The 60,878-nt window shown below is 38.9% G+C and overlaps 4 protein-coding genes across 4 annotated transcripts; 1 reads left to right on the top strand and 3 right to left on the bottom strand.

Annotated features, from left to right (window-relative positions):
* Nucleotides 1–5,033: 5,033 nt before the first annotated feature.
* Nucleotides 5,034–16,221, top strand: LOC137100398 (homeobox protein Dlx4a-like). The gene is made up of 3 exons (XM_067478214.1): nucleotides 5,034–5,890; nucleotides 8,691–8,887; nucleotides 14,479–16,221. Exons 1-3 carry the CDS (start codon nucleotides 5,554–5,556, stop codon nucleotides 14,719–14,721), a joined length of 777 nt encoding a protein of 258 aa, XP_067334315.1. The 5' UTR covers nucleotides 5,034–5,553; the 3' UTR covers nucleotides 14,722–16,221.
* Nucleotides 16,222–31,373: 15,152 nt separating this feature from the next.
* Nucleotides 31,374–41,720, bottom strand: LOC137099718 (homeobox protein Dlx3b-like). The gene is made up of 3 exons (XM_067476897.1): nucleotides 38,826–41,720; nucleotides 36,186–36,370; nucleotides 31,374–33,151 (listed from the first exon to the last, which is right to left on the bottom strand). The coding sequence occupies exons 1-3, from the start codon at nucleotides 39,172–39,174 to the stop codon at nucleotides 32,723–32,725; spliced, it is 963 nt and encodes a 320-aa protein (XP_067332998.1). The 5' UTR covers nucleotides 39,175–41,720; the 3' UTR covers nucleotides 31,374–32,722.
* A 146-nt stretch (nucleotides 41,721–41,866) lies between these two features.
* LOC137099717 (26S proteasome non-ATPase regulatory subunit 11A) lies at nucleotides 41,867–52,512 on the bottom strand. Its single transcript, XM_067476895.1, has 13 exons — nucleotides 52,358–52,512; nucleotides 51,533–51,634; nucleotides 50,355–50,551; nucleotides 48,760–48,817; nucleotides 48,299–48,493; nucleotides 47,963–48,107; nucleotides 47,679–47,739; nucleotides 47,275–47,337; nucleotides 46,995–47,120; nucleotides 46,772–46,807; nucleotides 46,613–46,664; nucleotides 46,228–46,371; nucleotides 41,867–42,361 (listed from the first exon to the last, which is right to left on the bottom strand). The coding sequence occupies exons 1-12, from the start codon at nucleotides 52,446–52,448 to the stop codon at nucleotides 46,229–46,231; spliced, it is 1,269 nt and encodes a 422-aa protein (XP_067332996.1). The 5' UTR covers nucleotides 52,449–52,512; the 3' UTR covers nucleotides 41,867–42,361; nucleotide 46,228.
* Nucleotides 52,513–52,865: 353 nt separating this feature from the next.
* On the bottom strand, nucleotides 52,866–56,523 carry rpain (RPA interacting protein). Its single transcript, XM_067476898.1, has 7 exons — nucleotides 56,356–56,523; nucleotides 56,059–56,250; nucleotides 55,701–55,773; nucleotides 55,462–55,573; nucleotides 53,650–53,713; nucleotides 53,087–53,227; nucleotides 52,866–52,996 (listed from the first exon to the last, which is right to left on the bottom strand). The coding sequence occupies exons 1-7, from the start codon at nucleotides 56,425–56,427 to the stop codon at nucleotides 52,967–52,969; spliced, it is 684 nt and encodes a 227-aa protein (XP_067332999.1). The 5' UTR covers nucleotides 56,428–56,523; the 3' UTR covers nucleotides 52,866–52,966.
* Between the last annotated feature and the right edge of the window lie 4,355 nt (nucleotides 56,524–60,878).

Below are 60,878 nucleotides of genomic sequence, written 5' to 3' on the forward strand. Positions count from 1 at the left end.
AGTGGACTTGCAGTTGTTATGCTGGTAAGAGTTCACATCATTTTTGCCAAGTTACTTCTTCAAATTCTTCACAGCATTCAGTAAATTCCCTTGTACAAAATCCTCTCTGCCTCTCTCTGTCTCCACCATGAGGGTGTAGTCAACCTGGAAACCAGCTGATCACGGGTCAATATATTGTACAGTATGTGGTCAGGCAACAAAACAAAGGAACTGTGCACTTCTCTCAGATGATTAAACCCAGCTTTTCTCATCAATTTCTCAAGTGGGTTTAAAAAAACTGATTGAAGCCTGTTTTACATATGAACTCTGGATAATGTCAGGAGAATTCAGCCGCGGACATATTCCGGAGTGGTGTTTCACACATGTAACACACAGTAGGAGTTCGCCTGAGTGAGAAGCACCCAAAGAAGCCAAGAAGAATCCAAAATGCTGCAGCAAGAGTGCTGACTGGAACTAGCAAGAGAGATCTTATTTCACCTTTACTAGTTTCTCTCCATTGGCTTCCCATTAAATCTAGAATAGAATTTAAAACCCAGCTTCTTACATATAAAGCTCTGAATGGTCAGGCTCCATAATATAGAGAAGACCTCATAGCACCATATCATCCCAGTAGACCACTTCACTCTCTGAATGCAGGCCTACTTGTGGTTCCCAGAATTTCCAAAGGTAGAATGGGAGGTAGAGCCTTTAGCTATCAAGCTCCTCTCCTGAGGAACCAGCTCCCAGTTCAGATTTGGGAAGCAGACACCCCCCCCCCCCCCTGATGCACTGAGCTCCTTTCCTCCTCTTGACCCTCTCTCCTCTCCTCTCACCCCACAATTGTCACCACTGTATGACATTAACTCTGTGTGTTTTCTCCTGTAGTTGTCTTTCTCCTTCTCTGTCTCCCTCTCTCTGTCCCTTTCTGCAGGTGTCCCCGGCTTTGGAGCTGTGTGTCTTCCAGTGTGCAGCTACTGGTCCTGCCAACCTGCCCGATGTTTTGTTGTTGCTTTTTGTTGCTCTTTTCTTTTCTCTCTTCACTTTCCACTCACCCCAACCGGTCAAGGCAGATGGTCGTCCACCCTGAGCCTGGTTCCGCTGGAGGTTTCTTCTGTTAAAGGGAGTTTTACCTCTCCACTGTTGCCTATGGCTTGCTCCAGGGGGAATTTTTGGTTTCTCTCTACACATCTTTATAGTCTTGACTTTATTCTCTAAAGTGCCTTGTGATGACTTTGTTGTGAATTGGCGCTATATAAATAAAGTTGAATTGAAGTGAATAGAAGCCTGTTAACGTCCTCTTGTTTTCAGTGCACAGTCAGTGCATAATGAAGGCACAACATGATAGAAAACTTTGGGTGTGGAAAACAGTGTTTTGTTTACTGCACATTGGAGCCATGTACCTAAAAAAAAAATCACTCAACTACAATAGCACTAAAGGGATATAAACATCATCAACATGTCCATTCATTTACTTTTAATCCTCCTGACAATTTGGGACAGAGCTCACGGACAAAACAAGATCATTGCACTAGGGGGCAGAAGGATCAAGTCTGGATAATGTGAGGAGCCTCTCACTCAGACATTTGTATTTACACATGCACCACCTTCAGACAAAGTCAGGAGAATTTCAGATTTCCACACCAAAATTAAACTGAAAGGAAAGTAATACTAAACGTACATTTGCCACGTGTCTACAGGATATAGAATTTGGCAACAACTTTATAAGATGATAATATGTTAGGATAAAAAAACCGGGACAATGGAGGATGACATGGCAGGAAGGACGTCCAGCGTAAAAAGTTTTAGGATGTGAATAATCTAAGTGGTGCTTGGTCAGTCCGAACACAACTAAGAAAGAAGTGTTTCTGGACAACAGTACATCTCTCTGGCACAAAGGACTCTGAAAAGATATGTATGGCTTAGAACTTGATAATAGAATGAATAAATTGTTACTTTTGGTCCTTTAATGAGATTTTTCCGTCTGTGTGCATGAAGCTGTAAACTAACCAGCGTGAGTTCACACAAGCTACTGAATATGAGCTCCATCTCTTGCTGTGCGACAATAACTCCTCTGTCCAGACACTGAATGACAAATTGTCTCGATGCAGGCCAACAAATCAGTGTGCTTGTTTTAGCACAGTCCTCAGCTGATGATACTCACTCAATGAGAAGTGTCCATTGTCACTTTACCTATATTTGTCCTTCACAGAAATTTGGCACTTTTGTGCTAAATCTGACATTTCTTTAATAAAATTCTGCAGATGGTTTCATCTAGTAATGATTAGATAGGATTGTTTATGGTCAGCACTTTCCCCGCTGCTGCCCAAAGAGCTGAGAAACTGTTAGATCTGTGGCCCTAAACTCCACATAGGAACGCTGAAGTTTTTTTTAGAGAGTGATAACTTACTTCCATATTGCCCCTTGCTCCAGTTCCACCAATTGACCAATTCACCTTTAAGTTTGTGTAGAAAAAAAGAAAGAAAGCAACTTTGACAACTTAGCAACATTGTGCCACTAAATAATAGCATTGACAGTGAGGAGGGTGTGCCCATTGCTCACACAGAGGTGGTGTCAGGGAGGGGAGGAATGTTGGCTGCAGATGAAAGCGGGAGTGCAGGCTAGGATGTGTAATAACTCTCCACACATCAGCCTGTTGGTATAATAAGCCGGATCCTGGAGGCAGGAGAAGAGAAACGAGGAGGAAGCATGCCAAAACATCTCTCACATATATGTGTGTGTATGTGTGTGTGTGCGTGTATGTGTGTGTGCGTGTGTGTGTGTTCTGTCCCCATCTTTTTCTCTGTCTCTTTTTTTACCTCCTTGTCTACAGTATCTTTAAATTATTATTTCTTCTAGTTGCCAGGACAAACATTATGGTGCCAAAGCTGATTCATTTATAAGTGCTACACATTTAATTCTGTGAACTTTATGATAGAAATGTGTCAAAATAGAAAAATCTGCATTTTAGAAAATTTTTGTCTCATCTGTGTGTGTGTGTGTGTGTGTGTGTGTGTGTTGTTTAACCAGAGGGACAGCAGAGTCTTCAATGACTCTTGTCAAAACCAAGATTAGTGACTAAAGAGGGACCTGCAGGCCTCAGGCCCAATACAAAAATTTCCGTGCAGCCTGAGGCTTGGACCTCCATCCGGATGAGACCCTCACAAACACACGTATGCAAATTTGCTAGTAATTGTGTGCTAGTAATATAAATTTTCACAGTACATCTAGATAATTTTCCTCAAAAATGCCCTTTGTGTAACTAACTGCATATGATATTATCGGCTTGTTAACACTGAGGCAACAATGTACAGCAGCACATTACAGTTGTAGCTGCTCAAAGTGGAGCTACAGTACTTAGGTGAGTGTAGGTGAAACTTCAAGTGCCCCTGTTTAAAAGTTTTTTTCATTCTTACGCTCTAGTGTTGTGTGTTAAGTGTTCATTAGAAAAACAATTGTCCCATGAAAACATTTTTATTACTTTAACTGTATTTAACTAAATAACTATTCAATATATCTCTATGCAGCCTCCAGTTGTTATAATCATTTAGAAATAAATACAAAACACTTACGTTATACTGCCTATAAATGCACCATATTATTTCAAGCATCCACATTTAGGTGCTTTACAGCTTTTTTACTAGATCCTAACAAGGGTTGATCCTCATCTGAGGGTCAAAAGTAAAACCTGGGAGTGTTTGCGGAGCTGCTAACACACATCTGATGCTCACACAGTGTATGAGCTTTAGTGTTTTCAGGTAAAGACTCAAAAAATATAAAGTCCAGCTGTTAGACAGATGTAGAGCGGTAAAATGGACATTTCCCTCAGGAATGTAAAGTAACACGGAAATAAGGAAAATCCACCCCCTCAAAATTAGATTTGTGTAATTACTTTTAATAGTGGAGTGCAGTGGGTCCACACCGTCAGTCCGATTCTTGTTCGATTTTAGATGTTGTGTCATAATAAATGTAGGCAGTGATGCTCCCAAATATTCCCATCAGTACTGAAACTAAAAACAATCTGATACAGTAACTGGTTACATGCAGCAGAAAGACTTGATAATAAAGGCTCTTTTGCTTTGTTTGGTGTGTGAACACAGGAACCAGAAGTGATAAAACCCAATATCCTGCTTTGATTGTTTTTTTTTTTTTTTTCATTGTTCAACTGGCGATATAAATGTTTTTATAAAGGTCTAATCACCTGAAAGGCCTTTGTTCTTGGTATTTTATGTCCTTCTGCTGAAGTGTTCTCGTGTTATTTCAAAGAGTCTCCTCGGTCCGGGATTTCCACAGCAGATGAGCATAATGACCAGGAGTTGGGAGAAATTACAGTGCCCGAGCTTCTTGCTCTGCCGAAATCACAAGTTTTGTGTTTCTCTAGAAGGGAGATGTTTGTTGTTAACTGTGCCTCGTGTGGGACCACAGGCGGTGTGTGTGTGTGTGTGTGTGTGTGTGTTTTTCTTTTCGTCTGCTGGTTATTATTTTTGCCCAAATCTAGTTGATCTTAAATCAGTTTCCCGAAGTCCAGAGTTAAACTGACAATAATTAACAAAAGTGTGTTTTAATAAAAAACAATTAGGAGGAAAATTGTCTCAGCAGAACTTCATTTGTTCTGTAATTTTTCATTTGCAGGCAGATTTTTATTTTGGAGAGGCGCTGCAGTATGTGAGTCATCACGTTCACTGCAAACATTAACTATTGTTTAATTTATTTTTACACCAAAAGTGATTATGTTCAGAAATCCTAATCTTATTTTAGCAGTTGCCTGCTTTCATTTTATCGACCTGTTGGCTTAGTTATTACTTTATGTGTTTATTTAATTCAGGCCTTGGTGCCTGTGGAATTTTTTTTTTTTTTTGTCCTAAATTCCACACTTGCATTATTCGCTGTATTTTAATGGCCAAAACGGCTTTTCCCTTAAAAACCCGTTCTCAAAGTTGCCATGAGGCCCGTTCACCGCCGGTCCACCTCAGCTTGTGTGATTAGTGTGACACGACGAAGCGCCGCAGCCAATGAGCGCGCTTAGTGCGCCGAGTGGAGGCAGAGACCGGTCTCTGCAGGCGCACACGGCGCGCTCCGAAAGGGGAGGAACACACTCTGTGCTTCATGCTGACAAGAGTCTCTCTACAGCACGAGACAAAGCAAGAACTGGACCGGTTGTTCCTGACCCCAAAGAGGAAGGAAAAGGCTTTTGCTCGAAGGATATTAAATATCTTTTCGGTCCCTTTGCCAGGAGTTCCCGCTCTGTCTCCCTCGCGTTGGCTTGTTATGCGTCTTATCTGCTTGTGTTGGATGGTTTGAAACACTGAGCCTTCTGGACCCTTCAGCTGGGATGTAGTAGAGGATAAACCCACCTAACCCTGCTCCAAACCGTCTTGTCACTAAACGGGAATACTGGGGACACTGATCGACAGTAACTTCGGTCGTTAAACGCTGGTGCTGCTTTATAGTAGGTGAAACACTTCTATGAAAGTCTGCTTTTTTTAGACACTGATGGTGGCTTTTCTTACGATGACCCCCGTCCGGAGGTCATAGCTGACCCTTCTCGATTCCCAACACACTACTGCCCCCACCCCAATGATGACTATGAGCTCTATATCTGACACTTTGGTCCCGCCTGATCCCTCCAAATCGGCCTTCTTGGAGTTCGGAGGCCACGGCTATCCCGGTCACCCCGGACATCAGCAGCCCTCACCCGGCCTGTCTCACAATCATTACTCGGTCCACGGTTTGCACGCTGTGGGGCCTTCACAGCACGACGGGCCCTTCTCCACCAGTGCATCCTCGTACGGTCGTCCGTTAGGATACCCGCCCTACCACAGCCCCGTGAGCGCGCACCATCCCGGGACCTACCTGCCCTACCAGCACGGGGGTCACGGCAGCGCGCTTGGACACACCAGACTGGAGGATGGGGGTATGTTTAACGAGATATTTTAAAAGAGAAACAGACTTTTCGTTTTCATTTTTCCTCTTAAATTTAACCTTTTCACCAGTAAGAACAGATTTTATATCATGAAAGATTAGAGCTCATCTCACTTGAAAAAGCGCACGGATTAAAACAGGAAAAGAAACCTCAGATCATTTTATTGCGGCACGTCTCTTTAATTTTAACTGGGCCAACAAGTGCTAAAATGGATTTTTTTCAACATTAATTCTGTGTTTTTTAGTAACGATATTGTGGCACTAAAGGTTTAAATGATGTTGATGAAACTATCGCAAAGACTGTTGAATGCAGCAACATGAATACAGTGAAATTCTCACATTAGAGAAAAATGTATAACATGTGATTTGTTCATGCTCCTTAAAATATTTTGCATATTTTGCAAATATTTAGTGCATTAATATAATAAACAAAGCGGAAAACCAACCACAAGGGAGCACAGTAATTGGATCCACACACAGGTCTGCCGCAGCGTTATGTACTGGGGTAGTTTGGGTTTGGATAAAAGATGAGTTCAAGGCCTCCAAAGACTGTGGGACTCTCCACAAGAAGCAGCCGACACCGGGCCTGTGGTGTCCCGCAGCGACCGAGAGCTGCACCCTCTCCAAACCCAAACCCTCATCCCTCCGTCTGTCAAATACAAGTGACCTCATTTCTACAGGCTGCAGTCCCTCTATATTATTATTATTATTATTATTATTATTATTATTATTATTATTAAAGAATCACACAACAAAAATTGAGACTTATAGGTTTTAAACTTTCAAGATAAATCAAACCTAACCTGCAGCTTCTGTCTGAAGGTTTTACTGTACACTGTCGTTATTAGGTATGAAGGCCTATATAACAGGTCTGTAATGTACATTAAAGCAGTGAAAGTCTATAAAAAGCTAAAATTCACCAACAATAAAAACAGAAATATTAAGCTAAAATAAAAGCTCATATATGTGACCCACTCCTAAATTGCTCTTTTAGGCCTTTTTGGTGAAAAGCAGACAGAACGTGTTTAACTGCAGCTTCTTTCTTCTTTCATTCTTTCTTTCTGTATCTTTTTTTTTCTATGCAGTCAATTTATTGCTAAATGTTCGGTTTTGGGCTTCTGGACATTGAAAGCCCTTTTGAAAACTTGGAATTAAAGTAAATTTTGTGCCAACTTCCTAATTTATATACACACATTGATTTTGATTATATTTTTAGAACCTTTTAAACTGTCCTTATCCACATGCACAGCATCCCATTTTTATAGCACAAGCGCAGCTGTAATCAGACTCATATTGTCACCTTAAGAAAAAATAAAGCTGCCAGGAATCAACAAGAAAAATAACGCTGGGACTCACAGAGACATTTGATCTTTATATACACAGAATATATTGCAGAAAAATTATGATAAACTATGAACCACATGTAAAGTGATTCTATCCCAAATCATTCTCTGCTGTTTTGTTTGAATTGATCTGTAGATTACTCAGAAAATGTACAAATCATCATTTAAAAAAAAAAAACAATCATTCTGCCACCAGTGATTCAGCTGGTTTTCTCAGGTTGTATCCACATAAAAAATACATAAACTCATGTTACTATTTTTAAAACATTTTCAAAAGATTCATCAGTGAACAGACAGCTCAAGTAACACGGAACTTGTAATTGTATTATATTTCACAAAATGTCTTATTCGTATGAGAATAAATCTAATCTGATGACTTGTTACAGTTTATTTCAGTGATTAGTGCTGACACTATTTTCCCAAATCAGTCTGTTCAGATTATTTTGCAACTGTTTGTTCCTGAGCGCTCAGCGGAGAGTGAAACATGAAGTCACTCTAAAAACCCATTAAACATTTGTCCTTGACATTGTGTGTCTTTGAAAATCCAACATGTGAACACATTCTTTATGTTTTGTGATATTTTCTCACCTTAAAATGTTTAGTGAAAACATTATTTAACGGGTGATTTGACTTTTTTTCTTAAACATACAGAAGTGGTCTGTGGAACCTCAAACATAACAGATAAAGCAGTTTTTGGGAAAAGATTTGAAACCAGCTGTGCTAATCAGCAATTTACAGCCGCTCATCTTTCCAAAGTGACTGTCTTTCTTATTTCTTCTTTATCAAATTTCTTTAAAAGTGCCGTTTGCCTTTTTTCTTCTTCTTAACGTCTGCTACACTGGGATGCAGCTGCAGCTCAGTTACAGAATCCGAGCTTCTTGTGGGGCCTTGGCTTGTCCACAGCTGTTCTCTCCTGCCACTTCAGGCTATGAGCTCATGTCATAACAAAGATCAGCACGGGCAAATGTACACAGCTGTATCACTTTCTTGAAAAAAAAAAAAAAAGCAATAGAAGAAGCAGCATATGAAGTAACTGTAAACCAAATTGGTCTTAATTTATCTTTTTACCTGAATCCATTGTCAATTTTTTCTAGACCAAATGGACATGTTGGACAAAAAAGAAAACCCGCTCCCTGATTTTTTAATTGTATTTATTTTGCATTTACTAATCGTTTAAATATACTAAATAAATTCTACATTTGTTAACATTATGAAAGATAAAAATTCTCTGATCATCATCATCAATCAGAATCATCTAAAACTTCTTTACCGTGTGGGATTTTATTTTTAAAAAAACCTTTCATGAGCATAAAGAAGTATTAGAGTCTTCTTAGTGGATCAATTAAGATATTTGTGATCTATTTAAGAGATTCTGATCTAGCGTCTGTCCCCACCGAAAAAAGTCCCCGAATGGCTATTTATCTTCTCCTCTCCCTCCACTTTATCTAGAGCACGAGAAGCCCACGGCGGTGATAGAGAACGGGGAGGTGAGGCTGAACGGGAAAGGGAAGAAGATTAGAAAGCCTCGGACCATTTACTCCAGTCTGCAGCTGCAGGCACTCAACCAGCGTTTCCAGCAAACCCAGTACCTCGCCCTGCCTGAGAGGGCCGACCTGGCAGCCAAACTGGGCCTGACGCAGACCCAGGTAAAGCGGTTAATAACAGAGAAAGATGCACAAAATATGTGAATATTGATTATGTCTATTTTTTTTTCCTTGCATGGCATGAAAATACACATATCTGACAACTCAAGCATTATGAAATTAAAACAAGAGAAATATTTTAGGAGGATTTTTTAAAAAATCATTATATTCCAACAATATCAAACAATTTTAATATGATCAAAGCGTTGGCAAATATTTCTAATTTGGGTGTGTGAGCATCACCTTATCCTAACTTCAGTATGTAATACACACTGGGATGGAATTACCTAAGCTATTATTGGGATGTGTGATCATCTTCATACAGTGTTGTATGCAAATGTGAAATCTGACTTATTCTCTAATGCATCTTTGATTGGTTTATAGTCTCTGCCGGAATTCACAATGTTGACAATACAAACAATTAAATTAACCAAAGCCCTGTGAATTCTGCACGGCTTTAAGTTTAAAACACTGCGAGACGCTGCTCCATTTTTTAGAAAAGCTTCATAAAAATTTGGCATTGTAGGACAGCAACAATTGCAAAAAATACCTACGAAATCCTGGAAGGACTGGTTGTAGGAGCTTTCTAAGGAAAGTTGTTCTTGGTTGGCAGAAAAAGGGCAGTGGCCAGAAGAAAAGCCCAAACAGGCGCTGGTGCATTCTTGTAAACCACTGTCACCTTCCTCTGCATGTAATTAGACGGTAGCATTTACTAAGATATACTTAAATGTCACGTAAAGTTTAGTCATTGATTGTTTGTCGTGATTACATTACTACTTAAAAACACAAAGAACATAAAAACACGATCACATTAAGATGTAGGGAGAACACGTTGGGTGTGACTGTGAAAGTCGGAGGCTGACGTTGAGGGAACCACTGGTCATCTTTCCATTTTTTTTGTCTGTTTTCTTTTTGTCAAACGTGTATCCAGACACACGCGCACACTCATGGCAGCCATTTTGTCTGTCACATGCAGTAAAAGATCTAACATGCTGTCGTGTTGAACTAGTGATGTCTCTTTCAGTTTGAGCATCTGCTGTTCATATTGTGTTTTTAATAGAAATGTTGAGACTTTCATGAGACTTTCATGATAATCCTATTAAAATACGGGTTAAAACTTTAGCCATCCATCACAAAGTGATGAAAGCTCTAACATTTGATGTGTTTAACTGTCCAGAAATAATTTGACATTTTTATGATCAGATACTCTAATGTTTTGGCCATGTTTGGTTAGTAGTGTAAGTACTGATTGATGCTTTCAGTGATTCAGGGTTGCTGGCCCTGACTGTTGCCTTGTCTCCACAGTGTCTTTAATTATAGCTTAATACATGAGTGAAAGTCAGTTTCTCTGGACTAACGTAGTCAAATAAGTTCGGAAATTATATATTGCAAGCAGATAAAAAAAAACTTGCAATATTTTGTATTCTTCCAAACTACGCCATTTTGCTTCCCAGCACAATAGATAACAGATAGAAAGGTTGTTATTTGTTTATTTACACCTTTATAGGATGATTATTTTGCCATGTTGCCAGAAGAAAAAGATGAGATGTGATAAATATGAATTAAAAGTACAGAGTTTTCACAAATAACAATTTTACTTAACTATTACATGGTTAAACATTGCAAACATCATAATTAAAGATCATAGTTATAGGAATAAAACAAATCCACTATGTTAGTTTTAGCCTGGCTGCGGTCAACTACGACTATCTCACCAGTTAACTGATAAAACGGTGTGTGTGTGTGTGTGTGTGTGTGTGTGTGTGTGTGTGTACATATAAGCAGTTGATGTCATCAGATGAAGTGTCCTAATCTCGTGTGAATTAACCACTGCAGCATTGTTTGCAGTGGGAGTATGAGATAATCCGTTGATATGCCGGGGCCTTTTGTAGTGGCAAAGTGGTTTTGCGATGTGGTTGGCTGCGAGTCACTTTCACAAAGAAGAACATTAATGTATTTGTATTTGTTTTTTGTTATTTTTACCTTTTTGTGCTCAGTTTTCCGGCGCATTATGACGTTTTGAGGTCAACTTTGACGGATTGCATTACGGTATCAGTTTGTCAGAGTAAAGTTGACACTGAAGTTTGTCAATTACTGTAGTTTGTATAAGTTCAGACACATTTTTGTAGACTTGGGATGAAGAATAAGAGTTTATCCAATGTAACAATGCTACAAAGGTTTTTTTTTTTATTTTTTCCTCCTAAAATCTTCATTGTAAGGTTGCCAGGTAACCAGTTGAGACTACGTGAAGTCACTGCTCACAGAACAAGTCTTTGGCTAATCTTAAAATATAGTTAATTACAACTTGGGTTTCATTACAGGAACTGTAGATTTTTCCAAACTTTTTCAGACTGACTTGAGTGCAGCATTGCCTCAGTTGGTCCAGTCGTCACCCATTGACCATATTGTTAATATTTTTATACAGATTACTCTTTTCGAGTTATACGTTTGGGAAATGTATTGGCCAATGTGCATCATGTGATACTGGGTGTAGCCACTACATTTTACAGCCCAGCACTGCTCCTATGGGCTTTTAGAGCAGTTCAGAAAATGCTGAGAAAAGTCTTTTAGGTTTTAGCAGATTCATCCAACAGGGGATGTGTCTAAAAAGGTTGGTGTAAGAAACTAAAACTAAAAGTAAGAGGGAAAAAACCAATGTTGTTACAAAATAAGACTTTTATGCATAAACTAATTTCTTTCTCTCTGGAAAATAAACATATAAATTCAGAATGATAATTTATAAATTGCATTATGTTTAAATGTTCTCTGTTGTGGAGCAGACAGTCAACAGTTTGTCTGGGAACACACAGACATGTTGCAGCCCTTGAGCAGTAATTACCCTAATGTGTGTAACTGTACAAGCACATACAATATGTATTTTGCACATACATATATTCGTCACATGCATTGGTCCAGTTCACACAGACCAATGCCTCTACTCAAACATGTAGCTCACATCATTTTACACACACACACACACGCTCACACACTAAGATAGGGATCATACTCCACATCTCTATCCTGCCTTCATGCCATTAGGCTCCCAGCCATCTGCTGACCACTTCCCATCAAAATCTCTAGTGTTCGCAGACCCAGCAGAGAAATGGCACGTAGCACAGTTCGTTTTCCCTTGAAACTCTCACTGTTTATCTCGCTCACCCATATGTATTTGTGCACACGGTCCTTTTGATAAAGCATTCCATAGCCCCTTACCCTAACTATAACCATCACAATGAATCTAATTCTAACATCAAGCCTAAAACCACCTCTTAAGTCTCGAACAGCCCTTTAAAGGGGTGTCAGAAAATGTCCCCATTTTTCCCTAGTTGCATGGCTTCCCCACAATGTGTAGCCATACAAACACACACACACACACATACACAAATGCACAGTGACACCTGGCCTGCCTCTCAGCCACCCTCCTCCCCTAATGTCAGTATCATTAGCTGTGCTCTCAAGGAAGCTGTCAGCTCCTGCTGGAATATGAAACCAATAATTACAGCAGAAATCCTCTCTCTGAGGCTGCATTAACTTTACGTGCTGTTGACTGACTCCTGGCCTCATAAGCTGCGCTACACATATACGCACTTTAGGTTTTAACATCTGCACGTAACCACTATGTTGTACCACTGCAGGTAATTATTACACTGTGGCTGGGCAGCTCTCTCTTTTCCTGCATCCATGGTTATTTTATAAAGAGTTTTGTCAGATTCTTTGGTTTGCTGATTGGCCAGACTGGGCGGCCTTTTTCATATGAATAATTCTCATTATAGAAAGTGGAGAACTTGCCTTCAAAGAGTTCAAAGTGCAACTACAAGTTAATTCTCAATAACCGCATTATGTGCTATAATGAGAACAATATTGCAAATTTATGAAGTGATACTTTATTTTTATGTATTTGCCACCATCCATACTAACTTCTAACAGGCTGTGATTGACGTCAGCAAATACACTTGAACAATAGAGATGAAATTAAATGTCAAATTTTGCCCTGCATGACTTCTTGGCTGAGCTTTTTTGATTTTTTCCACACATCTCGAGTTAATTAAAGTGCCCCAAAATTAGATATTTTATTGAATAGAATTTCATCCATAAACCACTTCAATCATCTTCATAATAACCAATAAAATTCCAGAGTAATATTTCCCAGGACTGTCAGTCCACAGGAGAAAACATTTTTTGTGCCAACAGAATTTTCTTTTATCTTTCTCTCCTGTTTTGCTGCCTAAAGCCTTTTCTCCCAAGCAGTGCCAGTCCTTTGGGCGTTCTTTAATTTTTTGTTTTTTCCTTTACGGCACAGTTAAAACCTGTTTTAGACAAAAGCATACTCTGCTGAATGTATGTAATTATTTGTGATTCATTTGCTCCTGCTTAACTGACAGGTTGCCCAAGAGGCATATTCGTGTAATTTGATGCTCAATTTGCAAGCACACTGGAAACACAGAGCATAACATTTATATCAACAACGCAACGGTATCATCTGTAACCACAGAGAAATTATTGAAATTATAATTAGCTCAATACTTTGGTCTATATGTTGTCATTGTACTTTTTATTACCCCCTAACCACACATCTATCGGGAATCAAAATCATAATACCCAGATTGCAGTGTGTGCCGTCACTAAAATATTCATCTATGATACTACAGGGCTAGTTTGTAGTAGAGAATAGTACAACGACACCTAATGTTATTTCTGTCTGTTAAATTATTGGTGCTGGCTTGTTACAATAAAGCACAATTACTTCATCTGTACAACTCATTATTACCTAATTATAGGTTCTTTACTGCATTGTTATGGCTGATGGTGTTTCTATTGGAAGGTGTATTTGTGGTTGGTACCTGATTGTAGCGCAACCTTATAATAATCTATAGTGTGTATAGGGTGTTCATGTGTTTCCGCATGTTGATTTGGCATGTGTTTTTACGCCGGATGCCCTTCCTGCCGCAACCCGCTCATTTTTATCCGGGCTCGGGACCGGGACCAAGGTTTCCCTTCCCACCTGGTGAGGTGGGATTTTAACCCGCTGTCTTCTGCATCCCAACCCAATGCTCCACCAGGCCCCCTTGTGTATAGTTTTCATAATTACATAACAATTAGGTTGTCGTATTGTGTCTTCGTCTCTGTGCATTGTCTCACTTAATCTTAGTCAAAAATAACAGTATTTTCCATTACGTAACTCTGGATATATACAAAGACATTAATGTAACAATTCTGCTTAAGGATAAAATGACTGAACTTTACACCCACACACTGGATGATTGGTGACAATAATAACTTGGTAGTGACTGTTTTATAATTGTCTATTTGTCTTTCACGTCATCATTTCTTTAAGGACAAAATTCAAATACATTTATTTTTGGTATTAAATCTTATATTTTACATAATAGTTATGTTGTTTCAGCAGTGGAAAAAGAATGTCAGTCAATAAGAAAATGTAAAACTATTCAGCAAAGTTAGAGCATAAAGTGACTTAGAGAATAAATTGAGTTCTGCTCTTTGAGGTTTATCATATCATACATTCAACTATCAACCTAAAACTCATCGCCAGCATATAATTCCTTACCATATATTTCCCTTTTCTTGTCCCTCAGGTGAAAATATGGTTCCAAAACAAACGATCCAAATACAAGAAGATCATGAAGAACGGGCCCTGTGGACCAGAAGGTGACCACCTTGCCCCACCCCCCCCCTCCTCCTCCTCTCCTTGCTCTTTGTGGGACATCAGCATGGCTGCCAAAGGCGCGCCAGTACACTCTGGAGGATACATGAACAATTTTGGACACTGGTACCCCGGACACCAGCAGGACTCCATGCCAAGGACTCCGATGATGTGACACAAAAGAGGAAGCACCTCTTCAGGACATGCGGATTTATTCTGGCGAGCTGACTGGAGCTTTTAGGACAAGGACATTGTCTAGAGTCTGAGTCACTTTGGAGGCGAAACTGGCTAAAAGATAAATTTCAGAGAACAGATATTATCTCTAGGTTTGTTTAGGCTGAAAAGGGAAGGGGAAACAGATCAACTATAACATACAAAATTATAAAGAAAAGACAGCTACAAACAAGAGAACATCAATGGTGACACGCGAAGGTGTAGCATTTGGTAGAAAAGTGAATATTTATTCCACAGCACTACAGTTTGCATAGGCCTAGATAACTTTACAAATTCCAATAAGCCTTGCCGCTGTGTAGCTGTGTAACACCGGTTACATAGTCTGCTTTGCAATGTCCTGACTTCCATTCTGAGCAATATCTAAAAAAATAAATAAACTTTTGTTATTCATTGTTTTTGTTTTTTCATTTTCCCAGTTAGCTTATTTAAAATGGCGTATTTCAGTTTAGTTTGAAAGTGAGACTGTTACTTTTGATGAACACCAGTGTAATGTTTTTAAAATTTTTATTTTGTTTTTTTTTTTTTTTACATTAGCTAGCGTTAGTCACCATAAGCTACTGGTCATCTCTGATTAGCAGTAATCATTAATGAGCAGCAAGGGTTTCTTCAATTGCTTATAAATTCAACTTGCAAGAGATAATTTGTAAGGAAGGAAGGGAGAATGTATTCTTTCACATCTCTTTCAAAACGTACATAAGCTTCTTTTTTAAAACAGCCAGTCTGGTTATTTCTGCCTCCAAAGCAGCTCTGCTACCAAGACATTTTAAATAAAGCTACAGCTCAACACTAAGGCCAGCCCTGCTTCCCCAGTTTGGGATATTTTCTTTTTCTTTTCCTTTTTCAGTGGGTCAGAGTAGGTCAAGTAAACATGCAAAAAGAAAGGTTGTTCAGGGCAATTCCTATATTTTTTTTTTTTTATCAAACTGTACTCATTAAGAGAACCATCAGGTTTTGTTAATCTTATAAACAGGAGATTAAAGAAGGGACGTTTTTGGTTCTGACTTGTATATTTTATGTTTTCTGAATATGAAACAGTTCATTAGAGCATCAACAAGGTTTAAGCACAAACAATTATTTTATGGAAATTAGAGGCCCGCTGTTTTTTAACAGAACACTCCTTCATTGTATTTTGTGTGATATTTCACTTCAAATTGAACTCAATTGAGACTGAGAGGAACTTCACCCGTTTATTTCCTATCATAAAAGAAATAAAAATAAGATTTAAAACAATTTAAATCAATATTGCCAGAACTGTATTTGAAATAATTATGTGTATAAATATTATAATGCACCAAGTCATTAAGACATCCTCACGTTCCAGCTATTGTTTGGTTTTTGGTCCATTTTCAATGGTTTAAAGGTTTTTGAGTGTAAATAATGAGCTGTTAGGGATTTTGCCAAACCACAAAATCTGGATTAAATAAATTGTCATTGTGAGTAACATTTAACCTTTGCTCTTATTTAATCCAGTAAACGATTTTTTTAAATGGTTTCTGTCATTTTAAATGTTTCACCGTTTTGTGTATTCTGCTTCTTTCTTGACACCTAAGATAGAAAATCCTTAAGAACTTCTGTTCCATTATCATCAAGATTTAAAAATAGAGAATTACTAATTTAAATTCATTTTTATTGGTCAGGATATGTTTATTTGAAATAAATGTAAGTCAGAACTCATTGACACCCTTTTTGATTTTGTTTATTTAACTTATTTAACCTAATTGTAGTTTTAACATGTTTCTGCATGTTTATCATAAAATTTGAAAATTTGGCTTCAGTAATGTTCTGCTAAAATAATATTCCTGCTCAGTGTAAGTTCTTTGTGTGCACCAGTGGCCTGAAGCCATTTTCTAAAAAGTCGTAAATCAGAAGAAGCAGGTCACTTCTTTGGCCCCACAAACATCTGGAAAAGCAAAAGGAGTCATCAAACATTGTCAATGATTTTATAAAATGACCACGTCAATTATAGGCAATTTAGGATACAGCTTGTTAAATAAAGCTTTCACTTCAGCGCCATAATTATCTGTAATTGTCAGTCAAGGGAATACCCTTCGGCCTCAGGCCCTAAAAGGACAAGGCTAGGAAATAGTGGATTACGTCAAACTGGATTACTTAAGGTGAATCTTTTCACAACAAATTGATCTAGTGAATGAATATCACAAAAACACATTAATACATTAATATGATGTTGCTTAGCATTTTTTTCATCAGGCAAAAGAATGAACTGAAATGAGAAAAGAAAATCCAGGTGTAGTTGACCATGACAACAAAAAGAACAAAAGAACTTTTGTCGACTTAAAAAATTCTGTCAGGGTTTAGTTCAACCTAGTTGAGTCACTGCCAGACAAAACCAATCACATTTACAGTAACAGCACATATAAGGAAACATCTCTACCCCCGGCAGATTGAGTGGAAATAACCGTTTCCCCCTTCTTTAATCTGCCAGACAAGACTGGCTGCAGCAAAGCATTCGGATGAAGGTAGAGCAAGATTTGCCATCCCTTTACCAAGGTTAGGACCGAGCGAAGGAAGCAACTTCACCAATGCTAATCACCTGGTAATACTCAGATATCTGAGTTTATTAGTTCAACTTGTTAGTCATCACAGCACTCAGTCCATGAGGCGAAGCTAAAACCTTTCCCAGCACTATTACAAAAGATGAAAGTAGTAGACCAGTAGTAGACCCATATATGAGTACAGGTCAATGCAAGATACAGTCTTGTGCAATAACACCTCAGACGATGTTTTTGGGCATTTGCTTATGCACAGCTCTCTCAATGTCCTGCCACAGCATTTCGATCAGGTTGAGGTCTGGACTTAGACTAGGCCATTCTGATGTAGATTTACTGGTGTGCTTTGAATCATCTTCCTGTTGCTTGACCCAATTTCAATTAAGTTTTAGCTCTTGGACAGATGGCCCCACATTTACCTCTAGAATCCTTTGGTATAGAGAGTGCAGCCACACCTGGTTCATGGTTGACTCAATGACTGCAAAGTGCCCAGGTCCTTTGGCTGCAAAACAAGCCTAAATCATCACCCTGCTACTGCTGTGCTAGACAGTGAGTATGAGGAGTATCTGCCAAAATGCTGTGTCTGGTTTTCACCAAACGTGGGACTATGCATTAAGGCCAGACAAGTCCACTTTGGTCTCATCTGTCCATAGGACACTGCTTCAGAAGTCTTGTGGTTTGTTCAGATGCAGACAGAATATACTTTCTCCTGGCAATCCTTCCAAACAAACCATATTTGTTCAGTCTTTTTCTAATTGTGCTGTCATGGATTTCAACATGCTCAGCGATACCTGTAGGGTCTGAGATGTAGCTCTAGTTTTTTTCTTTTTGTATTCCAACCTTCGGGTAAATGTGCTGGGATGTCCACTCCTGGGAAGATTGGCAACTGTCCTGGCTGCTTTCCACTTGTGAATAATCTTTCTCACTGTAGAATTATGAACTTCAAATTATTTGAAAATGGTTTTATAACACGTTCCAGATTGATTTGCAGCAACATTTGCTTTTCTAAGACCAGTGCTTATGTTTTTTCCTCTTGGCATCATGCCACACCCCTGAATGCTCCGGACCAGCAAAACTTCTGCTTTTATAAAGGTCTTTAGACCTGCTGATGATCAATTAATCACCATCAGGCTGAGGCTACTTGGTATTGTCCATCTTTTGTATTCCTTTTAGCTAGCTTTGTTCAGTAAAAAATGGCACGATGAAAAAAGTTATGTGCTTGTCTAAGGTTGTATTTTCCTAATACAAAGACCTGTTATGATCAGATGATTCTTTTTAGTGTTTTTCCCCAAAATAACATACAATTAAAAGACACTTAAGATGCGATGATCATCGCTAATGATCAATACGCAATATGTTAAGCAACGCTTCTATCCTTTAGCCGTACCTACTTATTTTAGAGTGACAAGAAGGTAGCTGACGTTCTTTGTTGTAAAAAGCAAAGAGAAGAGAGTTGGAAAACAAAGACCTTGTTCAGAACCCATTTTAAATTCACAGCTGAATTTTTCTATAAAACCCTAAGGACGGGAGACTGCTGTGTCCTATCTGGATAGGCCAGTGCATAGGCAGCCTGTGGTGGCTAAAACAGAGATGTTCCTTTGAGAAAGTTACCCTTTCAGCTTCCAATACAAAAGAGACACACACTATTTGATATGTCAGACTTTACCACTCACCAGGAAACAGCAGTATTGAAGAATGCCACAATGGATTCTGCAGGCCCTTTGTGCACAATCTACAAGATCTTCAAAATTTGACCACAGCTGCCGAAGAAACGATTTAAGATTTTGTGGTCCCCTTGGAAGAGGAAGCCGGAACTGTGTCAGTTGGCACTGACAAAGAACTGTTTTACACCATTCACTATTCCAAAGAGCCGATGTTAAAGGCAAAATATTGTAGTCCATCATTGCCAAATGGTTAACATCCTGTTTGTAGGCCAGTAGCAACGTAGACCTGGGCACCTAGAAAGGCAAAGTAATGGGTTTCTCTAGAGCCCTAGAGCAGAGTCTAGAGAACTGATGAAACAAACCAAAAGCATTGACAATATTACTCTTTTAGTACTGTTGCTAGATCTTGCCGAAGCCTAACGCAGTGTGCAACATCAGCTCATTGGGAAGGCACTTGAGAAATACCAATTGGTCAAAGTAGTGAAGTCTTTGCTGTCGTTACGTTTTTTGCCTTCTGGAATATGCCAAATGCACCTTGTTAAGCCCAGTAGATGTTCATCTGGGCTAAAGTTCAAACTCGTGGGATGTTGATGAGTGTTGAATTTTTGAATGTTGAATTCTTGAAATAAATTAAAAATATGATAAAATCAAAATACTCAAGTAAACTACAAGTATCTCATCTTGGTGAGAAATGTTTTGTTACTTATCCAAGAAGCTTCTTCAGTCTGAATAAACTGGGGACTGAAAAACACAGTTATATCCTCCAGAGTAGGTCTTTGTTCCACCCTGGCATGAATAGGCAAAGGGTGGAGTCATCAAGATGTAACGATTAGGACTCTATAAACCCTAACTCTCTAAACCCCTAACATGGAGGTCGTTAGGTGTGACCCGCTGGATGGATATGTAAATCTTCCTGGAGATGCATGAAAAATGGGAGAAAGGTTGTGCTTGAGGTCTCCTCCTCTGTCGAGAACGTTCTCCATGTCAACATAAATGACATCACATACTCCTCTCTCATACAATCTCCACACCAAGACACTTCACCTACAGAGGTGACTTCTACTGAAAGAAACATGGCTGTGCCATGGGTTCTCCAGTGTCACCTATTGCTGCCAACCTATACATTGACAAAGTGGAGAAGAAAGCACTCAACTACTTCCCAGGGACAGCATCAACCCACTGGTTATATGATATATGTAGATGACACCTGGGTGAAGATCAAGATCCAGGAAGCACAGGCTTTCACAAAACACATGAATATAGTTGACATCAAAATCAAGTTCACCAGGGAGAACACCAGTGTCAACAGACTGGCCTTCCTGGACTGCACAGTGAACGTTGGGACTTGTGGCAAACTAGAAATAAAAATCTATCCCACCACCCACTGCAACACAAACTAGGAGTCATCAGGATCCTACACCACAAGGCAGAAAACATCCCCACCTCCTTTGAATACAAAAAGAAGGAGCACAGACATCTGAGCACAGCTCTCAAGGCCTACAGTTATCCTAAGTGGGTCTTAAACAAGATGGCGTCAAGATCCAAACAAAGCACGACAGACAGAGCAGAGTCAAAGGAAAAACCTGGTGACTCCTTACATGGCTGGAATGTCAGAGAAGCTCAAAGGGATATTCAGATAACAACACACACCAGTTCACTTCAAACCCACAAACAACAGACAAAGACTTGTTCACCCGAAAGAAAAAACACCTAAACACAAGAAGAGCAACATTAGTCTATGCAGTCCAGTGCAGTGAAGAATGTTTAGAGCTCTTCATTGGAGAAACCAAAGACCCTCTACACAAGAGAATGGCCCAGCACAGGAGAAGCAACACCTCAGAACCAGAATCAGCAGTGTACCTGCACAACAAAGGACACTCTTTTGAGGATAAAAATGTAAGTTTCGGAAAAAGTAGAAATATGGTATTAGAGAGGAATATATGAAGCCATTTATGTTCACATTGAGAACCCTTCTCCACAGGATTGAACCTTCGGATAACCCAACCTGGATGGTTGACAATCTTGACCGACTTACTGTATGTTCACATGGGAAATCCTCTCAACAGTGGAGGAGGTTTCTGGCACAACGTTTCTTCAGTTTTTCATGATGCCCTTTCATCCATCCCTAGGAAGATTAGGACCATTTCACACATACACCCAGAGGGCCACACCTAGAAGAAAACAGTCCAGTTGACATAATTCAATATTCGGATAACCAAACATGAATGACTGAGAATTTTCACCGACATATTAAGTAAATACACTTAGTTACTTACCAATTCTGACTATAGGAAAAACCTTAACAATCTCCAGGAAGTGTAGTGTTTCAACTTTTACCGTATGTTTAATTTTGTACATTCACATTCAATAAAGAATATTCATTAATGTTGAGCGTATTAGCTTTTTTATTGCCTGGAAAAAACAGTGTAGAGGTGGAAGTGTTACCATGGAACTCTAACCAAATACCCTGAGGGTCAGTTATGTGAAGAAGCAGTCAGTTTTACCTGAACACAATGTGGTGTCACGACGACATCAATTAAAAACAATACACCGTTGGCCTCACACACGGACACTTTCTTCCTCTTCCTCTTTATCGAGGTAGTTGGCTGCTGTCCTTTATAGGGAAACATGTTGAGGAACCTTAACATTTTCTATATTATGCATGGACCTCAGAATTATAAATGATTTCACTCACTATATTTGCATTTATGGCAAATCCTCCTTGTTCGAGGAAGCAAAGTAGATGTTGGGGGAAATTATGAATTACATACTAATTATTTATGTATAAAAGCTGCATCGTTGAGGAAATTATATTTTCCTGTCTGTCTACTAGTTTTCGGCCCCTCATGGCCTTCACAAGTATTGTCTTCTTTTCTTCCAGGCATCAAACATTCCTTTTCCAAGAGGCACACACTGGAATTTACTGTATTTAATCTGATGGAAGCAGCCTCCTGTTGCCCATGGCAAAGTTCACACTTGGGTTTTATGGAAAACTTTACTTCACAAACACAAGACACATTATACTGTCCTAATGAACTGATGGAAGCCAGGGGATCAACACAAGGGGTCTGCTGAAGTGAGCAAAAGAGGAGGAAAACAAAGAAAGAGATAGAAAAGGAGAATGCTGAAGGCCACACATGTACACTACTAGAGAATCTTAGTGGATTATTTAAGTTCTGCTTTGTTGGCTTTATAATAGATCTGGGCAAAGAACCTTTTAAAATCTAAATTATAACTATAATTCAGATACATTACTGGAATGAAGGTAGACTCCAGACTGTATGATCGTGAGAATTGAATTTAGTGATCCTCTTCCTGATTGATTCACTAATTTTATAAAAATCTGTCCAAAAATACTAAGAAATTCATCACAGTTAGCCAAAACCCAAAAACCTTACAATAGTTGTTTTGTCTGAACAATGTTAAAAAATATATTAATAATAAGAAATTGGAATAGGTAAGATAAACCTATGGTGGGCATGAAAAACAATTTCAAACTTATACAAACAATTATAAAATGATCAAAGGGATGGCCAAATACATTTTCAAGGATCAATCAGTAATCTCACAGATGAATTGACTATTTAATTTCTTGTATTTACTGTTGGGTAGTTTGATTTAAGATAAGTTTTAACTTGGTGGACAACCCAATCAACCTCCTGACCATGACTATAAACAACTTGATAACACATTATTTTGTTATATCGCAGAAATAAATCTGTAATAAAGACAACACAGGTTGATACAGTGGGTCTATCTGTCCTTTACTTTTATGGCTGTTCGAGCACTTCATAGTTCCCCCATGCTTTCTAATATTAAAAGGACCAAGATGAGAATAGACATAAGGACTTTATAGCAGGCATCTCTGTGTACATTGTAAAAAAAATAAACCTCAAGTGTGGGTGTGTTAAGAAGGAAAAGCTGAGCCAAAACTTGCGTGAGGACAAAAAATGTATAACCTATTAAACTAAAGACTTCAGAACTTGCTACTGGGCAGATGACAGCATGTGACCCCCTAGAGAGTAATAAGCATAGATGGAGAGCTTCACAGAATAAGACACATCGAAAAAGAGGGAGACAAGGAACACACAAGGAAAAAACATTAATTAAAACAAGCCATAAACAGCAGGCCTCACTTTAAATTTGCTTGTTAAACTTGACCCATGTGGTGAGAAAACACATACACGCTTAGTTTTTAAGTGCAAGTGAGAGACTGCAGAGCTTTGCTCGTGTGTGTGTATGTGTGTTAGCCTCCATATTTGCGAATGCATATGCAGGGGTTTGCGTAACACCTAAAGCATCTGAGTTTGACCGATATCTTTGACATATCAACCCCTCATGTTGTCCACTGTGTGACAAAGGCTTGTAAATTAGCAACAAATCTTGTTTCCAAAAAAGTAGATTGATTTGCAATGATTTGAAACACGTTATTTAAAGTAGAAAGACAACATATCAAATGTTGAACCTGGGAAAATATTTTCTTTTTTGAAAAATAGATAATTTTTAAAAATGTGGTGCCGTGAATACTTCTCACTAAAGGTGGAAAAGAGGTATTTTTTAAATCACAGTATTACATCATCTCTTCCTTAAACAAAAATTTTAAATGACATCAGGCTCAGCGAGTTTCTGGATCTTGTTTATGTTTGGTTATTTCTGTGCCTGGTAGAGTGTTAACTTACATTCCTGGTGTCACCCACAAACTGTTTTCACTGACGGTGGTTTTTAGACGTCTTTCTGAGCCTGTGCAGTTATTTCCACTACAAAACTGTGTCTGTCTTAAAACACAGTGCTGTCTGAGGCTTGAAGATCACAGTCATTCACTAATAGTTTTTTGCCTTATCCCATTAATGATATAATATACTTGTCTACAATGTTCTTTTCAACTGTTCATCAAACAGGTGAAATGTGTTTCTGTGCAACACTAAGATACACACTTGTAAACATATTAATCTGAACTGATTAGATATGTTTGTGCTGCTACCAAATCAATGCAGGATAAAAGAGGTTTTAAGAAAATCTAATTGAGTTTTATTTACAATTCACCCACTGTCCCAATGTTTTGGGGTTCTACAAATAATTGAGCGAATTTATCTTCTCTTTATTAGTTAGTGTAGATTCTGCCACTACACATCTTAGGTTGTGGACCAGTTTGTAAACTTAGGCAATTTTCTAAAAGAAGTCACGGTGAAAACTGTTCTGTCTGTTCATTGGTTAAATTATTCTGGAACAGGAAAGTAAAGACAGGACATACAGTAAATTTTCTTCTGTGCGTGCTCTATGATAAGGTTCAGATTATTTCCCTAAATTTGAGGAGTTTAAAATTTGTTTGTGATGTTTTATTGTGACACAAAACGTATAGTATTGAAACGGTACTGAATGAATCCAGGTACAGTAGCATTGGCTTTTACAAACAGATATCAGTCCAAGCACAGCAGGAAGATCATAGCTGGAGGCAAGGAAAAGAAAGTAACGTCAGCTTCCAATCTTTCATGACACTGTTATAAACTTTCCTTCCGCTGCTGAGTTTTCCTCTCTGCTCTGCTCGCAGCAGCTGATGTCATCACCTTGTTTCGCCCTCTTTTCCCTGCCTGTAAATTCAAAAGAGCAAAATTGTAAGAGTGTCACCTCAGCTCACCTTTCATATTCTTCATCCAACTTTTGATGCTGATGCAAATAACCAAGTGCTTGGACGTAAGTTGTGGAAACTCTCAGGATGAAGTAGGATTCCTACAATGGGTGAAAAATATTGAACCACAAATCTACCTGCTACATTTGTTTTCATATTGGTGTTAACTGCAATAATATGAGACACTTGTTTGCTAAAAACATGGGCTTGCTAACCAGAAATCCACAATAGCTTGGGTGAAAAGTGTTTTTTCCCTGCACAGTGACTGCCACAGGTTGCTACAAGCCCCTGTTTGTCCTCTCTGTCTGCCTCCCTGTGATGTTCACATACATTGTTCTCTGACACCTGGGAGCTGAAGGGCTCAGCACAGGAAGGTAAGAGCCTAAACAAACATGGAATGTGTCAAATTCAATCTGTGGATTTGGGGCCACACCCTGCACACTTGTGGGTTCAGGTGAACATGATACGGGAACATGGATGCCTTCTTGCTCTCCATGCTGTAATTCGCATTTTTGTATAAAGCAATAAAAGTGGTCCTACAGTAAGAGCTTTCTGGATCAAGACGAGTAATGCACTCACAATAAAATGCTCATATTCAGCATGTGTAAAACAAATACAAAATGTTGAACAAATAGACAGGAATTATGTGCAACCTTGAAATTTCATATTAACTCACCCAAATCATCACTTCTGTAGCTAATTGGCTTTAGAAGATGCAGAATTAGTTAAGATCACCTGAGTGCAGTGAATGTTTTTAAAGAGTTTTAGTATAAATATAGTATAAATACACCTGTATCTGGAAGGTCCAGTTAGTGGTGAATCAGTATTCAAACCATGGTTAAACATACATATATATATCTGTCATCAGGAGGAAAGTTAGTGGTTGGATGAAACTGATGCCTCACTTTCTAACATTAAGTTTATCTGGGAGTCCTTCCAGGAAAAGATGCTGAGTGAAGCTGTCATGTACAGCTGTGTGTGTAGATATTTAAATGAGCTGAGCTAAGAGTCTCTGCAGTGCCTGCGGTGGGGGGGACGCTTTGCATTTTAGGCAAAGATTTGGAGGTATTCACAGGTTTTAACCGAATCAATAGCACTAAAGGAAAGTAAAAAAAAGAGAAATGCAATCAATAAGCCATGTGCAAATATAGTTAATGATTATTATTGAAATCTTGTGGTAGGTAGGTAAGGTAAAATTTTTGTGGAGGACAAAGTTAAAGACAGCAGCACAGTCCACCCACACTCATCTACATACTGCCCCACAGTGTCACTGTACTTTACATAGTCTCATCTGGTTTGGATCTGAAAGACAACACACAAAACAACCTAAGAAAAAACGTTCATCTTAGCCTATGCAGACAGGCAGAAAGAGGAAGTAAAAGCAACTCTTTGTAATTCTAGTTATGTTCTGTTTGTTAAAGCCACAGTCACCCTAATTCTGACAGCAGATCAACTCATCATTGCAAACCAGGGTCTTAAATGTCTAAAAAACAACAACACTAACTGCATCAGTCCACATCACTCTGGGTAAAGTCTTGAAGAATTCATTGGACTCGTGAATATCTCTGTTCATGAGCTTACTATATCCAGAACAACACAAGGTCTTGTGGACAGATGAAAGGATTTAGGGCTGCTTAGCTGCCTCTGGACCTGGACCATTCGCCATTGTGGAGGGAAAAATGAATTCCCTAATTTATTAAGGTATCCTGCAAGATAATGTCAGGGTGGCTGTCTGGAAGCTGAAGCTCAGAAGAAGCTGGGTGATGTTGCAGAACAATGATCGTAAACATTAAAGTAAAACTACAAAAGAGCTTCTATGAAAATCCACTTTTTGGAGTAGCCCAGTCAGAGTCAAGACCTCAACCTAATAGAGAAAAGTTTCAACATTGTGCAGGTATAATCCACAGATACAGGAAGTGTTTTCTTGAGGTTATTCCTGCCAAAGGTCGTTTAACCAGTTGTTAAACAATGTTGCCATTATTTTTTCTCCCTACTCTTTGTATGTTTAATTCAATTCACTTTACAGAATAAAGTCAAGACTATAAAGATATAACAGAAGAAACCTCCTGCACACCCAGGCTCAGGGTGGACGGCCATCTGCCTTGACCGGTTGGGGTGAGTGGAAAGTGGAGAGAGAAAAGAAAAGAGCAACAAAATCAACAACACAACATGGGGCAGGTTGGTAGGACCAGTAGCTGCACACTGAATAACACACACCTTCAAAGCTGGGGACACCTGCAGAAAGGGACAGACAGAGGGAGACAGAGAAGGACAAAGACAACTACGGGAGAGAACACACAGAGTTAATGTCATACAGTGGTGACAATTGTGGGGTGAGAGGAGAGAGGGACAAGAGGAGGAAAGGAGCTCAGTGCATTGGGGGGTGGGTCCCCCAACAGTCTAAGCCTATAGCAGCATAACTATAACTAACTATAAGCTTCATCATAGAGGAAGGTTTTAAGCCTAGACTTAAAAGTAGAGAGGGTGTCTGCTTCCCGAATCTGAACTGGGAGCTGGTTCCACTGGAGAGGAGCTTGATAGCTAAAGGCTCTACCTCCCATTCTACTTTTGGAAATTCTGGGAACCACAAGTAGGCCTGCATTCTGAGATCGAAGTGGTCTACTGGGATGATATGAAAATATGAGGTCTTTTAGATGTGATGAGTTTATCATTAGCGGGTGTGTTAAATAAAATATCCTGACTGTGTTTTGTCATCTTAGAAATAATGTGTTTGTTGATAAATGGAACTTTGGTGAAGAACAGGTCATTTTTAATGACTAATTTATTTTAAAAAAAAAACAGGATATTGCAAATACAGTTAATTTCTTGTCAGTGTTATTTTCTTGTTGACTGAAACTTTTTTTTGTTTGTTTGTTTGTTTGTTTTATTCAAAGCAAACCACAAACATTTTACTCCAGTTATAGTTGACAAAAATACGGTTTTAACATTTCGGTCTTTTATTTTTTAGAGATTAGCCAAAGCTTTGTACATTGAGCATTACAACCACATTTCTGGAAACTATTTTGATACAGCATTAGTAAATCAAGTGCAATCTAACTCCTGGAATATGATCATTTCTGTTGTCTTAACTTTCGGTTTAATAAGACAAAACCTTAATATCCAGTCTAAAAGTACAATGAAAAAAAAACTGCAACAAATTCTACTCTTATACAGTACTGTTCAGTTTTGTCAAGGCTGTGCCAGAAAGGTGTTGGAAGCGTGTATGCTTGTACATTACCATTTAAATACATTTGTAAATAAAATATTTGGAACTTCTTTGCATACAAAACAAGCAAGGCACTATACAGCTGGCTACTGCCCCAAAGAAAGAAACAATCATCCACAATGAACTGTGTATTTTAATAACCAGTAGCTCTATAAGATTAGTTCAACAGAGTGTGCATAAGGACATTTATAGACCCCGTTGATGAGTCCAGCTTCAAACATGTAAACCAGTGAAGAAAGGAGATAGGAAGAATGCCTGAGGGTCTAGATGTAAGTAATGCCAGAAGATGGAAAACTATAACTTTGGGGAAAGGTGTTGACGTGGAGGTGGTTGTATAACCTCATGTTTGCAAAGTGGAATGAAAGAAGCAGAGTCATATTTAAATATTGGAAGTAAGGTTCAACCGGGGGTATTGGCCAGATGTGGTGCTGACAGAAATTAAGGTAATTTTGACAGCGTGGGGAAAGAGGGAGTGATTCAACTTTCAATCATTTCAGCTTTACTAATATAATGCCAAATAATAAAAAATTATCTCAAGGCACATTCCATAACTATATAAGTACTATACAGATTTGTAGAGAAAACCCAACAAATTAAATCAAAGTTTCATCATCACTTTGAGACAGGATCTTCCTAATTTAAGCAATATTCCGCAAGATATGTGTTTTATGTATGAGTTAAAAGATATATCCTAACTTCAAAAGTACCTTTCCTCATGTTAGCACAGGAGGTGCAAAGCTATGCGATCTAAAGTAAAAATATGCTTAGACAGCATCTTTCAGCATTGAGATTTCTAGGCTTGAATACAATAATTTTTGTCTAATTATAAAGGTAGGAAATTAGAGGACATCCAGCCCTTTAAAGTTTAATTGATTTTTTAGAAATCTGGTTAAATAAATATAGCTGGGTGTCATCTGCATAGCGATACAAATGTATAGTGCTTTCTAATGATGTTGCCTATAGGAGACAAAATATCACTCCTACAATAGAATCCTCCATAATGAACGTTTGTATGCATGAAGGATTCATCACCTTAGTTTTAAATAGCAAATATTTAAAAGAATTTACCTTTCATCAACAAAACAATTCGAGCACAATTAGCTATCACAAATGTTTACTCATCAGAAATTAATAAATGTTAATTTTTCATTTTTTCAAGGAGGATGCCAACTTTTGTACTGATATTTCATTATTTCCATTATTTTACTCTAACTTCTAAATACACTCCCTTAGCATTTTTGATACATTGAAATGGCATAAAGGGGATGCAAACTTAACACTATCTAACTAAATTCATAATAATACATATTCAAAAAAAAAGTTAAACTACTTTTATTGCAACAACCATATAGAACTGGGGGGGAGGGGCAGGCATCTAGCGCTGAGTGTCTCGCTCAGGGACACACCTGGTGGGTAAGCTGCTACCAGGCCACGTAGGTGTGTGTGTGTGTGTGTTTGTGAATGTGTGTGTGAATGTGTGTTTTGTGTGGTGGGGGAGAAGGGGTTGTTGAAAATACTATTAATTTAGAAAATCCCCAAAAAGGTCCACCTCCTGCCAAGATGAGCAACTTTGTGGCTAACATCAACTACTTTCTGTAGTCAGCCACCATCTTCATCTGCAACCAGGTTTTCGTTTTTACCACACAGACGTGACAGCAGTGGTGCCGTGGCGGCGAAACGGTGACATCACATACCACATAACAACAATTTGACTCTTCCTGCAGACCTTTCTTGCATGTGATATCACTCTTTCTCTCTATCTTTCAGTGTTTCCTCCCGGCCTTTTTGCTAGAAATGGTATAATATAGAGATAAAAGAAGTGAAAAAAATCAATAGGCATATTTTTTACATAATTTAAGAAAAAAAAGGGAATAACTTATACCACAAGGACAAATATTACAAGGTTTTTAGCATCGTTTGAAAGCACTCCACTCAATGTATTTTGTCCTCATTACTACCTCTTTTTCTTGGCTAAGCTGTGGGTTTGGTTGATTGAGAGCCTGAAGAGTAGCTTGTTTGTATGTCTCTCACACAAACACACACACACACACGTGTCTCTTCCCCTTTCCAACTGTGTGCCACATGAAAGCAGTGTACACCCGTCTCTCTCTGTGTCCGCGGTGTGTTATTAGCATCCAGAGACTCCAGAGTGTCTGCTGCACTGTCACCTCCCACAACCTCCTTTACACGCACTGTGTGTGTGTGTGTGTGTGTGTGTGTGTGTGTGTGTGTGTAATATGCAGATGGGTGCAACCTGTATCTGTTGTCTGACTCACACTTGACAGGCACAAAGGAAAGCACCGTCAGCACAACATCAACACCTTTGTGTGTTGATGGTGTGGATTCACACATAACTATGTTAAGAAAATAACACACTAGAAGCTGATTCATGAAAGAAGTTTTATTTTTACTAATTTTTTGGAAAACATGCTTTGAAAGCAATGTTAGATCTACAACTGACTATAAATTAAAGCCCTAAGTACAGCACATTTGTTAATATATATATATATATATATACATATATATATATATATATATATATATATATATATATATACATACATACATACATATATATATATATATATATATATATATATATATATATATATATATATATATATATATACATACATACATACATATATATATATATATATATATATATATATATATATATATATATATATATATATACATACATACATATATATATATATATATATATATATATATATATATATATATATATATATATATATATATATATATATATATACATATATATATATACATACATACACACACAACTTTTTTTTAATTTTTAGTGTGACTTCGGCTCTTGATAGTCCTTTTTACTTATGCCAGGGTCCTGTACGGTCTGTGAGCAGGAATTCTAGGGTGACTCCAACTATTTGATAGGTGGAGATCAGATCACTTTTCCCACCACTTCTATTCAGCTCTGGAAAAATTACCCTAGTCCTGTCACTGGGATAATCTTTTAAGTCAGAGTTTACGCGTTGTAAACAGAAATCCAAGTGACATGTAAAAGTGGAAGGTTGCACAACCTGGAACTGAATGTTAGAGAAAAAAATAATAATAATAACTTTGTGATACATGCGGAATGTACAGGCAGAAGCCTTTCTTAGCAAATTTCCGAAGCCATGTTACCATGTTCACCCCTGGTGAACATGGTAACAGTCAGATCAGAAAAGTCAGATCAGAATTAATCGCTCAGTGTTCACAACTCAAAGCCTGGTGAAAACAAACATGGAAGAGGGCAACGATAGTGAATGAGGAATGAGGAAGTCTAAAATTTATTGAAGATTTATAGAGAAGCTTCTGTTGAAGCCAAAGTGAAATGAAAATACCATAATACATAACCACCTCAATATTTCCTCCTTCGACTCTCTGCACTGCAAGCATGGTTTCGTAAACTCTATATTTTATATTTATTTTTTTACTTTTCCATATTGTTTAGCAAAATAAAAGGAAAACCATGATGTTCTCTAGTGCCCATGTTCATAAACTCCAGCCTTCCTGGAACACAGCTTTTGATGGAAGCAGAAGCTACGCAGTGTTTCTTTAATGTAAAGCCCACACGCAAAGGGAAATGAGGCCATTACAGTCCATTTACAAGAAGAAGAGAGGAAATGACTTCATCTAGCATCCTGAGGTTAGGGTACAGAGAAATATTCAATCAGCTGTTTGATTAGCTTGCTGATCAACATCTGTCCCCCAGAATTGAACTTAAGACAATGAGCAAAAACTATCGAAGACATGTCCACATATTGTAGAATAAGCTCAATTTTCGTGGCCTAGCTTTGGGTTTTGTTCCACCTTTTATGTGCCACCACATATCACCCTCTGCTTCACATCTCCACAATGTTCTCAACGGGGACATCGTCTTTACAGTGTCATGGGTCACTAGTACCGAAGCACAAGGCAACTCGTAATTTCATGCTGCAATTATTTGAGATTGTTTCTGAGACTACTACACACACACACACACACACACACACACCCCAACTGCCACTGATGAAATCCACCCAGGTTGGTGAATGCTAATGTCAAGCCCCGAGCTTCACACAGCTCCCTTGGAGACACAACAGGCTTTATATAAAACTTTCTGCACATATGCATTAGTACATCCAAATACCTGTAAACAAACTCTAATGTGTGATATCAGTAAGGTTCCCTTTTAATGCCCTGCGTTAGTAAATATAGTAAATATTGATTTGCGAATAAGGAGGCAAAAGGTTGGTGACCATGTTTGCCCTCTTCTTCCAAACACAGTTTATCTTTACGTTTATCTTTACGCGTCGTCTGCCTTCGAAATGGCGACTGAGCAGAGCTACATCAACCAGCCTGGTTTCATGGAAAACCTAAACCCCTATGCATCTGGTATTGATGCTGCTGTGGTGGTCTTGTTTATAAATTCACTGGGAGAACTTCAGTAGTATTCAGTTTTAGAGTAAAAACGCTTTGTCAGAAGCCATTTCCAAAAGATTGTTTTACGTAACAGACTGAATAAAGGTAATATTTTTCCATAAATATGGTCATACTTAAAACATTAAATACGTAATAGCATCAGTGATTTCAAAATAAAAATGTCAGTCAGTTTAAGCACTGAAAAACCCACATCAGTCACCCTAAGCTCTGTTCCAACCTGTGTTATGAGTTCATAAACTTGAGACCTGGAGAGATCAGGGTAACTGAGGACAGCACTTAATTTCAGCCTACATTACTGTAGAAAAGCCCATATTACAATGTGTGTGTCAGATTTTACAGTCATGACTCATATCTGATGATCTTTGTCAGGTATTCCTGATCACAACAGCATCTCAATGCATCCCAAACACTTCCCCAGGTGTTTCAAGCACAGGGCTCTGGTCAAACTGTTCAGCAAGGTCCATGTTTCAGTAAACAGCCCCCATACTCTGTGTGGCTGACGGCGCTGTCGATGGTGTGTGGTACATCGGGCCTGATGTGGGAAGACCTAAATGCGCCCCCTGCTGCTGGTACCAGTTCTGGTGGGTATACTCCCCCATGTAGGTGGGTGAGGTATCAGATGAAGGCTGATAGGTACCCTGCCCCCTGCTGGTCGGATCCAGCACGCCATTACTTTTGATGTTGCTGCTGCTGCTGTTGTTTGTGTTGCTGTTGGTGGCGTTGTTGTTGTTGCTGCTGTTGCTGTTTTCCCACACAGCGGGGGATGGAGGAGAGTTGCAGGCCATGGAATCGCTGGCATCTGGGCTGTGTTCAAGAGGAATTTCCCCAAGTGGAAACTCTCCATTCTTGTAGAGCTTCTTAAACTTGGACCGACGGTTCTGGAACCAAATCTTGACCTGGAACAAAAAGCATCAAATGTGAAAGACAACTGAAACCAGGGGGCTACATTTTCCAAATGAAATGTACATACGGTTGCTGCTGAAATTATAAAATTGCAGATTTAAATTTAGGCAACTAAAAGAACAGAAGAACCTAAGGGGGCATTTTGCAACTTGAGGGCCGTAAAAGTTCTTGGAAACACAACACTGACATATCATGAAAATAATAATGGTCACCAACTGTCTGAGTCAAGCAGCACTACCAAAGGGAAGTCCACTAATCATGCTTTAATCTGCATCACGTTTATAGGGGAAATATTTGACTGTTATCTATATGTAGTTTGGTGCTGAGCAAGTAGTATATTATGGGCTTTTAGAGCTTTTCTGCTGAAAACAACTGCCTGCTGCTGAAAGGTGAGACCAAAGTAAAACAGTAATATGAAAATCCATTTAAAAAATAAAAATAAAAATTTGCTTAAATACACCTTAGAGCTGAGTGAAGACTGGAGTCAGGTCATAATGTTCTGTAAGTTTGTTACTAAAAGTGAATTCTTTCACAGTGAACATAGAAACTAAGTTTATCGAAAGTTAAGCGAAAGATGACTCAGTTTACCTGAGCTGGACTCACTTGTACTTTGGGTCAGTTACTGTGATATTGTTCCCCATGACGCTAACCTGGGGCCAGTCTGGTTTCTGGCTTCACTGAGGCTAACGTTAGCCATTCTGTAAAACCGGTATCAAGATGATTATTGTCAGCTGCCTCTGAAAGCTTGGGCTTTTCTATCCAGCTACATGCACAGTCACATGAAAGAGGTGAAGTTGTCGCTTTGAAGCTAAATTGCCAGAAACACAATTATGGTTCTTAAAATAATATATTAATACTGTGATATCTGTTGTGTAATTTTGTTTTAGCACAGGGAATAACTGACATTGCTGAGTCAATTATAAACAATATATGAGTGATGACTCAGTTTCCCCAGTGGTCAGTTGATCCATGCACCAGAACTACAGTATCACTTCGTTAGCCTGACATTATCTGGAATTGCTCTTTCACACCTGTATGGCACATCAGGAGAAAGTCTGTGTCCATGTTAAATTTTGGACGGCGGGGTGGGGGGGGGGGTCTCTTGGGAGTGTGGAGGGCCAGGACTTAACCCCAAAAGTAGACTACAGAAATCACAGTGTTTTGTTTACACCACATTGAGCAAATCCTATATGACAAAGTCTTGTACTGTTCCCAGAATTTGCTTCACAAACTTTAATGTCTGTCCCTGCTGACGGAAGTTGACAAATTTCGTCATCTTTCCAGTTAAGACATAGCTGTTATTGTCTTCTTACAAATGAGTGTTCTTTGCTGTTGTGTGTTTGTTTTTGCTAAAAACAAGTTGCAGACGGCATCAACATGCCCACTTGCTCCAGGCGACGTCTCTGGATAATCACCTGATCTAATCACAAGTGCTCCGTCGGATATTAGCTGGACTTCATACTAAGGACCTGGCTGGATACAATCTACATAATTTGAAGGCAAGCTGACTCATTCGTCTGCATTCTCGCATGCAGCCCATTCGGCTAATATCTGGATGAACTCAGGATTCCAGTGCATGTCTAAAAGAGGTTGCTGTTTCCTGCTGCAGCACGCCGACGGGCAACTCCCCCCGGTGAACCTAAAGTCAACTTAGCAACTAGCTGGCGAATGCAGTGGAGCACTACCAGGTAGAGTCAGATAAAGTATTTCTCTCAGGTGCTGGGGGAGACTAAACACAGAGCAAAAACCAGAGTGAACAATGGACACGCCTGCGAAAAAAACCCCCATAATTAATGATAACGCACTTTTGTTAACGCCTTATCAATTACAATGTAAGGGGATTAACATTGTCTTGCAGCTTTAAAGAATTTATCCACACTCAGTTTATTGTGTTAGTAATTTTATCCCTACTAGCAGATACATTATTCACATTATGTTTCAAACTGCTTCCAGCTCCTTTAAATGTAACAAGACACTACGAGAGCTATTGTGCTGTCAGTCAATACTGAAGCCACGAGATAATTAAACCCAATTGCATGACAATCACAACTTGAGTGGAACTGCACTTTTGTTTCTGTTTTATTTTTCTTGCAGCCTGTTCGAGTTACCCAAACATCTCGCTGAACAACAGTTTACGTAAGCTTAATCCAACCCGTGCAAGAACTTTTGTCTTCCATCACTCAAGCAAAAACAATTCAGTGTTGGTAAATCATTAGCTGGCAGGGTTTGACTGAAGAAACCAGTCCGACACAACAACTTAACGTACTACTTCTATTCTTTTCTTTTTTTCTGTTCATCAACCCTAACCCTCAACCCTTAGTATAGCGATGCCTTATATGGCTTTTTGTGTAAGAGTGTCGTGTTATTTTGACAGACCTTATGTATTCAATGTTCGACGTAGCCCGTGTGTCCATCCCTTGTCTACCTCTTCACGTTCATTCATACTTTTATCACACATTTCATTCTACCTTTAAATTAGTCACGGCCATTTGTACTTCAAATCAAATTAGTTCAGCTCTTTCAGGCTCTTTTTAAACCTTCTCAGATTTGTTCTTTGTGTGGAGTGTTTAAACGTGGAGTAGGTGACTTCACAAACTCTGCCTCATCGGCTCCAACAACCACATTCACAGTAATTTTCAACTAAGAGCTCAAATACTCCTTTTAGCATTAACTAACAAAAAAAAAAAACACAACTGTTTATGGGGTTCAAACCTCAAACTGAAATAGTTAAAGCTTTCTGCAGTCTCACTTAAAACAAAGGCAAAGCCGACCAAACACACATGTATCTGGTCATAGCTCAAACGTGTTGGTCTCACTGATCTTTACACTTTAAATTCTTACAGGAGCTTCAGGGTCAGTTGGCAGTTTCGACTTAATCTGCCATGTATTAATCCGCCCATTTACATGATTTTAAGGCTGATAGAGAACTTTTTTCTGTAAACATGGCCTCCTCTTAATATTACTGCATCGCATTGTATTTCTGTTCCAGTACTGAAGTGCATTTGATGGTGTTTCCTGCAGCCTTACCTGTGTCTGTGTGAGCCCGAGCTGTGCAGCCAGCTCAGCCCTCTCTGGCAGGGCCAGGTATTGGGCTGACTGGAACCGCCTCTGGAGGACTGCCAGCTGGTAGCTAGAGTAGATGGTCCGAGGCTTGCGCACCTTCTTAGGCTTCCCGTTGACCATCCGCACCTCCATGTCTGGTTCTTCTTTCACTGTATGGAAAAGGAGTAAAACCATTTAGTGGTTTTCGTTTAATATTCCTGCAGCGAGCCTATAGGAGTCTTTTTAAATCTAACTGGTAAAATCTTTTTTGTTAAACAAGGAAATGAACTTGTGTTGGGTTTCTTAAGTGCAGACTGTGCAGAGAAGTTGTTGAACAAAAATAGCAATAGACGCTACAACCCCGAAATTTCAAAGAAGTTCTGGCAGCACTCGAAAGTTATAATTTTGGTTGGAGTGTCTCCCAAAGGCGGCGAGGGAGATGCAGATTTATAGGTGCTTCTCATGTAGCCTGGAGGCTCACTTGTGCACATCTTACCCTGTTTATGCTCTTGTATGTGTATTTCTTTCCTTTGGTGATTAAGAAATGCAGTTTAACCAAACTCACTAAAATTTTTTTTTTTTTTTTACATTTGAGCAGCACATTACCATCAAATTTAAATAAATACAATTCAATAATATAAAAAGTGAAATATTGTATTGACATTATTTTTATTATTTACGGAACCTATTCATGTAAACACATTAAATGAATTATTTTATACTGCACTATATTTTATTTTTTAGCTTTACTAATGAAGCCATATTTGATTTATCCGTCATTAAATGGTTATGAATTTACATGGGTTTGTTAATTTAAAAACAAAATGTAATTTAAGTTGCCACCTAGGACACTCGCAGTATTTTTCTTCACAATGACTATCTCAGGCTGATTCCTGTATTATATAATCAGCATGTCTACTCAGTAAATTTAAAATGGAAAGTTTGTCTATACTGAAACAAAAATAAATATTAAGTGTTAAGAAATTCAATTTGGGATTAGGCTTTCAACAGCATTCAAACTGGAAACATCATTTACAGGAAGTTGAAGACAAGTATAAAATGTAAAAATATAAAAACAAATAAAAAAAGTATTAAAACCTTTATGGTCCACATTTTCAAAGAGAATAAGGGCACTTCGGGAGGCCATGGGCCCAAGAAGTCAGTATCTCTAAAATTATTTCTATAGCTCTGTTTTATGTAGCTATTTAATTATTTAAAGCTTCCGTCATTTGTTCACATTCAAATATATATATAAAAAAAAACAGATATCTGACTCTTTATGCATTTGTTTATTTATTTGTCAGGGTGGGGCCATGAGCCTTGCGTGATAAGGAGCCGTCGTTGTTGGATGATTCAAAGGCAAAGGCCGTCTGACATGTCATGACACCTGATGTATGTGTGGCTGTGGGCCAAAGTCCCCTGGAGCCATTTCCAGGAGTCAACTCCCAACTGGAACGTCAAAAACACTACACCAGACTGTCGAGTTTGTTTTTCCTCTGTCGTTTGCACAGAGACACCTTCATGGAAAGGACAGTTTGTCAGTTTGATGAGAAATAGGTTCTTTTAAAATGGAGTTTATGGGAACATTTTGTAATATTTCATAATGGTTTTCACTAAAGGAATTTTACGTTTTTAATCCAATATTTTATTTTTGTCAGGATATTTATATTTGCATAAATTAAGTAAATTACCCATTTAAGTCACAAATTAATGATGTGTTTCATTGTTCTTTTGACAGACAGGTGGCAATGAAATTAATGACTAGAAGTAGGTCATGGCTTCCTTCCAAAAGCTTTAGACACATCTCCACTTCCTTATACCAATAAAATCTATTTATTCATTTCCTTGACTTCAGGTCAGTCAAGTAGAACAAATTGTTTTCTACAATGCTGACCTGGCGAAACCTGAAAGCAGTTAAAAGGAAAGTTCATAAATACATTGTGAGCTTCCATTTGCAGTGAATGACAATGTAAAAATGACACAGTAAGTTATTTTGTTTCCTTTCTTACGTCTCATGGATGAATTTTCACTTTATCAAGGAAAGAGGACCCGATGCCATTGGAATTCATAATTATTCAATTCTACTCTGTAACATCATGTGAAAACTTGCAAACCTCAGCTGGCTTGGGAAGCTCCATCCAACTCCCCATATTTGCATTTTTAACCCAGACTTGTTTTTATAAACAAACAACAAATCTTCCATCCGAAACACTGCTATAAATTTATAATATCTACATTTAATGAACAAATGAATGGTTAAGTTAAAAACTTAGTGTAGTGTTGAAGTGTACTGCATTTCTGACTCCTCTAATGGCAGAAAATCAGATGTTCATTTTACACAGAGCATCAGCTAAAAGTTTTAAAACACGAATGAAGTGCGGTGTAAAGAGGAACGTACTGCTTAAAAGGTTTTTTCGTGTGGCTAAACATGAGCCATAAATCAGCCTCAGGTGCTCAATGTAGTTTTTCTCGTTCAGGGACAAATATGGAGACAATCTGGACTACTTGTGAGACAGTAGAAAGCAGTACGTTTGGAGACCATACATAACTGTCCCAGAATAAAAGTCCACTCAGTAAAATGTTTGAGCTCAGAAGTTCACACGGTTCGTGTTGGGTTCAACTCACCTGCGTCCTGCAGCGACTGCGCCTCTCGGCTGAATGCGCCGTGCTCCCTGTACGCTGCATGGGGGTATGGGTATTCTGCCTTTCCAACGGGGTAGGCACCGCCAGGACCGATCCCGTTCAAGTTGTAGTGGTGGTAAGCGTAGGGGTTCATGTGCTGAGCAGAGTACGGCTGCTGCGCCGGGTAAAAGTCCTGCGAGCCGTGAAGAGCACTGTGGCCGCTGTAGAAGCCCATGTCAGTGGATGAGGACTCCGGCAGGGTCGGGGAATCCTTGGTTGCCGAGATGGAACTTACAGCCACAGGAAGCGAAGGCTTCTTCTCCTCGAAGACAGGTGAGGATTGCCCTTCCATTTTCAGTCTCTCTTTTCCCTGTTTTTTTTTTTTTTCCTCCTCTAAACTTGAAATCAAGACAGTTCAGAAATCCACACGCAGACTGGAGCTGGCGTTCCCAAACTCCCTTGACGCAGCAGCCAGGCTGTCCACCGTGGCGGCGCCCAACCCAACTAGAGCTCCTAATTACAGGGCGCGCCGAGCTGAGCCAAGCCGGGCAGGGCAGAGAGGAGTGAATGTCTCCTTCTCATTGGCTCTCCTGCTCGCTCACTGCCTCTGCCCTGAGGCCAAGACAGCGTTGACTGTCGCCTGTCTGGCTCCCGTCTTCTCCCCACAAAAACCTCCACTAAGCCTCTCCTCGGGTCTGCACCAGGGCGCATAAACAGTTGGCAAATCTGGAAAGTCCTTAAAAATTTTTCTTGGATGTATCGAGCAAATTTAGCAGCAGCCATGGTTCTCAGAGGAGTAGATAAAGATTTACCACCCAAACGGCGAATAATAGAGTTGTGGGATGGAGTGTTTACGCATTGCCTGCCTCCCATTCAAATGCAGATCCAGAGCTGTTGTCGACCTCAACATCTGGTGGCATCTATTTACAGTTAATCAATGCATGTCCTTCCTTCTTTACAAGTGCCGAGATGGGCTTCGGGTTTCTCCTGTGCCTCGGGAAAGATAAACAGCCCACGGTGAACCTACAATAAACTTTAGGTGTGTACTGCAGGGACGCAAAAGGGTGATACACAAGAAGCAACAACACAACACATCTGTCTGCATGTGGACTTTTCAATTTATGTTTATAAGAAAGAAATCTGGACATCCCCAATGAAACGCACTCACATCGGAGAAGTTCGAATATCCATCTCGGGCTAAGTATTAACTTCGGGCATCTCACCACTAGATGTCAGTATTGAGAAACGTTGAAATGTTCAACCAACAAAATTTATAACACTGCAGTGAAACAAATACATTGACTCAAATTAGCTGAAAATCTCTATATTTTGTTATGCATAGATGCAGTGTCTAAATCAGTCCAAAAACATACCAAAAGTCCCGGCAGGAGGCCTAAGTCTTTATCTACACATGCTCATTTTCATTCGCATTGGATGTCATCATTAAACAATTACATAGTGGACATTGTTACCAGGTTTTTCAGATGTTGTTCAGCTTCAGGTCAGGTTGCTCGAGTTAGCATTTGCACAACGCTTAGAATTTGGAGCAGAAAATGTGGGACTCCTCGAACATATCCCCAACTCCAGTTGTCAAAAGCTGCGGCTCTATCATTTTTCAGTTCCCCAGTTCCGATTACCTGGATCAGGTGTGTTCAGGGGCAGCTGGAAAACAAGTTCTCCTTGACCAGACTAACCACCTCTGCCTTAGCTACTCTTACTTGGTTTTTAAGCACTGAAGCTGTGATCCAAGTTAACCCGTGTCTCAGCTTGTTGACACTATCTCAGCAAAAATAATTATTATTAAAAGCTATTTTATCCATTAATTTCAGCTAAGACTTAATAATCCATTTCAAATACTGGTTCAGTAATATTGTTCATTACTGTCATTCATTTAAACAATTTATTCATTCATATAAGCCCGATATTAATCCCTTTTCCCCATCCATGTCATTAGCTACAGTCCAACCTTATTCCAATGACAATTGCAACTTAAGGCAACTGAATATACAGGAAATTAAATACATTTTATCCAGGTTTTTTTCTTTTTTTTTTTAGGAAAACTAACTCCTTTTCATTTACAGGATCTTTAAATCAAACAAGTTGCAGGTTTTAATTTTTTTTATTAGCATTTGTCTTTCTCTGTTATATACACTGATAGGCCACAACATTAATACAACCTGCTGCAGGTTATGATGATGTAGTGAACACACGGTCAAAAGGCGTCAGGACGCACAGTGAGAACCACGGCTTGGCTGTGTAACGGCAGACCGTTCATGATGACCTCTGTCCACAACCACATTGAAACCACCAGGTGATTATAATGTTGTGGCTGATCTGTGTATGGTAAACCTTTGAGTCCTTTGCAAATTTAAGTTTCCAGAAATGTACAGCTTGATTTTCTTCAGCAACACTTGCCTTTTTCTGCACTGCCAACCACCACATCTCCGAATGCAGAGTTCTCTCTCCAGTCACATGTCGAGCAACAAAAGCACTTTGTGTGACTGACTAAGCTCTCTGTGGCGAGCTTTTTTTTTTTTTGTTCTTACATGTTATAAAAAAAGGGAGAAGGTGAGTACATCAGTCCTTGGATGAACATAGGCGCTTGGCAATTGTTATATACAAACAGGAAATGTGAAAGAGAGCGTGAATAGGAGACCCCAGTGTGGTGACGAACATACTGCTCTTCTAGTGGCATGATCCCACATGAATTGACGAGCAATTTCCCTGTATGGTCCACAAATCTTGGAATGCGTCAAGTGACACCACTCAGGGTATAACAGGTGGAAGGGCGAAGGTAAGGATGTGGAGGGATGGGAGAGTTGCACTGATGGCCTACATTTTCCAAACCTATCATCAGGTGACCAAGTTAACCGTGGGTTGATGCATTACAACTGCAAAAAAAGTAAAACATTCATTTTCAAGGCTGGCTGGAAAACTGAACATAACAGGTAGACTAAGCAATCCACCGTTACCCTAGGTTGCACTCTGAGAATAGACCAAGCATGATTTTTTTTTTTTTTTGTTATAATACATTTATGTATAAGTACTGTATATGTTTTCTTTATTGTTATTTTACAAGATTCCCTGATGGCCAGCGCAGAGAGAAACAGGAAAACAAAAAGAAGAAAGGGAGGCTTGTCCTTTTTTTTTTTTTTTTTTTTTTTGTTTTTACATACAGTAGAAAGTGGTAGGATGGTAGGGGGGTGCGCAGTGCCTGGATTTGTCCATAGGGAGGAGCACTTTGTGTCAGATCAACCCAGTCAGAGTGGAAGGAAGAGACAGTGACAGGAGGGAGGGAGAGAAGAGGGCTGAGGACTGGTGCAACTAGGAGGAACAGCAGCATGTCCAAACTGTCAAGTTTTTTTGTTCTGTTGGGTTGCTGTCAGTTAGTCAGCTGGTTGATTTGCTTTCCGAAATAATGAGTGAGTGTAACCTTCTCGACCTCTTCCCCTCAACCCTCCAAGGCTGAAAGTGAGCGATCGACAAGAGTTGTGACTGGCCAGCGTCGCTCCAGAGAGGGGGACAGATGGTTTTGCTCTCTGTGAGGGGATAAAACAAAGGTAGTGGGAAAATAATGTAGACATTTATAGGCATATACACAGTAAGCACCAAATGAACACGGACCCCTCTGGAGCTAGCCAAACTTAAATGAACTCGGTAGGTGGTCTCAGCACAGATTGCTTTATGGTTCACTTTAAGGTTTGTGTTCAGAATGTGCAATTTAAGCAAAGTGCTCTAAGTTCACTTAACCTATTGCTAATGTACCTCATGTTCCAAGTGACAGCTCTTCTCAACCCAAAACAGTAGAGTGGGGCTGTGCGATATTTCAAATTACCACACAGGAAGGTTAATTTCTAATTCTAATTAAAATTATATAATTGACCAAATGGTGCTTACTCCTCAGAACCTTTGTGCAAAACTTCAATTAAGTGTGTCACAATATACACAACATCCATATACACACACATACTTGTGTGGCTCTAATCTCAATATTATCTTATTACTTGTTTAACATGATTATTGTGTAAAATGTAGAGGTGGTTTGTGTGTTGTTGGCACAGGTGTGTTGAACCCAAAGGACACAGGGTACAGGGTCTACGGCTTTTGGTTGCACTAACTTCATTTTTTAAAAGATGTAACACATCAGTAACACATTTGTCATGCAACACAACTAACAACGTAAAATGTAAGGTAGGTTGAGTGATACACAACGACTAAACTGAACAACATTCCACCCAAAAGTTGCCAGTAGCTCCCAGTAGCGTTTTGGCAGCTATAGCTGGGCAGCTAGCTAATAATCAAGCATAAATAAATAAAAGAAATTCTTCCTCACCCCTGCCTACACAGAACAGATGTTTCTAATGCAGCTTTAGTTGCTCGGCACAAGTAAATGAAATCTTTCAAAACGCAATCTACTTGTGTTCATTCACCTACACTCTTCTCCATCTGTGTTTCTGTAGCTACGCTGACTGCACCTGTGTCAGGCTGCCAAAAGCAGTGTGACCTGTGATGCAATGAAAGAAATAATAGAGTATAATATGAAACAACTGATGCTTTTCCACCATCAGACGATACACAGTTGGGTGCAAAACATAACTCTAATCTAAATTAATATCAATGCACATAACATGTACAGATGTTGCTTCATCTTTAGATGTAGCAAAAATGGGCAAGCAGTTTATTAAAAAAGTTACAAGTAAAAAAAAAATTTATATAGAAAAACAAGTTGGCATACACCATTGATAATAAAAAATTAAGATGAATTTCTGATAAAAGAACTTTTGTACGAGTGGAATGTGCATTGAATATTATGTTGCTAAACAAATCATTTACTCTGCCATTTCAAATAAATGGGAATCAAATATGTGCATATGTGCAAATTGTCATATTGCACAGCTCTCAATAAGAAACAGTTTCAGTGAGGGGGCTGCTTTGGATATGTGCAAGCATATGACTGTGTTTACATGCACTTAACTAAGCTACTAAATCTATAAATGCAAGCAGCGGACGAGCAATATAATTTCTCCTCCAGCTCTGACTTATATTGGAAGGACAACTAAAAGATTTTAAATATATAGTGACTGTAAATTTAACTTTCTTTTGATTGGGGCTGGATTTACGCTGCTGCAGAGTTACAGGGGGGAGACACATGCAGTTCATCAACATCACAAACTGTCTGGAAAAAAACTAATCAGGTGGACAAAGACTACTTTAGACTTCTAAAATGCACTTGGTGCCAGTTAGATATTCTCAGATAATGGTTGAACTTTGCTTTACCCTGACCTCTCCTTTCATTCAGCTGCTTGTTCCCATCTGCAGCCTCTTGCACATGTATCACACATGCACGTGGAGGAAAACTAATTAGAAACCTGGTTATGCATTTACATAGCAGAGCAGTTTGCCACTAGGAGAAAGCAGTTTGCCAATTGGAGAAATCTACTTGGGGAAATCAGGCTTTCCTAATTGTCTGCCCCGATTTTGGAAACCAGCTTCCACATTTATGGAACAATTAAAAAAACACCTTAACAGAGAGTAACCGGTAGTAAAAGTAAACCGGTTACTTAAGTCCATGTAAAGCCCCTGTATATAATAAACACTTTGCATGAAAATATTTAATTGTTCTACATTATTATAGTTTTTCAAATGTTTGGGTGTTTTTCTGAAACTTGATTTGTGACAGACAAAAAATGTAGAACATATATTAAAAACATGAAAACCTATACATTGTCTATCACAACATAAGCTCTCCACAGCCACACTACTATATCTGTGACTACCTCTATTGTAATTAAGTTGTGCTGATCCAAAGTTTATCGTGGAACTATGTGAAGTATATTTTCAGTGTCTATAATAATAGGTTAGGTCTCTTCATTTGAATTATAAACTGTAAAAAAAAATAAAAAATGAAAAGCTTAATTCATTTATGGCTGATGAGCACAAGGTTTTTGAAGTTCTTTCAACCCAGTGATTCTTTTGTTTGTAGTAGTGGATTGTGGTAACAACACTGCGCAATGTCTGTCCAGGTTGAGACTTCAAACAGAAGAGATACTGTAGTAGCTTCTTGTCCCAGTAGAAAAAAGTTTTCGCATTTCTGCAATGTGTTCTTATACGGCTTCTTTTTTGCATGATGCAGCTTTAACTTACATTTGTGGATTGTACAAAATGTAAGTGTGTTCACGGACAGTGATATTTGGAAGTGTTCCTGAGCCCATGCGGTGATGCCCAGTAGACAATCATACCTGTTTTTAATGCCCAAACATCACATGCATCCAGTTTTGACCTTCGGCCTTGTCCCTTGCGCAGAGATTCCTCCTGATTCTCTGAACCTTTTGATGAAATTATATACTATAGATGGTGGGATCTTCACAATTTTACATTGAGGAAGATTTTTCTGAAATTGCTTCACAATCTTTAGACGCAGTTTGTCACAGATTGGTGAACATCTGACCATCTTTACATTGGAAAGGCTCCTTTTATACTCAGTCATGTTACTTAACTGTTGCCAATCAACCTAATTAGGTGTCAAATACTGCTCCATTTGTATTTTTATGACTTATCCAGCCTTTATTTTGCTGCTAGTCCAACATTTTTTAGATGTGTCGGTGCCATCAAATTTAAAATAAGTAACATTTTCCATGAAATAATAAAATCTCTCAGTTTCTAGATCTGACATGTCATGATTTGCAAATCAATCCAGTCAGTTTTTATTTACGTCTACACAGTGTCCTAACTTTTTGGAGCCCTACTACTCAGTAGATCTTGGTTCTGCATAGCCCCAAACCTTATGCCATAGCCTGAATGGCACCTGCCCAAAAACTTTGCGAGTAGTGACACAGGCAGCAAAAACTATAACGGTGCACTCGGTCCTTCTGCCTTAATTAGTTCAGTGTATAGACCAACTCCTCTGATAATCACTTTCTTTCCTGTCTCAATGTAATTTCAATAACTCTAACTGCTCGTCAGTATCTTTTATCTCCAACTTAATATAATCTGGTCAGGTTCAGTCCCTATTGTTTGTAGAACAAAAAAAACAAAAAAAAAAACAACAACTGTGTAAGAACACTTAAAGAAACTCAGCACAGTGGCAAAGAACCCCCACCATCAATTAGCAGTTTGGCGGTGTAATTAGAGCTCTACACAGACACACCAGCGCCCAACTATAAATGCTCACAACAGCAGAGGCCACTTGCGTAGATTCTGCATAGATTGCATAGGTACATAGGAAGCTCAAAGGAGAGCGACTTTGGTTTGTTTAAGGAGAACTAAATGTGAAAACACCATCGGTCATGTTCCATCTTATCAATGGAAGGTCAATATATACTTACTGTTTTCGTCTGTGCACAGAAATGTATAATGGGGCAAATTAACAAACCAGCATTATTCAACAGTTGTACTGCAGACTGACCTTATGTTAGCTTCTTGGCTTTGTTGTAGAGTGAGTCGACCACTTTACTCATGTTCTGAATTGTCTCCAGGGCCGCCTCGTATGTCTTGTCTACCACTGGCTCGTCAAAAACAATCAGCACACCCTCACCTTGGTCCAAAATACCTGTCAGTTTGAAAGAGGTGGGATAATTAGGGGAGCAAAACAAAGAAACATTTCTCCTTCTACAAACCTATCAGAGAACTCTCATTTTTTTAAATTCAGTGTAAATCTGTTCCATCTGCAGGATATGACCATAAAAACTAATATTTACAACGAGGAAACACTAATATTTAGCTCTCTTTTCATCTACTGTTCACATGTTGCCAAGCCATCATTGTTTACTTAAAAAAAACTGGATTCATACCGTGAAACTTCTTATCCAGAATCATCTGTGATAATTTCCTTTCCACGTCTCCCTGCAAGATGCACATCATTAGATTCTAGGTATTTCACTGTATAAAACTAAACAGCAGCTAAAAATAGGCAATTAGTGTTGAATTAAAGTTTAAAAAGAAAGTCATACCTTAGGGAGTTTGATGAGGGAGGAAATGTGTGCTATCTGTCAAAGACAGTACAACAAACACAATCATAAAGGACATACATGTGCAACATAGTGTGCTTACTAATTCATTTCTTACTTACTTACTTACATTAATCAATTACTGAATTGATTTTGTCTTCATGCCCATACCCTGGATATTGTTCCGCACCAATCTGACTAAATAGGTAAATGTAAAAAAGATTACCTGGACCCTAGAGAAAGGTTCAATGACCCTGATGAGGTTCTGCTCCAGCAGGTTGTCATACAGCTTGGTCAAATGGGTGCTGATGATGGGGTCATCCCTCAGCTCTGCTTTATACTCTGTTAGTGCCTTGGTAATGAAAGGAACAGGAGAGTGTAATTACAAGTGACAGAATAGGCCAAAACATTATTGTAAGATGGAAGGTGTTCCATAGACAGAAGATCTATTCTTGTTTAGAAACACAAGTTCAGCAACATACAGCGTCAAACTCAGAATAACAAACCTTTTCAAAGTCTGCGAGCGATCGGTTCTTGCTGGCTTGTGCCACACATTTCAGTGAGTCTGTCTAAAGAAAGATATAAACAAAAGATCATTAGGAGGAGAGTAACAGTGGATGAACACTAAGGAAAATTGTTCGTTTTTACAATGAAATTAGAAAACACAAACAGTGGAAACACAGTGGAAGCAGATTTTGTTAATTTTACACACTTAACTTATCGTTGTCCTGGGGCCTGATGTACATCTGCCAAACCACTAGATGTCCCTGTACTTGCTTTATTTAGATCACCCAATATTAGCAGAATCCTAACTGGCTACACATGCTACACATGCTCTTTAGGGGAGGGGTTCAACAAATACATTAAAATGGAAATTAAAGCATGAATTGCTAGAAAATGGGGAAGATACCTGTCTGCCAGCATACCGGAGAGCTAGTTTGCCACTGGTCAGTGCCTGAACATCCTCTGGCCTGAAATAGGAAAATAAATAAAATTGATGAAGAGGTTTAATTTTAAAACCAATCATGGTAATTAAAGCTGCTGAAATACAGTAAATCCATAATATATTATAAGTCATCACAGTAGGCCTTCACACACACACACACACACACACAATACCAACAATGATTGGTTTGAAAAATTAAACCTCTTCATCAATTTTGTAAAATTGCTGGAAAAATAATTATAACTTACAGGTTGAGCATGATTTTGCAAAGCAGCATGTATTTGAGGGCTGTGATGGCTCGGGGGCTGTCAATGGAATCGTAGCCTTCAAATGCCTCATAGAAGTAAGAGTAAGCAGTCTTCCAGTCTTTCTCCTCTGCTGCATGAATGATTCCTGGAAACACACACACAAACACAGAAATATCAGTTTAACTAGTGTACTTAACCTGATATTTGTGTCCATGTGTGTGTGTGTTTTCAGGGTTTAACAGACCCTAGAAACTTCACTTTGTGTTAGTTTTTAATCAGTTTATAAACTCTGATTCACGTGTTGTGTAGATAGTGAATACTTAATTATAGTAATACCTGACTGCATGTCTAAAGCTGCTTGTAGTTTGGGTGGGCAGTAGATGGCATTGGCGGTTGTCCTGGCAGAAGTAAGGGCTGCATGGGCCTTGGGCAAGTTACTGAGCGCATGGTACGTCTTACTCTCCAGCAGTTGAACCTCCACCAGGAGAGCCTTGTCATCCATCTTCTTTAACTCCTGCAGCAACTGGGAGCCTAGTGAGCAAATAAAGTGTCAAGAGTCATTGCAAAGACTGCAGTGAATTTACTTAAATCGGATGAAAGCTTTGCTCTTAAGAAACATGGCACAATTAGGAGAAAACCCATCTCTTTCAAATGTTACCACTGATATTAGGATGATAATTGAATGGGATGATACAGAGGTTTGAAACAACAACGAAACCCAAGATTATCCATTTATAGCTTTGAATCAAGGTTTCTAATGTTTGTAATTATTAACAAATTATGAACACTACACTCACCGAGATGTAGGGCCTCCTGGTAACACTTTGTGTCAAAATAAAGTGAGATGAGACGAGCCTGAGGAGAGAGAACAACAGCAATTTCAAGATCTGCAACCTGTATTTGGGTATAATGATGACTTTTTACATTGGAAGAGTTGGCTGAATGTGCATCTAAATATTTACTAATTACAATTCGGACCAAGTAAAATTTTTGAAAAATTGATCAAGTTCACTCAGCCAAATTAGTCTAAAAACCCTCAGAAATGAATCCCCCTGCACTGCTTCTAGACTGTTCAACGAATCTGGGGTGTGACTGGATTTTGACAGGACCTCTTGATTGGATTATTAACTCTGTGTGTTCTCTCCCGTAGTTGTCTTTGTCCTCCTCTGTCCCCCTCTCTCTGTCCCTTTCTGCAGGTGTCCCCCGGCTTTGAAGCTGTGTGTCTTCCAGCGTGAAGCTACTGATCCTACCAATCTGCCCGATGTTTTGTTGTTGCTTTTGTTGCTCTGTTCTTTTCTCTATCCCCTTTCCACTCACCCCAACCGGTCGAGGCAGATGGCCGTCCACCCTGAGCCTGGTTCTGCTGGAGGTTCCTTCCGTTAAAGGGAGTTTTTCCTCTCCACTGTTGCCTATGGCTTGCTCCAGGGGGAATTGTTGGGTTCTCTTTATATATCTTTATAATCTTGACTTTATTCTGTAAAGTGCCCTGAGATGACTTTGTTGTGAATTGGCGCTATATAAATAAAGTTGAATTGAATTGAATTGATTAGGGTAAAATTTCTACTACATAAATTTACAGTGTGGCTTTTTTTCCCAATTACTAGTGTTAAGTAGATCTCAGGTTACAAATGGTCCATGACTTTTCCCTTGTAACAGTGTCGCATTAGAAATAAGATAATTCAGTTCTTCTCAACAAAATAATGATTTTACTTAAAGCTGTGATCCTCTCAATCACAAGTTCAAATACAGAAAGTAACGATGAACAACTTCCCAGTTTCACGTAGGACATAAAGTAATGAATGTTACACATACTGGACAGGGAGACTTAATAGACTAACTATTATTATATCCATATGAACGGGGTGAGGTAACTGCTGTTTGTAGACTGATCTGGTGGATGTCAGTTACAAAATTCACAGGTCTCTTCAAAATTTGCTTTATATTTAGGAATCACAAGATATATTGCATGAGTTTTTTAATGTTGAAAGTCCCTAATCAGACAGAACTTTATTTGGCTGGATGCTGCATTTATTTTCCCTGTTAATACAAAACTGTTAATGTATTTTTAAATAAATAATTTTTTAAATAGTTGAGCAGAGAAGCGTGAGATAAGGTGCAACACAAAAAGCAGCACACAATATGCTTCACTCTCACTGAAAACAATTACAAAAATGTCACCCTAAATTGCTTTATGTCTCAAAAAAAGACCAAAATAAACAAGACTACAGTTCAGTAAAGTTCCAAGTCCCACAATATAATGTTTCTCTGTGCACATATGATACTATTCGAGAATGAATGGCCTGTTATCACTTGCCCAAACAAACCCGAAGAGCTCCACAGGCAGAACAAAACGCTTGGTGTGAACAAGCTCTACACCAACACCAAGTCTCACCTCTAGTGCCTGTCTGAGAAAGGTCCTCTTTTCAGCCTTGGCCCACTCTATGCACTCGAGGCAGAGCTCTACTTCCTGACCTGTGGCGGCCTCCATGTCCAGGAACATGTCCAGCAGGGAACGGACCAGCCGGGCTGCCTTGGCCTTGGAGATGGAATTGAGAAAAGGCCGCACATATTTCAGTAGACCCCCAAGCTCTGAGAAGAGAAGGGAGAGGAAGAGGGGGTGAATACTTTAAGTGAAAACAGCTGAAAGCAAGCTTATGGTCAATCTTTAACAAAGCTTGTGAATACAAACATCTGATCTAAGTAATGCCAAATCATTAAAAAGGAATTTCAAGAACACATCCATACTTCAAATAATACAAAAAACATTTAGTCAAAATGCCACTTTCTGTAGGACACAGCGATTTTGAAAGGGTTAGGGGTTCGAGTGAAGTCAAGTTTATAAATACAGAGTGAATCTGAACTAAGGCCAGTTTGTATAATGCCACCAAAATTGAAGAAAGTCATACTTTGTTCCTGTTCCTCTACTTTAACAGATTCCAAAATTTCCAATGGCACAAACGTAAGGCAGAAACAAAGATTTCATCCAAGCTACTACTTTTCATGCCCAGTATTTTGCTTTGCTTTTTAAAAAGAAACAGCTCTTTTTATCATAACATTTTAAATATACTGTAAATGTATCAGAGCATTTTAATTATAGTTTTCTGTGTATATTTATTCCTTTGGCCAATGACCACACCACAGATACAGCAGAGGTATTAACAGCCTTCAGTACCATTTACAAGAGCTACCTTGTACATTAACTGCAACAACAATCTGACCAAGAAAATGACAAGAACACAAGCATTTCTGAGTGAAGACGTGTGGAGCAGTTTTACAAACCCATGCAAAAACATTCTTTAGTGTAACACTAGGAAATCTCAATCATTATATTTCAGATTTAGTAACATGGCCAGAAGACAAATTAACAGCAACTGTTTTGCAACTTTTACATCTGTAAAATCTAAACACATTTCAAAAAGGCTTCACTAAGAACAATCAAAGCAAAACTTCAATAACACTGACTCAGGATTCTTACTGGTGGCCTGACAAAGAAATGGGTTGTCTTGGTTGGATCGGGATTGTGAAATCAGGATTGTGTGACATGAAATACAAACATTAGATTCTAGTTACCTGCTGCCTGTCCTGTCTTAGCAAGCAGTCCACCCAATTCCAGGATGCTCTGCTCTTTAACACGAACAGCCTCCTCATCACTCTCCTGAATGTCCCGCTTCACTGATAGTTTCAACACACACAAACACATATCCATCATGTATTCTGACATGAGTAACTGGGTTACACAAACAGTGAAGATGCTGATGTTACACTTTATCCCTCAGCTGTATGTCTGGAGAGACTAGCATTAGGTGAAGTTAAGAAGTTAGATCACAGATTGGTTCGTGGCAAGCAGCCAAAGAGCTAGCGAAGAAAAGTCGAAACTGTCAAATTAAACGATAAGCGATGATGACAGCTACGTAACTACACTTTAATAAATATAATGGCCCAAATGGTCAATAGGCACCTTAATACTGTGACAAGGTTAATGTTAAGAAAGCCAACTCAATTTCATATTTATTTCCTTGTTGGCCTGACTTCTGGTAAGACCAGAAGTCGCTAACTCACGTTAGCAGCTAACAGCGTAGGATACATGCTACCTTTAGCTAGCCAGCTGTTAACCAAATTTCCGTTAAATGAATGAGCCGGTAGCTAACGTATCTGCCAAGCTAGCCGGTACGTGGCTAGCCGGCTACTAGCCACTGCTGCTGACTCACTGTACAAGCAAGAAGAAAAAGAGACGGCCAGCATTAGGCTAGCTAACGCAACTTAGCTGCTAACTAGCTAACAGCATAGCAAGCTTACGCTAACTCAAATGTTCAAACTAAGCTTGTTTAAAACATGCACTGCTTCAGTGTCTGAGCGCGCGTTCTTTTTAAGCCATATTGCCTCGTCTAGATCTACCTATTGAATGTAAGATGTCAATGGAGGCATTCCGGTCTGTTCCGAGAAGAGACTGTGCTCTCTGAAACTCAGCCACTGCCGCGACTGCCATCTTTCCTCTGCCTGCCTCCGCTGCACTGGCTGGTTTTCCGGTCAGGTCGTTCACGTGTTGGAAAAATACTGCCCTCTATAAGTGGTATCGAGATCGACCAGCCAACAAGCACTGAAAATAACGTTATATAAAAAAAAAATATTTTTTGGGAATTGCTATTACCGACGCACTGCACTTACATCTGTGGGGTTACTGCGGCCGAGTGCCCAATTTGGAAAAGCTGGACTTGTGGGAAAAGTAAGGACATGTCCCCGAAGTCTTGGGGGACATGTCCTTAACCACTCATTGTCTGCTATTACTTAACAGGCTAATGCTCGTCAAGTTTCGTCTATTTCTATTATAATTAAGAGTTTCCATTTGACAATGGGTATGAAATGGTAGCTGGGCCGGCTGCACGGCACAAGAAAGAACAGCACCTAAATATAAAAATAGCCTTTATTTCAACAAAACATACAAAAAGCACAAAATCTCCAATCAAATCTCACAAGCCAAGTTTCTCATGGTAGTCAAGTCAGCCTTTACAGGACGATGGAGAGGTAATCACAAACCTGAAAGCAGACAAAAACGTTAAAGTTGTGATGCCAAAGAGCAAACACAGAGAACAGAGCAGAATTCCAAATGTGTGTTTTTGTATGCACCTTGCAGCTTATCATCAAATTGGTTGAAGTGTCTGTATTTGGAGCCACAGAGAAAGTAGGATTGTGGAGACAGTCCTCCATGTGCTCCGAAACTCTGGACTCCAGAAGATGGCGCAGGACATCAGGTGTAACATTCCTTTTCTAAAGACAAGTCGCACAACAAAGCCATCACTCACTTAACTGAACCCTTGTTCCAGTTTTGACTTCCAGTTCCTGTTTACAATTAATTACGGCATATACAGAGGAAAGTGCTTTGATAGAGGAGAAAACTTTAAAATGTGTTGCCAAGTTTTTCGTCTCCAAGGAGATAATTTTTTTTAAATAAGGTCTGTATTAATTTATGGATGTTTAGCCAAAACAAAAAATAATTCATTATAAAAAAAAAGGCAGTCAGTCAGTCTGAATCAAACCATTATGAACAACATGTGCATTTTGCATAGATTAAAGGAAAACACAGCTTTTGCAGGGATAGTACAAAGCCTTATTTTTTCTAAAGATCATGGCATCTAAAACCAGCGAACCTAATTTTACCATTTTAATAGAATAGAGTTTAACAAACAAACCTTTGTGTTAATATACAGTCCACAGGGACAGGAGATGAAATGACTGTTTATGGTCAAGTTGTTCCTATAAGACACAAGAATCATGATATAGTTGAATCATAGAAATTAGTTCAAGTGTATTTCTTTATGCTTGTCTCCAATATCTAATAAAACCAAAAAGTGTAATATTATATATTAAAAAGAAATGATTCTTTAGTATCTCCCAATTTCTAGCTGCACTTACTAAATTAAAAAAATACAGTCAAATAGAACCAGGGCTTGAAATTAACAGTGTCCCATTGTCCCAGGAACATTAAATAGAATTATGATCTGTGACAATTTTAAAGAAAAGAAAATTACCTCATAAAGCCAAAACATTTGCAGTAAACAAATAACTAGAACATGAAAATTAAAAAAAAAAAATCATTTGTATTCTCTGTTCCTAGTATGTATCTGAAATGTATCTGGATCTGAAAATAGATTTTTTGGAGCAGCGTCTTGTCTCTCTATGAGCAAGGGTGGAGCTCAGCCAAATTTCCCTGGCAGTGGCGGACAGCTCAGGTAAAGTCAAACTTGTCCCGTCAACTGGACCGGACGACATCAGAGCTTGTTCAGGTACACGAGAAAAACGCTCCATGAGGTAACGATGAATAAGACTCGTTAAATGATCATAAATTTTAAATAACATTTAAAATTTCAGCTCTGCTGCAATCTCCTATCTACCTTCACGTGTTCACCAAAACAAGCTTGCTGCTTAATCGCTCATAGCTATGAACACATTAGTGTACATACAGCTTAAACCGTTTGTCCTTTCGGCTTATCCCGTATGTTCAGGAGACAGAGAAAGACAGGGACCAGTGACAGTGACTAATTTCATGTTCATTCTTCCTAAACTTCACCAAGTCTGTGAGTCTACTGTATGTTGTGACTTTTCTGTTCTAGATATGGACAAACTAATTCTCATTCCATTTTAAGTTTATTGGGCTCAAACTAAATCCGTCTAATCCACCAGTCCTGCAGTAAATCCTCTTCCGTGAAGGTGATAATGTTCAGTTTTTGTTCAAGTTCAGAGAGGAGGCTTTTTTGCTGCTCTTGAACTTTAGTGCAGAAAGGAGATTTTGTTATGTAGCCAGTCCTCATTGATATAGTAATTGGGGTATACAAATTAATAAAAATTAATTTTACATTACAGGTAGTTGCCATCTGAGTAATCGTATCACGTTGAACTGTATCTTGTATATCCATTTGTTATGCTCTCACTTATATAGCTGACATTCCAGACACAGGCACAGAGGCAGGTAATAAGTAGTAACGGTTAATTGCTGTACCATGAAACAGTGCAGATTACAGATAGACATATAATTGCAAGTACAAAGTGATCAAAAAATGTATTGAACACAAATTAAAACCTTCATGAACTGACATTTTAGCTGTTAGTGTTTAAACTAAACTGTTGACTGCATATTCTCTATAGTCCTATCAAAAGGTTTAAATTTACAGTGTAGTTTTATTGCCCCAGTAGTGGAAGTGGGCTACAGTACTGAAAACTGTTGATAGTTTTTATTTAGACAAGCTGAGGAAATAACTAGCAGAACATTGATCGACAGTTACTGGATATGTGAACTACTGAACTAAAATAGACAATTTTTGTAAAGTGTAAAAAAAAATAAAAAGTACTGGATTTGATACTATAATTATTAAGTCTGGGACAGTTAAAAGTAGCATTCGGGACAGTTGCAGGACACCAACAAAAAAAAAAGTAAATTTCAAGCCACACATAGAACCAATTTGTATTTGCATTTTTGTAAATAGAAATAAATTTCTTTGACTTACGAGTGACAGATGGGGCAAATAATATGCATCTCGTCCATCCCTTCCACAATAGATGAGATGTACTGCTGCTCAAACTGCAGGTTCCTTTCATACTCCTCAATAATAGACATTTCTGAAGCCGAAACAAAAACCACATAAAATATTTGTTAAGTAAAATCAATAAGCTCATACATACTTATATGTATCTGCAGAATGATGTTGAGTTTGCTGAAATGATGCATTGAATTGTAAAGTATTACCATGATACATGAGCTCCTGTTGGATTTCTTCAATAACTGACAGTTCATCATATTCTTTCATGACACTGAACATCTGTTCATAGGAAAAGAAAAATGACCTACTGTTATACAACTCAAAAACATATACGTGCGGATTCCAAAAGACAGAAAACAGCTCAGATGAATAAGGCAGCTATAAGTGAGGATGTGTCAATCTTTGGTCTCTGTAATTATTGAATGCATCTCATGCCCTAACGTTAATGGTTAATGGACCCAGAGAGGGTCGGTGGTAAGCCAAGAGGCCTGGGAGGAGAAAAGTACACTCAATGAGGTAAATAATGATACACAGTGGGAAAGAGGCAGACACAGACAGACCGACCTCCACCATGCCCTCTGGGCCCCACAGGGAGGGCAGTCTCTGGTTCTCTGACTTAAGGGCGTTCCATTCCTCCTCCATCACCTCCTGGACAATTATGGAGGCCCCGGAGCCGCTGCGGTGCTGGCTCTCTCCCATCTGACGGTATCTCTCCAGCAGCCTCGACCGGCTGTTTTTCAGCCTGTCTACACATCGCTGTTATACACAGAAACAAGACAGAGAAGAGCGCAGTGTTAAACGTGAAGCGATACCTAGCTCGCTAGCTAGCAAACTAACACATATGAACGTTTTCTTTGTCACCTTGCGATATGTTTCTTTCCATGGCGGAGTGGTTCCTTTATAAAGTGAGCGGTGTCTCTGCAAAGCGTCCATGGGCAGTGTCACCAAGAAACAAAACGTTACAAATACTTGCTACGAAAGACTCGCCAAGGTTCCACACAACGTCGAAAACAAAACATCCGGATAAAACGCAGTGGCCCGGAAGATAATGTGTGCTGTAGCGAATTGCATGATGGGTTATGTAGTTTAGCGCTGACCTGCAATTAAGATTGACTCAGGGCCAGTGCTCCATCATCTAAACTTAGAAAAACAACTTCAAAAGGATATAAGAGGAAAGAAGAGTTCCACATTAAACAGTCTCAATGCTGCTGCAAAACTATAAAAACACCAGGTTTAGAGTAGTCTAGTTATATGTTGAGACTAATGCAACCGCAAGGGGGCACAAGCCAGTGTCTTCTTGTACCACTCCCAAGTCTGGATAAATGCAGAGGGTTGTGGCAGGAAGGGAATCCGACGTAAAAACAGATGCCGAATCAAACATGCGAATCGTGCAGAGCTGTGGCAACTACAGAGGAATAAAGCTGATGAGCCACACAATGAAGTTGTGGGAAAGAGTAGTGGAAGCTCGGCTAAGGGCAGAGGTGAACATTTGTGAGCAGCAATATGGTTTCATGCCTAGAAAGAGTCCAACAGATGCAGTATTTGCTTTGAGGACGCTGATGGAGAAGTACAGAGAAGGTCAGAGGGAGTTTGCATTGTGTCTTCGTAGATTTAGAGAAAGCGTCTGACAGGGTGCAGAGAGAGGAGCTGTGGTATTGTATGAGGACGTCTGGAATGACAGAGAAGTATGTTAGAGGGGTGCAGGACATGTATGAGAGCTGTAAGACCGTAGTGAGGTCAAGGTGGAGGTGGGTCTGCATCAAGGATCGGCTCTGAGCCCCTTCTTGTTTGCTCTGGTGATGGACAGACTGACAGATGAGGTTAGACAAGAATCTCCATGGACTATGATGTTTGCAGATGACATTGTTATTTGTAGTGAGAGCAGGGAGCAGGTGGAGGAAAATCTAGAGAGGTGGAGGTCTGCTCTGGAAAACAGAGGAATGAAGCTTAGCCGCAGCAAGACAGAATACATGTGTGTGAATGAGAGGGACCCAGGTGGATGGAGGTTACAGGGAGCAGAGGTGAAGAAGGTGCAGGACTTTAAGTACTTAGGGTCAACGGTTCAGAGCCACAGAGTGCAAGCAGGTTGGAACAGGTGGAGAAAAGTGTCAGGTGTGTTGTGTGATAAAAGAGTATCAGCAAGAATGAAAGGAAAAGTGTTCAAGACGGTGGTGAGACCAGAGATGTTGTTGGGCTTAGAGACAGTGGCACTGAAGAAAAGACAGGAGGCAGAGCTGGAGGTAGCAGAGCTTAAGATGTTGAGGTCTCTTTGGGAGTGAATAATGAATGAGGACATCAGAGGGACAGCTCATGTTAGATGTTTCGGAGATAAAGTCAGAGAGGACAGATTGAGGTGGTTTGGACATGTTCAGAGGAGAAACTGTGAATATATCGCTATAAGGATGCTGAGGTTGGAGCTGCCAGGCAGAAGGTCTAGAGGTAGAGCAAAGAGGAGATTTATGGATGTAGTGAGGGAGAACATGAAGTTAGTTGGTGTGAGAGAAGAGGATGCAGAGGACAGGGTAAGATGGAGGCACATGATTCGCTGTGGCAACACCTGAAAGGGAACAGCCCTAAGAAAAAGAAGAAAGAAGAATTTATATGTTGAGACTAACTAGACTGGAATTAGCCAAAAATTATCACTCTACCAACCAGCCCTAACACTGCACCACCACATAGTTCTACATGTATTGGCCTATTTATCACTGAAATTTGGCAATAAACTTGGAGAATCTGTTGCTTTAGTATTTCATCAAAGTTGGCACGAATCACTGGAGTCACTACACAAGACCATAAACATTACACCAGTAATAGAGATTAAAGACCAGTTAGCTCACTGTAATCTGTCAGAGCTCAGTTAGTGTTATTATCCTCAGCATTTAGATCCAGGATAGTGTATTTACATATTCTCTCCTCTTTTCCAACCACATTGCCTATGAATAGCTGTAATTGGAAAGAAAGCCATTCAAACTGAAAGTCAAGGTAATTGCCCATTGGGCAACTTTCTTTGCAGCCAACAGAAATGAATTATGCAATCACATAAACCACACACATACCAATGCAGTCCAAAATAAAAACACATTACAAACACCACAAACAGGGTGTGGGTGAACGCTGAGACATGTAATGCTATTCAGGAGGATAATGGAAGCTGGGATTAATTAATTCCTAATTCTTCTATTTGTCCTACATTTTGGCAAGGATTGTCTTAAACCGGATTGCAGTAGCTTATATTCTGCAAAAATTGCATGGATGACATTAGCCATGATTGCCTGTGCTTTCTTTAAAGCTCTACCTCTGTATTGGCTGGCAAATTCATCAAAGTTAGTGCCTCACTATGTTCTGTAAACTTTGTTTCTTTTTTCAGTTAAGAGACACAAGCCAACAGATAAAAGACAGTGTTAAAATTTACTCAATAAAACATTTAAATAGAAGAAGTATCAACCTTAAATCTAAATTTATGATAAAAATACATATTTTGATGAGCCTTTGCACAATGTTAATATTACTATCAAACGTAATGTGCCCAAATATTTATACTCTTGCACCACCTCAACAGCCTTTTTTCCAAAAGTAAATGCTCATTTATTAAGTTTTTGACACGTTTATGTTTAAAAAAAAAAACATTTGCACCATTCACTAAAATCCTCCACTAGTAGACCAAGATCACTGTGAATGCCAAGGTAATGTGACACAAGTTATCTGTAAACTTAAGTATGTCTACCTCATAGTGCGATTGATACTCATTAGTGTATAACACAAACAAAAGTGGCAAGAGGACACACCACTGCTGGGAGCTGTGGAATCAGATAAAAGAACATAAAGATTAGACCAGGGAAAAGGTTGATGCTGAATACAATTAAAAATGGAGGAAAAGTTAATAAAAAAGCAAGCATACAAAACAGTTTACACCACCCAGGAGATTCTAAACCGAATGAAGTAATGTTCCCACACCTCTATCTGCACTGTAAGCAAATTGGAAACAGACAAACCAAAGAAACATGTTAAAGGTAAAATGTTCTGCACTTATATAGCGTTTTTCTACCTATTAACACTCAAAGCACATTACACTGCTTCTTATTCACTCATTTACACTCACACTCACATCACACACACTCATCAGGAGCAACTAACATGTGACCGGACTCTACCTTCCTGTGCCACAGTTGCCCCTAGGTAGTGACAGAGTAAGTGCTATGGAAGGGGAACATGGCAGAAGCCTATAAAATTAATGCTTAAGTAAAGTTACAAGTACTTGCATAAAAAAGTACCACTTTAATTGTTGTATCAAGTCAAAATATTAAGTACATGCTCTACAATTTAATTAAAAAACAAAAGTACAAGTACTCGCTCAAGAAAATGTTAAATTCTATTGAATTAGTTGCTGCTGTTGACTGATCAAAGGGGAAAAATATGATATAAGAAAAGTTTCTGGCAATAATAACGTTAAGAGAGACTTACTTTGAACGATGAGGAGGCTGGTCATGTTGGAGCTGATTCTAACCACTTTATATTCTGACAGAAAGTAGATTATATATTTTTTAATAATCTGGAGTTAAAAAATAACTAGTATTGAAAACTGAGATAAACAAGGTGAAGTAAAAAGTTCACTACAATATTTACCTCAGACTGTGAAAGTGCAATAAAAGTAACATAAAATGGAGACAATTCAGTATGTAATTTAAGTACAGTACTTTAGTACTGTACTTTTATTTAGTTGTTTACCAGCTCTGATGACAGTGCTAATTGGTGAAATGATTCAGGTTCCAAGTTTAAACCCAAATTTTAAATTTCTGCCAAAAAGATCATAGTTTTTAGTAAGGCGAGTACAAATTTTGTATTTTGTTAGACAAGCTAAAGCTAAATTATGATGTAATCTCAATGATTTCTAATGTGTTAAACATTTCCTGTAAAGATATCTAGAAATAACTATTACATTTAGTACAAATTAGGGGGGGGGAGCATTCTGTTGCCTTTGTTTATTTTTTTATTCAATTCAATTATTCAAGTTTGCTTCCCTTGGAAATCCCACTTAAAGTCAATACTGCATTTAAACCTATCCATACACATATTATTTGTGGACGTCCATGCTTACCTAAAGACAAAGTTCCCCTGGTGTGCAACAAAAAAGACTTTAAGGTTACATTAGCACTTAATTACTATCTGCCAACTGAAGTCAAGTCATTCCAAATTATAAAATACTGTAACTGTATTGATTTTACAGGTACAGTCCACTCTAAATGTAACAGAAAATGAAAAATTGAACAGAAAGGCATAAATAAAAAGCATGTATTACACAATGAAGACATTTGGACTCAAGAGCAGAAATTTTATCTGGAGGTCATATGAAAGGTCAGTGTGGCTCTAAAATTGTCCATGGAGCA

The sequence above is a fragment of the Channa argus genome, chromosome 15 (assembly GCF_033026475.1).
Source record: "Channa argus isolate prfri chromosome 15, Channa argus male v1.0, whole genome shotgun sequence".
NCBI classification, from domain to species: domain Eukaryota; kingdom Metazoa; phylum Chordata; class Actinopteri; order Anabantiformes; family Channidae; genus Channa; species Channa argus.

Coding starts and splice junctions, on each gene's coding strand:
- LOC137100398 (XM_067478214.1), top strand. CDS start 5,554: ATGATGACTATGAGCTCTATATCTGACACTTTGGTCCCGCCTGATCCC. Junction 5,891..8,690: donor CACCAGACTGGAGGATGGGG/GTATGTTTAACG, acceptor CACTTTATCTAG/AGCACGAGAAGCCCACGGCG. Junction 8,888..14,478: donor TGGGCCTGACGCAGACCCAG/GTAAAGCGGTTA, acceptor CTTGTCCCTCAG/GTGAAAATATGGTTCCAAAA.
- rpain (XM_067476898.1), bottom strand. CDS start 56,427: ATGGACGCTTTGCAGAGACACCGCTCACTTTATAAAGGAACCACTCCG. Junction 56,251..56,355: donor GGAAAGAAACATATCGCAAG/GTGACAAAGAAA, acceptor TGTGTATAACAG/CGATGTGTAGACAGGCTGAA. Junction 53,714..55,461: donor ATTTGCCCCATCTGTCACTC/GTAAGTCAAAGA, acceptor TGTGTCTTATAG/GAACAACTTGACCATAAACA.
- LOC137099718 (XM_067476897.1), bottom strand. CDS start 39,174: ATGGAAGGGCAATCCTCACCTGTCTTCGAGGAGAAGAAGCCTTCGCTT. Junction 36,371..38,825: donor GCAGTCGCTGCAGGACGCAG/GTGAGTTGAACC, acceptor TTTTCCATACAG/TGAAAGAAGAACCAGACATG. Junction 33,152..36,185: donor TCGGGCTCACACAGACACAG/GTAAGGCTGCAG, acceptor TTTTTGTTCCAG/GTCAAGATTTGGTTCCAGAA.
- LOC137099717 (XM_067476895.1), bottom strand. CDS start 52,448: ATGGCAGTCGCGGCAGTGGCTGAGTTTCAGAGAGCACAGTCTCTTCTC. Junction 48,494..48,759: donor CCAGGAGGCCCTACATCTCG/GTGAGTGTAGTG, acceptor TTTGCTCACTAG/GCTCCCAGTTGCTGCAGGAG. Junction 47,338..47,678: donor TCCGGTATGCTGGCAGACAG/GTATCTTCCCCA, acceptor ATCTTTCTTTAG/ACAGACTCACTGAAATGTGT.